The sequence below is a fragment of the Lissotriton vulgaris genome, chromosome 8 (genome assembly GCF_964263255.1).
Source record: "Lissotriton vulgaris chromosome 8, aLisVul1.2, whole genome shotgun sequence".
NCBI lineage: Eukaryota > Metazoa > Chordata > Amphibia > Caudata > Salamandridae > Lissotriton > Lissotriton vulgaris.
The window spans coordinates 1,150,141,744-1,150,213,832 of record NC_141696.1 but is presented as its reverse complement, the minus strand read 5'-3'; positions in this window follow the sequence as shown (position 1 = coordinate 1,150,213,832).

Below are 72,089 nucleotides of genomic sequence, written 5' to 3'. Positions count from 1 at the left end.
GGTCCCTAATTCGGGAGAGCTCTATTAGGTCCCATTTATCAAACTCCTTAGTTCGACCCAGTGTACCCGGACATTCGGAGTCCTATAGTGGAGTGGCGTGGGTGAGTTGTTTTGCCCATCCTAGGCTGCGGTTTACCATGTGCCAGAGTTGCACTGAATATTGTGTGGGCCCTGTCAGGAAATATTTGTTAGGTCTGGAATAGAGCGCCCTCGTTAAGCTACCACCTGGGAGTACCCATTTGTCCATCCTGTAACTAAGCATGGGCGAATTTTGCGAATCTGGCGTTCGCGAATTTGCGTATTTGCGAACTCGCAATCCGCAAAATCCGCGAATTCTCACGAATTTGCAGATTTTTTTTGTGTTCGCAAGGGTTTCTGCCAGTTCGCGAGGGTTTTGTACCAGTTCGCAATTGCGAACTTACTCGTCGGCTCGCAACGGTCGCTACTATGTTGTTTCTACGTCTGGTTCATCATCACAGGTTCCCAGCACCCTCTGTTTCACCACTGCCACCCTCTGTTTCACCCATGCCACCCTCTGGTACATCAATGCCACCCTCTGGTTCATCATCACTGTAGATTATGTGGGGGGGAAAGCAAGTACACCTGCCCTGCTTCAACTGACATGAATTAATTTGGGGTTGATTTATTAATGTGTCACTATTTTAAAATTCCAGTCTGGCACCTGCTTCCTTATCTGTAATTTTCTTTCTGTTGCAGTGCAATTTTTTTTTCCAGGACCTTTGTGGCCTACTTGTAGCTATTCTATGAGCCTGCTGTGAGGGTCAGAGCAGGGTCATACAATTGTTGCAACTAGCAACTGAACTCTGGAGGGGCCCCAGTCAGGAAGCACTACAGGGAATGGTTACTAATGATGAGTTTGAACTTTTGCACCTGCTGAGTGCTTTCAGTTTTGCAAAACTCGTTTTTCTGCAATTTAGTGGGATTCGCAGGGCGCGAACTTGCGCGAGATCGAATTCGGAAGCCGCGAATTCGTGCGAAATTTGTTTTTTTGCGGCGTGTTAGTTCGCAAGGTTTTGTGCGTTTTAGCGAGCCGCTTGTAGCGCAACGGCGCGAAGTTACCCTCACGGTCGTTCACGGGCGCGGCCATCTTGTTTGCATGACGTATTTCCATTTCCGGGCGCGATGTGTAATCTCGCAAAGTGTGCGGCTCGCTAGTACAATTTCGCGTGTGTTCGCAAGGAAAATCTCGCGCAAACTAACCCACGCGGTCGTGAACGGGCGCGGCCATCTTGTTTCTCAATCATTGCTATGGTTCTGGGCATGCTTTTTCTATCCTCTCTGAATCTCTGCCATACTTTGCTTGTTTGAAGTTTTTTTGATCTATTTTACTTATTATCTATCCCTCTATTTTTCTAGCTCTATATTTTTATGTTTTCTGCTACTTTTGGTTAATTTTAAACTACTTTTTTAAACTCTTTTCTTTTCTTCTTCCCTATTCTATTTTTTTTATTATTTAGCTTCCTTTCTGCCCAGACCATGGTAAAGGGAGCCGGGAAGCATCCTGAGAAGGGGAAGGGTCCCGCACCCCGTGCCCGGCTCCCGTGCGGGCGTTTGAGGGGGAAGCAGGCCGCACCCCGGGAGATCTTCAGCCCGGAGGAGGTGGCCGCACTAATTTTTTATGTTCAGCGCCGCCTCCCCAGGACCATCATGACAGGCGGCAAGATCGCTCGCGGGTACGGGATCCAGGAGCGCCGGAAGCGGTGGGAGATGGTGTGCCGGGCCATGTACCAACACTCTCGGGTCCGGCGCACCTACAACCAGGCCACCCACCGTTGGACGGATCTCCTGGACCGGGAACACGATCTGCTCGACCTGCTCGGCCTTGAGATCCCCGGGCTTGGTGAGTAGTAGTAGCTATTTCTTTACTACTCTGTTTTCTCCTGCTCTGTGTGTTATTATATTGCAAATGTTTGTTTTTTACCAAGAGCATTAATGCTGCTGATTACATTGTAGGTAAATTATAATTCAAAATGTTCTGTGCATTTCAGGTGCACTGCTCTCCTTCTCAGTAGCGTTGCTACTATGCTTATTTGTTTTCGATTTTGTGTTCATTTCATTGGCCTGTGAAATTATGTATGAGTGTAGTTTAAAGAACTGCGTAATGCTAGACACTAAGGGTCAGATTTTTAATTACTGGCGCATCCCTGCAAAGTAGCAGGGATGCGCCAGTAATTGTCCGCCACGCCACCACCACCCATGGTGCGCCGTATTTACAATGCGGCGCACCATGGGCCCAAAACGTCACCAAAGCGTTACGCATCTGTGCCGTAAAGGCGGCGCATTGCTGGAGTTGCGTCGCAACAATGGCGCAGCTCTATCAATGCTCTGGGGTGCCCTATCTCCCCAATGCTGGGTCAAGCCGTACGTCTGCTTCAAGCAGGCGCAGGGTTTGAGTCACGCATCATTGTCCTTAAAGTGACTGATTGAAATCTTGTAGATTTCTCTCAGCCACTTTTAGGATGCGTTCCTGCGCAGGAACGCCCTCCCTTGCGCCGGAACGCCCCCTGATGGCGCAGGGCTTTACAACGTGATGCATCTCCCATATGCGTCGCGTTGTTAATATACGCCGCACCATTGCGCCTCTTTTGTTCTGCCCCTGCGTCACAAAAGTCACGCAACAATGGAACAAAAGAGCCGCAAGGGGCTTCTAAATCAGCCCCTACAGACCCAAGTCCAGTCCTTCCTTTGTACACATGGCGATAGGAAGAAATAGTGGTGGTGGATTGATAGTTTGAGTATTTTAATGACTGGTTAATGTAGTAGGAAACTTTTTAGTGTTGTCGCTGATCTGCAATCACGATGGACTTTGTCTGTCACTGCGCGTGCAAATCAAGCAATACTAATAACGTACTAGACCACATGAGATCGGTCAATATATCCCGTGGAATAGTTGTCTATTTGCTATTTCGCCAAAATATTTTGTTATTGTTCTTTTGAAATGTTTGATTTGGTTGACAAATATCCTCCATGTTTTCTGGTCTTTCTTTCTTTCATAGTGTACATCAGCTCCCCCCAGGGGCAAGAGGACACAGGAGGAGGAGGCTGCTGTTCAACAGGATGCAGGCCAGGATCGGGCAGGCGAGGGCTCCTTTGCTGGCCCCGGTAAGTTTTAATTTTAATATAGAGTACCTATTTTTTCCTAGCGTTCCTCATTCGATTTTTTCTAAATCGTCTTTGATCTTCTTGTAGACTGTATCTAAATTCTTATCCTGCCTCGACTATGACTCCCTGTGGTATTACTAGATTATTCTTATTAGTCTGTCTGTGTAGCTAACTAAGATTGCACATTTGGCAATTCCATTTGACTCCCATTCTAGTCAGCAATAGCTCTGTGCACTGAGTGCAGTCCTCTGGGATTGTCCATAATGTCTTTTCAAGTTTTCTAAATGTTTATGCTTTGACAATTGCCAACAATAAAAAGGTGAATGACCACCAAGAAAGAATAAGATACTACTTTGCTTTTGGTTTGGATAGGAGGACAATCCATTCTACTACTGTTGCAGGGACAAATCTGCACAAACAGAACTATGGACACTAAATAATGCATTGCTTAGCTTATCGATTATAATAGGCGCTGTTAGACTTTCCACATACCTCAGTGATAACAGACTTTGTAGTTGAACCCCCAATCTCCTTACTGACTAGATAGTGTGGCAGAGTCATTTAGCTCCCAAAGTCACCAATGATTGATCCCCAATGATGATTATTTAACGCAGGACAAGAGTACGGAGTCAGAGTCAAGAAGTGTCAGAGGCACGGACTCATGCTTGCAAAAATTGCAAAACCTTCAGCTCAGCCACTCTAGTCTGGAGGACCAAAAACCACAGAGTCTATTTAAGTTTAAAAGCTTTATTAAAAGTAAACACATTTATTAAAATCAAGTTTGTCATAAAACTAAACGTTTAACTGAAAATGGAAAAGTGCTTAGTGCTGACGATTAATTGAGCACATTTATTGTGGTCGAGCCGAGCTCTCACCTGGTTTGAACTTGATCTTGCTCGTGTTCTTAGAAGTCAAGCTTCTGTCTGTTAGGAGAAAAAGTGGTGCGTGTTAAAAATAAAAAGCAAGCATTCATCAGTTGTGCCAAAAAGTGCTGCAAGACAACAGCCTTCCCTGGAAAAAGGGACATTTTTACTTTAGAGTAGACAGTCACAAATTATTACATTGTTTTCTGTTTTTTTTTCACATTTCTTTATTCCTAGACCAAATATTATATAGTAGTGAGTGGTGTATTCTAACATTCTTAAATGTACTTTGTAGGTGGAACATCTGGTGGTGGGCCAGCGCGGAGGTGGCGGTGCTGGATGAGGAGAACACTTCTGGGGAGGAGGTGGCGATGCAAGTGCCGGACGACACCAATGTGCCTGTGAGGGTTCACACGGTGGTGGCGGGCAGAGATAAGCTATATATTCCTTACTTATTGAGATTGAAGACTGCAGAATGTGCTTTCTGCACGGGTGAATTATAAATCAACCAGGTAGTAGCCTCCTCTAAATGTACTTTGACTTAGCGGTGAAGTTTTTGGCGAGAAGAATCCCAATCAGATCTGAGATGAACTTGATGGATGGGATGAACGAAAAGCGAAAGAAGGGTATAAGTAAGTGTGGAAGGACGAGAAATTTAATGATGACTGGAAAAGAAGAATGATATGTGTTTGCTTGGTCCCCGAGGTGGCTGGGAAGGAAAGAATATGGTATGGTGCATGGCTGGGTGAATGATGAAGCAAGGATGGGTGGAAGGAGAACAGCCTGGGTGGGTGAAACAGAAACTGTATGTGTGCATATACTTTGAATGGATGGATACCTGGATCATGGTACTATCTGACTCTTAGATAGCATATGTGTATCTAGAGAGAGTAGACGGTCACTGGATGAACTAAGTGTTACTTTGAAGAGCATGTAACACCGCACCCGCACGTCCGTTCCAGTGTAGGAAAGGCAAGGAAAAGAAGTTGTAATTTTGTCCAAATACTACCATGAGTAGTTTGTATTGCAACTGCAAGCACAGCATATATCCGGTTATTACGGTGGACACTCCCTACCTCTCTTAATAAGTTTAGTTTAGTAGTAGTACGTCATTCATGTGTGGGTTTATCACTGTTCACTCAATAAAAAGCAAAGCACCTAAAGTCATCCCATATGTAATCAAATACATTCCATTGTGAAGTGATAGATAATCAGATTATTTAGCTTCTTCATTTTCCTTTTCTAGTACTCATTTGCACTGTAGGGTGAAAGTTAAATAATTAAGCAGTAGCCCTTTTAACAGATTATTCTCAGTGCCACCCTGTAACGACCGGATTTTCCGCTCAGATGGAATCAGCCCCTAGGGGCCCCTCTAACCCAGCCGAAACGTAATCACCTCCCACCTCAGGACGTATTTACAATGGGTATAGACATATATGTACGTACATCCCGTACCTAAGGATGGGGAAGATAGCAATAAACATGCATAGGTTTTCTACAATATCCTATTTATACCAACTAGCCTCGCGGCCACTTTGGCCCAGACTAATCTACCCTAGGGCAGGTCTGAATATATATACCCTTACACACTGATCACTATCAGTGCTCACTCGACACACAATCTGGCGTGTCTACACACATGGGTCTGCAGCCCCAGTGCTCTCATTTTCCAAACGGTCCACAATCAGGCGAACCTCCACACTGTATCCCCCCAGTGCTCTCACTTATACACACGGTCCACAATCCAGCGAACCTCCACACTGTGTCCCCCCAGTGTTCTCACTAACGCCGTATATCAACGACGACCACATTCCTATGAGCACCCATCGGAACAATTTCTCCTTTGTCTACTTGGGATAAAACTATAATAATAGAATTTAGTACGGTTTCCAAATAGTATAATGTGCCTCTTATCCTTGGCATCAAAGGTCCACTTCGCTCCCTATTTATGTGATCACCACTTACCTGATTGGGGTTACTCATCCATTCATATAAACAACAACCACCTAAGAACCACGTTTACCAAGATTGAACAAGAATACGCTGCACATATTAGTTCACTAAGAACTAGGGTATTTATTGTCAATAAACATATAACACAATACTATGCAACACAGATTATGCAAAGAAAAGGCAAAGATTAGAATACGCGCTTATTATGGAAAGGGCGGATGTCACCTTATTAATGTGAAGTCGGGACTCGGCAGTCATCTAGGTTCCCTTCTCGTCTCTGTGTCCTGGCTCGTCTCGCAGTCACACCCCAGCCGTCACAAGTACACGTCTGCACCGCTAGGCTCAATCTCGTCTGCTTCCCTCCAGGCCACTGGAACCTTGCTGGCTATTAGCTACCGTATCTCTCTCTCTCTCTGTTTCAGTGCGCTCCGCGCTAATTCTCCTTCAGTCTTTCTCAGAGAGTCTCGGTCTTAAATCTTTCTCGGACTTCAAAGATGGCGACTGTCCGCCATGAAATAATTAATGGCAGAGATGCTAACGGCTAGATGCCGCCTACGAACTGACTGTCGACTAACTAAAACCTTTGCTAATATCAAAGCCCGTTCCTTCATGGAAAGCTACGGCCAGTAACCTGCCGCCCACCAAATTCTTGTACCTCCCCGTACCAAGGACACGTTCCCAGCCGGCCGGCCTGAAGTTGTGTCTTCGGAGTGGAGAAAAATACATTCCTTCGATAAGGGCCAGCCTGAGCCGGTTCTCTCCAAGCGAACAACAGCTTGAAACTAAAACATTACACTTGACCTAGAAGGCCTCTCGAGCTACCAGGCAGAGGGCAAGATGGAGTCTGTCTCGTTTAAGGCCTACAGGGCCCACAATACGCATAACTCCATGGAAAATATCCTAACACATTAGCAAAAGGGTAAATCATGATTAATACTTATATATCTATCCCCTAGCTTGAATTCATAAGCCCTACTCTAAAGAAAGGGACACGAAAATACTCTACTATATAAAGAGCAGAGATCCTACCTATAGTCCTAATCCCTATGCTATAAGGGTGATAGACTGGAGTCACTCTCCATCATTCTCCCTCTTAAAGAAGCCAGAAAAGGTCAGCCATTACACACCCGTAATAGAAAAGTAAGAGCTTCACCACCTGCATGTACTGGACCGGTACAGTAATGCAAGTCTGTCTCACTCATCATGGTGTGCGTCTGTTTTGACAACGAAGGTCAGGAGAGCCAATCCTACAATGTAAATGTATAATAGACTAGTACAGTATAAAATCCAAGCAACAATAAATCCAAATGGTTTCAGTGATTCAAACTAGGATGCAGGACTCATAGATGAGTAAAGTTCATAATTTGTTTCATCTTTTCCTTTATTAATTTCTTAAAAGTAATTGTCCAGTTGATAAAATGACAGCCGACACCTGTTTCGTCCGTACTATGAATTAGTACAAGGACTTTTCCAAGGCTAGTTGGGTAAAGTATTGCGGCATAAGAATTGGCAAATCACGCAGAAAATAAATAATCAGCTCGATGCTCCCAAGTGCATAAGTAATCCCAATCCGAGTGGCCCGATTTGATAGGTCAACACAGGTATATGCAGCTCGCTGAATATCAAAGTGGGGATACTTGACCCTCAGTTCTATTCTGTGAAGGATATTAGTTTGTCCTGATGAGACCACGTGATTAAAGCCACAGAAGTGACGTCTGTTTTTCTCTGGTGCAAGTTCACTGCGCTGGCATTATGCCGGCTTGCATAAGATAACGTACCAATTTTCCTAAACAAGAGAGAAGAAGAAGAATAAGACTGGTGTACTGTCATAGTCGACTATAATGGAAGTCCATAGTGCTTGTAGAATTTGTTCCTTAAACTCCCACTAATGTTGGAGCAAGGATGAAGAAGTGGGAGGTTAGATAGATACTGGCCTCAATAGTTATGTACTGTGCTTTCAAGTTGCTAGTTGTACTGTGACACAACTTTCTGCTCAATCATTTTGTGTTAATCTTAAGGAGCATTGCTTACAGACTATGTCTTTCTTTCTTTATATAGTTGCTCCTTCCAAATCAACAAAACCAACAAGGAAGGAGCGGGCTCGAATGGCCCGGCAATGGAGGCTGGATGCCACTGTCGCCGAATATCGGCGGCTGGTGGCCCTGGAGGAGGAGGACACGCAGTCTACTGGTACAACATCTACTGGGACAGCTGCATCCTCCTCCGTGCCCCCACGGGCTGCCAGCCAGCGCAGTGCTCCAGCGGTACGGAGCCGGGCTACCAAAGCCAACCGCCACCGCCGAGCAGCAAAGACAGCAGCTGCCCCCCACAGGAGTTGCAAGGCACGCCAGCACCGCTTATGCCTCAGAGTGTCCTACCTGGAGCAGGAGGTCCTAACATATAAGACCTTGGTGGAGGGCCTCCGCTCCGACCATGCCACCCTCCGCAAGGAGTATGATGCCCTGGCCACTAAAGTGAACAGCATCCTGCCGTAGTGTCCCTTGCCCCTTTTTTAGAGACTTTTGGGGGGTGGGAATTGGGAGTTGGGTTGTTTTTGGGAATTTTGAAGGACAATCGTTGGAGTTAGGGAGGGTCTTGCGGGAGAATATTTTGTTAGGGCTACACAAATATACTTTTTGAAACTTTATCTGAGCATACCTGTTTTTTACTGCTTTTGAGTCTGGTGGGTGGGGGGTTAACAGAAAGTTTGTTTTCCTGAAACTTACGTCTGTGTCATTTTCTTCCTTTAAGTGTAAATGGCTAAATGTTTTGAGGAAATATAAATTTTATGGTCAAGAAATGTTCCCTAACGTGTACCCCACCGTCTCCATGTACAAGCTTAAAGTGCATGTAACTTCCCTCCTGTGCCAGCTATGAAGACGCAAATACATTTGCGTCCAACGTTAACATGTCCTCTTTCAGATCCACCCTGAACGGGTTGAATACTCCGTTTCTAAGTATGCCGTGCCAACGTCTTTTTGTGGTGTACTTTCCACGTTTTCCAGCCCAGGCGAAGTAGGCCCTGAATTCTGCCATCGAGCCTTTTCCTGCCTTCTGACTCAGAATGCCTCAGCCTGGGGCTGCCTCTGTATCTGTGACCTCTGCCTTACTCCCTGTGCGGCTCACGGCGCTTAGCTCAGCCTGCTGCCTGCCAAGACTGTATTCAACCTTCGAATTATCTGCTCCGCTCCTCAAAATACACATTCCTGCCTACTAGTTCAAGTAAACATCCTTCCAGCTGCAGAGCAAAGGGCCCGTCCTCACTGTCTCCGTGCAAGTAATTCATAGCTCCCGTTACCATGGTAGGCCCATGCCCCCTCGCATCTCATGCAGACACGTAGACGCTTATACACGCACTCACAGTCAGTATAGAATAGCCTCTGCCCAAGAGACCTTTCCCTCTAGATAATATGGTTCTCAAACATCAGATATCAGATATGATATAGGTACGAGTTGATCTGACATGCCAGACTTCTGTCTCTTTCCGCTAGTGTAAATGTCAAGTCCCCTGCACCCTCCAGCTTCACGTCAATCACACGTCATGCAGCTGCGCGCGCATCCAGACCTCAGATTTCTGCTGACATTGCAAGATTCTGCTATGTACCCACCCACTTATGACACTTTCATGTGACGTTTCTAGCACACACCTCTATGTTCACGCCTAGTTCACGCCTTCTGATTACGTATTGCTAACACGTGTATGCTTTTATCTTGTTTCTCTCAGCTGTTACGCCTACTGTATTGGTATCTATTATATGATTTAAGTATAAAAGTTATGTCTTGTCAATAAAGTATGCTCTATCCCTTCCTGAACCCCAGTGGTGTCAGGAACATGATATCCGGTTCATGAACCATTCCTTTTTAAGGAATAAAACCCCTAAGAACTCTAACACCACGGACTCTGCGTCTTTCTTTCCGATTGAGTTATTCTAATTTTAGTACTTACCTGCATAGAAATTAAGACGGTAATTAAATATTTACAACATTATTTTGGCGCCCGAATAGGGACCCCTCCCCCGCCTTACGCGCCGGTTGGTGCGTTGCAACCTTTGCCCCCTGCCATAAGTCAAGACGGACAATTACGCGTACCCGCAGGATTTCCTGTATCTCCCTCAGGCCTACGGAGGTGACGGAGACTGCGATCAGCACCCAGACGAGGCGGTGAGGAGTGCGGAGGATCCCGACCAGAGCCTAGCCGAAAGAAGCAAGGTCCGAGGTGTCAAGAGGCCCACCAGTTTCCGAAGTATTCACGTATCGAGCCGAGTCGAGTCCAGTCCGGTCCAGTCCAGTCGAGTTTTCCGAGGCCTTCTGTTCCGTGCTTCCCGGTGAGTACCATTGCTGGGGACGCATCTAGACGGGTGCATTATTATGTATCCGGTAAAGACGGGTTTGGGTACACAAACACGGTCTGCACTGTTTTAGACAGTGTATCTGTACTGTTTAGCAGTATATCAAGTATTCAAGTTCTTGCACTGTTCTCGACAGTGTATCTGTGCTGTTTAGCAGTACATCTAGTATCGTGGGTAGTCATATGTGTTCAAAATGTTTTCATGTAATTAATGTCGTGGTATGAGTGATTGTTTGATGTACATTATTGTGTTTTTGTGTAACTAGCTGTGTTCAGAGTAAGTAACAAGTATCGAGTATCCAGTACTGAGTAACAAGATGCCGTTTTTCAATAAATTAAGACAGATAGGAACTAGGAAAGGGATACTAGAGGAAGAAATTCCTATCCCCCCTAGGGACACTCCTGGAAATTTTATGTATCATAAGCATGGCTTAGATGCCATACTGTATCTAGATTTATGGGCCGATTATACCAAGCACCTAGACGAGAGACACAGATGGCCCGTTACAGGAACATGGGATGCCGAGTGCATCATGAAGGTAGAAGAAGCGTTATGGAAAAAGAAAGCCAGACAATCTCAGAAAGACGCCATAGAGTTTTGGCGTAAAGAATCACATAAACGTGCCGAAAAAGCACTCCGTAAAGAAGACAGACATAGAGAAGAGTCGGATAGAGTCCAAGAAAACGAATTAGTTAATGAAGGGATCCGAGTAAAAGCAGAACAAGTAGACCGCATGCGAAACAATCTTGTAAATGGCATGTACTTAGTGGCCGAGGGTTTGCCTGAAGCCACTTCAGAAATACCGAAAGATCTGCTGCCACCATTGGTTCCGACTAAAGTAAGTCCCAGGACCACCAAAGACATATTCCTTGCTTCCTATCTAGACGATGTAGCACCCGCTTACACCAATCCACGTGCCCACGTACCGCCTACTGACGGTGACGGAGGTGGCAATCTGCTCCAAGACAATATCCAGTCATTACCGCAACAAGGTTCACCCGTTCGACAGCCTGCTCCGCCTGCTCCTCCCCCTCCACCACTTCCCACATCTAAGATTGACACACTAAATCCGTTTACGCCTGATCCTAGTAAGAGACAAGTTCAGGTACAGATACCGACTCCACAGACATACAATTTTCAAGCCTCCGCTACAGGAGGTGCGACAGGAGGTCTCCAGACCCCGCCAGCAACACACAGATTACACCTTAGGGACATGTTGAAGCCACGTACACCCCAATCACCCCGTCTCGACATGCTTAAAGAACCCCTTCCATTTTGCAGATATGATCCAGTACCCGGTAAAGACGATAGAATGATGTTAGCATCACTACGCTTACGAAAAGTTGTAGATTACCTAGTGTTATTTCCAAGAATGACTGAACACCTAGATAGAATATATCATTTTGTCCAGACTGGGGAAGATCCTGAAAGTATTAAAGAGGCCCTGGCTCACCAGAAAGCTGACACTCAAGGTTGTATATTACGTTTCTTCATAAATTGCTTAATAAGAGAACGAGACAGGCCTGGAGTAGACCAGGAAGAGATGGAAGCACTGAACAGGTGGGGTCAAAATATAGCCGACGGAAACCATGATAAACTGAATTGTATAGCAAGTATGTACAAGAAAATTAGAAAAGCAGTAATAGAAATACACGAAAAAGAAAAAGAAAAAGAAAGTGACAAGAATGACTCCTCCGAGGAGGAGGAAGGACCTGAAGAACCAGACACGGCTAAAGAAATGATAGCGTATGTAGGTAAGGGAAATTATCTTAGGAAAGGCATTCGCCCAGAAAGTAAGAGAGTTTTTCTCTCTGGCATATCAAAACCGAGTTCTCCTGAATATCTGTTTCAGGTTACTGATAAAATTCTTCAAGAACAAATGGGGTACCATGTACTCAATTCTATGGATGAACAAGAACTAGCCCGGTCAGCAGTGCTATGGGCTGACAATCCTAGCACATACAATGATGATACAGTAGCACAGACATTTCTGAACCTTTCCCCAGACGAGCAGAAATTAGCTGGTGTATACATGATTCAGCATCTCATCACGTTATACAGACAACAACATTCTGATCCAGGTCCCTTACCGGATACATTAGAAGCGCTACTTATGAATAGATGGAGAGGCCTAAGTACCAGATTAATTCAAATAATTCTAGAACAACGACGCAGATATAACGCTTTCTTAGGCCCACAATATGTTTCAGCTCCGCCCCCAGAAAGAAAAATGTTTCATTTTGACAGGCAGAATCCTTTACGAGAAGTACACCCAGTTATGAATGCCAATAACGCCTTGGAACGTGTGTTTGTGTACACACCTTTGACAAAGTTAGAATTGTTAGAAATGAAGAAACTAGTACCCTGTCACGATAAAGACCCTGCAGGTTTCCACCGAGAACTTAAAGACATGTTACTCATGGGAGATTACACGTATACAGATATCATGAAATTGTTAAAAGTACTGCTGCCCACCGGCATCTACGAGAAACTAAAGGAAAAAGAATGGGAGGTGGGAGATAAAAAGATTATATGGACTGAAATAGAAGACGAGGAAAAAGGTCGTACTCCAGGGCTAGGCCTTGGGGACAAAGCTAAAGCATTACCAGGTTTAATGGTACAGGTCTTGCCAAGATTATTGACAACTAAAAAGGAAGACTGGGACGCAATCTCAGCCTGTAAACAGAAACACGATGAAGATACTAGTGACTTCTATTCAAGATTCGAGAAATGTTTCATCATTAATAGTGTCCTAAAACCAGGTAGCGAGTCGTACCCACATCTTTTTGTAACAAAATTAGTTGAGAATTCCCTGACACAAGTTAAGAACCGTGTATATAAAGTTGAAAGTACATGGCAAGCAAATACGCCATCCCAGATGTTACAAATGTTACAATACCACCAGAACAGAATTAGAGAAGAACAGGATCACGAACAGAGACGTATGAAAGACACGAAAATGAAAATGTTATTGGCCCAGTCGGTTCCAGCCGACGGTCAGAGAAAGGGTGCGACCCAGACAGGTAATTCGGCAGCTCCCGTTAAAGGGACATGCAACTATTGCAAACAGCCAGGTCACTACGTACATGAATGTCCAGTCCTGAAACATAATATAGCAACAGGTAAAACTAAAGAAAGACCGCATCCGCCTAGACAAGACCAGGTTCAGCCACAGACTTCACAGAATTCACAGCCTATGCATGCCCCACCACATACAGCACAGACCGCAGCGGTATCACAGCCACAGCCACAGCCCATTGCCGCGACGCAGCAAGTTTCACGACAGATGAACCAGTATGCCCAATCTGATTATCCCGATTATCAGCGATACACATGAAACAGCCTAGAGAGGGAGGTTGGCTTGCCTCTTATTGAGATTCCTGTAGATCAAGAGGGTCCTTATGTACACAGTCAAGTATTGGGAAAAGACAGAAAGTTTTTAATTGACACAGGGGCAAGCCGCACAACGATCAGCCATAATGAAGTCCCAGGGGCACCCCTCTCAGGCTCACAGAATGTTTCCCTTGGTTTTTCAGGACAGCCTATTGTAAATGAAGTATCGAAACCAGTCCCCCTAGCAGTAGGTCCATTGTCACGCGTTACAGACTTGTTACTCACTAAATCATGTCCAGAAAACTTGTTAGGTATCAAAACATTGAAGGCTCTAGGAGCTGTGATATGTTGTTCTCCGGAAGGAGTTAGACTTTTTCTGCGTGACTTTAAGGGTCACTATGTATTACGAGAGTTTGATGTCAGATTGAAAAATGTACCGAAACACCTGTGGGCACAAGGCCCAACCGATGTAGGTTGCATGCACATTACACCATACCATGTTACACTCAAACCAGGAGTTGTTTTACCGCGAATCAGACAATACAAGTTACCACCCGATGCTGTAGTGGCTTTACTGGAAATCGTTGAAGAGCTCATTGCCCAAGGAGTGGTCGTAGAAACCGACTCCAATATCTGTAATTCCCCTATCATTCCGATTCTTAAACGTACTGATCCCAATGCACCGCCAGTATATCGGCTGGTGATTGATTTACGAGAACTCAATAAATGCATTGTCCCACAGTATCCTGTGGTTCCCGACATCTCATCCTTATTTTTTTTTTTTTTAGACCTTTATTTTGATCGTCCATGGTACACAGATTCCAGCCTACAACCCCTCGGGCTGGCCACGCAGTACGTAACACGTGCATTGCTTCAGATATTACACAGCCCAAAGCCGTCATCCCGGGGGCACGGCGGCGTGGTAAAGTGCAGGTGTCACACTGTTCAGAGAAGGATAGTGTAGGTCTGATTTTCCATTTTTTATAGCCATAAACATGAGCGTACGTTTCAAGAATATCGTAAAATGAACCCCAACAATCGAACAAACCCCCCACCCCCCCCACACGGTCATCTCGTCAAGCACGGTAAGTTCACCTCTGCACAGGCGATGCAATTGTACTTCCCAGCTCTAAGCACCTGGAACCACAAGGTCGTTAGGATTCTTACAGATCTTCTGCGCGCGCCTGCGTGGTAGACGGAGGCTCGCAGATACCCCCCCTGTAATCGTTCCAGTTGGACCATACTTCCACCCATTTTCGGGGACACCCCCTCGCCACATACACAGTCTTTTCCTGTAGCATACACCAGTCCATATCGCTATGCCAATCTGTTAGTTTAGGTGGATCCGGACTGCCCCAGAGTCTGGCAATGTTCCTTTTTGCTACCATTTGTCCGAGCATAACCCAGAGCCTCCCTTTCGGTGACAGGTCCGTTGGCTCCCAGATATTAAGAAGACACCTCTTTGCCTCTGGGCGAATTTCCACCTCCCATACCTCCTGCATACACTGCACCACCCTTCTCCAATACCGTTGAATCTTGGGGCAACCCCACAACACGTGGAAAAAGGTACCCGTGCCACCACATCCCCTCCTGCAGAGTACAGTATCAGCCCTCCCCATGAGGTGTAACCTTGTACAGGAGACATACACTCTATGGAGTACCTTCAGTTGGATTAGTCGCAGGCGGGCCGATATCGCTACCTCACGCGGTGAGCCCAAGGCATACATCCATTCCTCCTCGTCTATCTCAAGCCCATCAGCAACCCATTTCTCTCTAAGGGGTAGGAGCATGTCAGGGGGGTGATTAATTAGTTTTTTGTATGTGAGTGATATGGCGTGTTCTGTCATGTGCCCATCGAGTATCCTATCCTCAAGTGGGGAGGATTGTGGTAGTGTAGTCTCTGGTGGGATATTTGCCTGTAAGGAGTGTCTCACCTGTAAGTATCGATAGTATTCAGTTTGCGCCAACTCGTATGTGTCCCGTAGGTGGGCGAACGCGTGGATCCCTTTGGGCCCCCAGATATCCTTGATTTGGGAGATTCCTATCAGGTCCCATTCGCGGAAGCCCTTAGTACGTCCGAGGTTGCCGAGTTGTTCTGAGGCCCAAAGTGGTGTGGCCATGGTGAGGACTCCTGACCATCCGAGATTCTTCTGGGCAGCGTGCCACACCTGTACCGCATGTAGTGTGGGTCCAGTGAGTTGGCGTGCACCCCGCTTAGAGTAGAGTGCTATCTCATAGTTCCCCCCGGGAAGCAACCATCTGTCCATACCGTAGGCGGGATCGTTCCCCGCGCCGTACGTCCCCTGGTTGATTGCTGAGAGGTGGGCTGCCCAGTAATACTTGCGAATGTCTGGGAGGGCTATACCGCCATCATACCACCCCAGCGTCAGTTTGGTCAGCGCGATTCTGGGTGACCCGGCCCAGAGGAGGTCGCGCTGTGCCGCCTCTATTGCTGCAAAATATGTGTTAGGGACTAGGTCTGGATAGTTTGTAGTGCGTAGAGGAAGCGCGGCAGCGCCAGCATCTTAAATAGGGCTGCCCGGCCCAGTAGAGACAGTGGTAAGTGCTGCCAGGATTTGGCGTCCCTTTGGAGCCGACTTAACGGCGGTTTGAGGTTTAGATCGTGTAGTAGGGTTTTGTTCGTGGTTATGTACACACCCAGGTACTTGAATCCGTCCTCTGCTACCGTGATAGGGCATGTGTCAGGGAGCCTCGGGGGGTCACCATGCAGGACGTAGAGATATGATTTGCTCCAGTTTACCCGGAAGCCAGAGTTGCGACCGAAGCTCGCAAATATATCAAGGGCTGCCATTATCGACCTGCGCGGTCTACATAGGTACAAGAGGATGTCGTCGGCGTAGAGGGATATTTTGTCCTCCCACCCTTCCGCCCAGACTATGCCTTTCAAGTAAACGTCCTGTCGTATCCAGGCTGCCAGCGGCTCAAGGGACAGGGCGAAGAGAAGAGGGGAGAGGGGGCAACCCTGTCTAGTCCCTCTCTCGAGTGTGAAAACCTCAGACACCTTGTTGTTTACACGTACCTGCGCCAGGGGTTCTGCATATAGGAGTCGCACCCATGCTATAAATTGAGGACCAAAGCCCAGCTTGCGCAGGACTGCGAACATATATGGCCACTCTAGGGTGTCGAACGCCATGGTGGCGTCCAGAGAGACCACCACTGCATCCTCCCGCAGCCTGTGGCGCTGTCCCAGAACGCCATGTAACCGTCTGATGTTGAGAGCCGTGTTGCGGTGGGGCATGAATCCCGATTGGTCAGGGTGGACCAACGTGGGAAGCATCGGCTGGAGCCTATTAGCGAGTGTTTTGGCCAGTATTTTGGGCTCCGCGTTGAGGAGCGAGATCGGCCTATATGAAGCACATAAGTCTGGGGGTTTCCCCTCCTTCGGTATCGCCACTATGGTCGCTATGCGCTGATCACGAGGCAACACCCCTTTCTCCTTACTCTCGTCGAACATGGGTTTTAGGTACTTACTGGTGACATCGGGTTTAAGCTTGTAAAGCTCTATGGGAAGGCCGTTGGGGCCTAGTGCCTTCCCAGGGCGGAGGTCTCCTATTGCACGTTGTAGTTCGTCCTCGGTAAGCGGGCTATCCAAGGCCTCCCGATCATCATCCGATAAGGTAGGCATCCGAATATCGGTTAGGAGGTCTATAGAGTCCTCCTCCGGGCGATCTGATTCTCGCCGGTAAACCCTTTGGTAATGTCTAGCAAACTCTCTCACTATCTCCCGAGGTTCTGTGAGTACGACCCCTGACTCAGTGCGTATTTCCGGCACCACCCTACTGGCCTGCTGTTTTTTTTCAAGCCAGGCTATAAGCTTCCCGGCTTTGTCGCCTTGATCATAGAGTCTGCCCATCTTGTGCCGGGCCATAGTTTGAGCTTCTTGGGTAACCAGTGCTCTGTAATCCGCTGTTTTCAACTGCAAGTTGTGACTAACTTCCCTAGTCCCAGTGTCTAGCGCCTCCCTTTGCAGGTCTACGAGATCTGCCTCAAGTGTTGCGACCTGTCTGCGTTGCTCCTTCCGTCTAATCGAGATGGTTGAGAGCGCCTCCCCCCTGATCACTGGTTTAAACGCTTCCCACAAAGTGACGGGGGAGTCAACTGATCCCACATTTTTATCAAAGTACTGTGTGATGGAGTCTGATATGCCCTTCCTGGTGCCCTCGTGGTTTAACTGCCATGCAGGTATTGGCGCTACGCAGCCCTCACAACTGTTTCCGATTGTCACGTGTGTTAGGACCGGTGAATGATCTGAGATGCCCCTGGGCAAAAGTGTTGCCTCCCGTAATGTCATGTCATGTTGTAGCACAGTAAGGATGTAATCTAAGCGCGAAAAGGAATGATGCGACCCGGAGAAGAATGTAAAGTCTCTGCCTGCAGGATGGAGCAGGCGCCAAACGTCTGTGAGCCCGAAGGCCTCGAGGAAGTTCGGCAGCCACCCCTGTCCCTGGGGCAGATCTCTAGGGGGCTGCCGATCTAGGGTCCCTGACACCACTGCGTTAAAGTCCCCACCTAGCACCAATAGGCCATCAGGAAGGGAGAGGAGCAGTGCGCCCAGGTCCGTGAAGGCCTGAGTCTGGAGGCCTGGCGGGATGTAGACCGAAAGTAGGTTAAGTGTGCGGCCCTCCCATCGACCAGACATGGCTGTGAAGCGTCCCTGTGGGTCAGATTTAGTGAGGTCTATTTGGAGGGGCAGTGAGCGACGCAGGAGGATCCCCACCCCACGGGAGCCGGAGGTAAAGCCGGAGTGAGCTGCTAGAGTGTATCCCCACCTGTTTAAGGCCTGACAAGTGTTCCCCAGCAGATGAGTTTCTTGAACTAGTACCACGTCCGGCTGGTGTCGTTTGATGAACTGTAGGACAATGGTGCGTTTGAGTTTGTCTCCTAACCCGTTTACATTCCAGCTAAGGACTTTAAGACTCTTTTCCCACCTCCTAGCCATAGCCGTTATTGTGTAGGGTGCCACGTCCCACCACCCCGGTGCTGCGGCTGACTACCCGGCTACATCTTCCGTGGGAACGGAAAGGACCCCCAACTCTCCACCCCTCCCCGGTTCCCTCTTGGTTGGTGTATGCAGTGCAGTTGATCAAGGATCTGCTAGACAATTGACTCCACTTTAGCGAGGCCTTGTTCGCCCGTACTTTGGTGCCAGATCCGTACCTGACAGTGCGGATTACTCGTGACCGTGAAACTTCTTCAACACCCCCACCCCCCCAACATCCCCCCCAACATGAGCAATTCGGGCAAGCGGTGCATAGCATTACAGTTGTAGAATCCACTAGCCCCTCCCTCCCCCCAAAGGCTCTAACAGAGCAAATAGTAACCTGAACATCCAACAGTTCCCTTGTTCTCCTCCCTGTCGGGACCCCCACCATCCCGCCCACCTCTGCAAAAACAAACCCCTCCCTCCCTGCCCCCTGCTCTGTGGGTTTCAAACTACCCACCACCCCAATTAGCAGAGCGCCTGTCGCCCAACCCTACCCCGGTGAGACACCGAGGAACTTCTAACTCGGGATTTACGTGGCCAGCTCCGTCCCGGCCGCCCTCCCGCAGCGTCCCAGGTCCCTCAGTCCCTCAGGCCATGGGTGTGCGAGTACTATAGGGGAGCCCGGCCCTCAGTCCATGGGCAGGCCTCACTCTGTCCCTTTGGAGCGTCCAGGCACACAGACAATCACACTTTATACATTACTGTCCAGCTCCTTCCGAGTCCTGTGCGTGCCGCTTCATCGCGCTGTGTTTCCTCCGGGTGAGTCCCAACGGGGACTGTTTGACCTCGAACGCCAGGATCGTTGACTCTGCCCCCCAGCCTCAGCTCCCCCCGTCGCCGATCCCGGAGAGGGGTGCCCAGTGTCTCTCCACTGTCCGCCATTTTGAAGAGGGTGGGCCACTGCCAACGTTGCATCAATCCACTCCTGTACCGTCGCTGGCGAGGTGAAGAAATGGGACTTGCCCTCATGTATAATCTTTAGTGTTGCGGGAAAGAACATCATGTATCGAACTCCATGGTCACGGAGCGCCGCCTTGACCCCCTGGAAAGAGCGCCGCTCCTGCTGCACTTGGAGCGTAAAGTCCGGGAAAAAACGTACTGTGGACCCCTCGTATTGCAGGTCCCCGTGTTGTCTGGCAGCCTGTAGTATCGCATCCCGGTCTCTGTAATTAAGAATTTTGGCGATAATTGTGCGCGGTGGGGCTCCAGGCTTGGGTTTCGGAATCGGGGCCCGGTGGGCCCGCTCAACAGTAAATATCTTAGAAAGCCTCTTGGGTTTAAGGTGGCGGAGTATCAGGTCCTCGAGAAATAGCTCCGTGCTGTCACCCTCCAGTTCTTCCTCTACGCCCACCACGCGTATGTTGCTCCTTCGAGCCCTACCTTCCTGGTCATCGAGCCGAAGTGCCATCTGTCGGTGTTGGTGGACGAGCTCGCTGACCCTGCTTTCGAGCTTTTTTTCCGACTCCTGGAGGGCCTTAATGTCCACCTCGTTGGTTTTCGAGCGGTCCGTGGTCTTCCCCAAGTCGGTGCGGAGCAGATTCACTTCGATCGTGATCTTGTCCATCTTCGTTTCAAGGTTAGTGCCGAGGGTCTGGATTGCCGCCATGATGGACGTTAGTGAGGGTTCCGCCTTCCCCGTGACTTCCCTCGTCTCACCACCGGACTGCGTCTGAGTCTTAGGCACTGTATATTGATCCAGTTTATTTGTTTGGGACACTACACCCCCTTTAGGTCTCATGATTGACCTGGTGCCCCTGGGGTCAGACGGTCCGTTGCCCACCTTCTTCCGGGCCGCAGCCAGTTCAGATCAGCTCCCGGGCTCCAACTGAGCTCACCCAGAGACAGAGACTCTATCTCACTGCAACCACCGCCCAGGCGCTATAGCAGCACGGGGCCCGCTTCCAGGGGTGTGCCCCGAGGCTGTCCGTCGCGATCTGAGGCTTCCCAGGTCCGCTATCACTCCCAGCCGGTTCACCTGTCGCCCATGTCCCGGGACCAGCCTCTTCAACAGCCGTGGGTACGTGTCCGGCCCCCAGGGGGTGTCTGAGTGTAGCGCTCAGGGCCAGCTGCTCCCTGGAAGGCTGTGAGCAGCAAAGGCCGGTCGTTTTTCCCTCACTCCCTGTGGCAGCATCGCTGTGTGCGGTGGCCCCCCTTACCGCTTGGGTAGGTGTTCACATGAGTCCTCAAGTCCCCCTGGGTCCGAGGGGTCTCGCTGGCCGCCCTGCCAGCCGACCTCGGCGCCTCGATGTGTTCGCGCCGGTGCGGAGGCCACGCCCCCCGCCCTCGCGCCTCTCAGCCGCGGGCCGCGGCAGGCCGATAGCAGGGACCTCAGGTGGCAGAGGCGGCCGCTCCCGGGCTCCAGGGGTGAGATGTAGGGTCGCCGCTGCCAGTCGCGGCCGTTTTACGGAGCCTCCGAGGGTCCGCCCGGCCCGGGATCCGCACCGAGGAGTCACTCGACCTGAGGGAGCTGGGGGCTGCCTTCAGAGAGCCTCCCAGCCAGGATTTCGTGCGGATTTTGAAGGGGACACTGGCGGTCCCGGCGGAGCTAGGGATTCAGGCGGCCATTTACTTCGGCGCCTGGCCACGCCCCCCATCTCATCCTTATTGACTGCTATTGATTCAGAAGCGACGTTCTTTACTGTAATTGACCTCAAGAACGCCTTCTTCAGTGTGCCCATTGATCCAGAGAGCCAATATCTCTTCGGATTCAGTTTAAATGGACGAAGTTTCAAATTTTCACGCGCACCTCAAGGATTCACAGAAAGCCCCAGCATCTATAGCCAAGCACTGAAAAGACAACTTGATTGTATTCAAATGCCAGTTAACACTGCCTTACTACAGTACGTCGATGATCTGCTGATCACCGCACGAAGTGAACCCGAATGTGAACAAGCATCACTGACAGTTTTACATTTTCTGGCCGACAAGGGACACAAGGTGTCTCCTTCGAAGCTACAATTCTGTGTTCAGCAAGTTGTGTACTTGGGTCACTTGCTGTCCAAAGTGGGGAGACAGCTCACTCCTGATCGCATCCAGTTAATTGTAAACATGCCACAACCCCAGACACAAAAGGAAGTGCGGGCCTTTATAGGCCTCACCTCGTACTGCAGACAATGGATTCCTCAATATGCATTTCTAGCTAAACCACTCATTCAGTTGACAACACAGGAGGCAGCGACTTCGACTGCCCTTCCTTGGACTCAGGAACATACACAGGCCTTTGAGGAATTAAAGAAAGCTTTATGTCAAGCACCAGTTTTAGCGACACCATGTTACAGCAAACCTTTTACGCTTTTTGTTACAGAACGTGATGGCACAGCGTTGTCTGTCCTCACTCAAGATCAAGCAGGTTCACATAAGCCTTGTGCTTATTTTTCAAGTACATTGGATTCAGTAGCCCAGGCACTCCCTGCGTGCTTAAAATCAGTTGCAGCGACAGCCCTAGCAATAAGACAGAGTGACTCAATTGTATTAGGACATCCATTGACAGTAAAAGTTCCACATTCTGTGGAGGTTCTTCTAAACCGAACCCAGACTCAACACTTGACTATAGCAGGATTGACAGGTTATGAATTGACGTTATTCCAGCCACACATAGAAATCAGACGCTGTAACATTCTAAATCCTGCAACAATGTTACCTTCGATTATGACAGATTCAGCCCCACATGATTGTATAGAAATCATTAATGCAGTAACAAAGCCCCGACGAGACTTAACAGATGTTCCACTGACAAATCCAGACCTGACACTTTACGTGGATGGTTCATGTATGAGAACAAGCACAGGAGAATTAGTGGCCGCGTATGCAGTGACCACTGAAACTGAAGTTAAAGAAACACATCGTATTGATACACTGTCCGCTCAAGCAGCAGAGCTCATCGCTCTGACCCGAGCCTGTATACTAGCCAAGAACAGAAATGTTAACATATACACAGATTCACGTTATGCTTTCGGAGTCGTACACGACTTCGGAGTCTTATGGCAAGAACGAGGTTTCTTGACCTCTCACGGTGCCAAGATCCAACACGGCCCCCTTATTCAAGCACTGTTAGAAGCAATACATCTGCCTTCAGGCATTTCCATCATGAAGTGTAAAGCACATACTAAAGTTACAGACTCCATTTCCCAGGGTAACGACCTGGCAGACCAAACAGCAAAACATACAGCATTGACTCACACCCAGACAACTGATGTAACAAAGATCATAGTGCCGACACATTGTATGACAGTTAGGGATCCCACACTAGATGTAATCGATATTCAGACACATGCTACTCCAGATGAAATAAAGAAATGGACTGAACTAGGAGGGATCCAGACAGATCAGGGATGGATGACGAAGGGAAAATCTACATGGTTTCTCCCCGACTCTATGGTTCAAGTCATAATAAATACCGCACATAGTCCAGCACACCTAGGAGAAAAAGCTATGTTAGACAGTTTACAGAATCTCTGGTACAACAAACATTTACGAGCAGCAGCCAAACAGAAAGTGCGTACTTGCATGATCTGTTGTCAGTTCAATCCAGGTAAAAGCGTCCCTCTAGAGCAAGGTGGATTTCATCCTCCCGATCACCCTTTTGAAGTCCTCCAGATGGATTATATCCAGATGGACCGTTGTCGAGGATTCAAGTACGTCCTCGTAGTTGTTTGTGCACTTTCCCGTTGGACCGAAGCATATCCAGTCCCAGATTACACTGCCCCGACCCCTGCCAAGCAGCTGGTTCGTGAATTCTTCCCACGGTACGGCTTGCCTCGTATCGTGTACTCAGATAACGGACAGCCATTCTCGTCCGAGCTCATGAAGCAGGTTTCACTTCTGCTAGGATATCAGTGGAAATTCCATTGCGTCCGACATCCCGAGGCAGCTGGCCTTGTAGAAAGACATAACCAGACACTGAAAACACGACTTGCCAAAATATGTAAAGAGAAAGGGGTCGACTGGATAGTCGCCCTGCCAGTTGCACTGTTCTATATGAGAATGGTCCCCCATTCGAGATCAGGACTATCCCCGTATGAGGTGGTCTTTGGCCGACCACCAAATATGTGGGGGACGCCTATGCCTAAGAAAATAACCGATGTTGACTGTAATATGCTGACAGATTACCTTGCCTCCTTGATGTCTGCACTCCAATCATGTCGTTCACAGGTTGCCGCAGCCTTTCCCGACAACACTGATGTGAAGCCACACGATGTCCGTCCAGGTGACACTGTACTGATCCGCAACTTCGACAGGAGGAGTCCGCTGGAGCCCCGCTGGCAGGAGCCGAAGCTCGTCCTTCTGACCACGAGGACTGCAATAAAAGTTGAGGGCCGAAAAGGGTGGATCCATACGAGTCATATTAAAAAATGTAATGAACTGTTGCCAGAAACTGACTCCTCCACCCCCTCAAAGGACTGCCCCGATTTTAGTGACTTTAAAGTTCCCAAGAGAGAGAAAACTCTGCAAGAGGAGTATAAATTAAAATTGCGGTCTAGCAAGTCAGACAGTTTAATTGTTTAAGTCCTCCCCTAGGTGAATCGGTTAAATTAGTTTCTGACATGTATCCCCTAGACCGAGATAGAGAGAGAGAGAGACAATTCAAGAAACGTGCATATTGTAAATCACTTCGTAGTCACTGTATAGTGACATTATTGGTTATGTTTTTTCTAAGTCTTTTGATTATTGTTGCCAGTATATTGCTGCATATATATTACCCTATCTTCAAGCGTGAACAATCTGCTTACAATGTCACTGCCGAACATTCTTTTAGCGAATTACCCCCTCATGAATTGTCATACAGACTTGCGCTGCGCAACAACACATTCATTAGTATGTTACATCACTCCCATCAGACTAATAATGCTACAAACTGTTGGATATGTGGCCGACTCCCTCCCTATCAGAAATACAAGGGAGTTCTGCCTCTCTTTCCATATCCGTTCACTCACAATGGCTCATGTGGAGCATGGTTTAGAATAATTAATTCCTTAGATCCTGATATTGCTGTTTTCGAAGGAAATTGGGTTTGGGGAAACCTGAACTTAGTTCTGCTTAACGCCTGTTATCCTGACAAGAAGGGACTTCCCACTAGGATAGGAACTGATCTAGAAAATGAGGTATATGGATTAGGTAATTATACAATTAACCTCATGATTCTTACTGTTGAATCCGAAGCTGCACCAGTTCTCCCTGCTATGTCAGTATTACCAGTCACTGGTGATTTATGTGTCAGAAAGAAGGGTTCAGTACACTTAGGTCATAGTAAATGTACTACTGTGGTCGAATTCAGTGATCAAGGCAAGTCTTCATTTAGAGCTACTCGTCACTCCTACTTTGTTTGTGGCCATACCGCATACATACGCTTACCTCCAGATTGGGATGGTACCTGTTACATTGCATTCCTTCTGCCACCTGTTTTCCTAGCCCCTCCTGATTATCACAGAAATACAAATCTAGTAAAGAATAGACTCCGAAGAGATCTCCCGATTGTCGACTATACTGAAACGGCATGGGAGCAATACACAGACTTCAATAAAGGTTTCTTCCCCTACTTAGGTACTGTCTTTAATAGTAAACTGATACGAAAATTAACTAGAACCCTCGAAGCAGTAGTGAATGAAACTACCTCCGCTCTAGGCAACTTAACAGAGGAGCAATCTGCCATGCGGGTTGTTGTTCTTCAAAATCGTCTTGTTATTGACGTCATCCTAGCAGATAGGGGCGGAGCTTGTAAGGTCATCGGGTCAAGTTGCTGTGTTTTCATTCCAGAAAACGCGCCAACAGTATATAAAGCACACACCTCTATGTTCACGCCTAGTTCACGCCTTCTGATTACGTATTGCTAACACGTGTATGCTTTTATCTTGTTTCTCTCAGCTGTTACGCCTACTGTATTGGTATCTATTATATGATTTAAGTATAAAAGTTATGTCTTGTCAATAAAGTATGCTCTATCCCTTCCTGAACCCCAGTGGTGTCAGGAACATGATATCCGATTCATGAACCATTTCTTTTTAAGGAATAAAACCCCTAAGAACTCTAACACCACGGACTCTGCGTCTTTCTTTCCGATTGAGTTATTCTAATTTTAGTACTTACCTGCATAGAAATTAAGACGGTAATTAAATATTTACCACAGTTTTCAACACTAAGTGCCTCTCACAGAGTAAGTGAATTCAAGAGTCCTAGGACTTTAGTAGTACTACCGTCAATCTCTTGTCTCTTCTAATACTCCATTATACTACCTCCCACCAAACGCTTATCTTACCTGTAATTTGTGTTTGAAAGTAGGGCTAGGCCTAGGGCTGGCTCCACGGGAAATGGCGATTAAGGTTGGCAATCCTGGGCGGATGAAATGTCCTCATTGCGGTGGTACTAGTGGTGTGACACAGTGGCAGTTGCATGCCTATGGAAAAAAAGAAAATGAAACCTGCTTTGTCCTTACTGGAGCATTACAACGGTACGATAGAGAATATAGCAGGTGACAGTACACTAGAACAGGGCCACAATGTAGCCTAACAAATGGTAAAGTATTGAAAGTATAACTAGTACTTGCATTGAATTTCTTTGACATTGGCTACTACTACAAGAAATAGTACTGAAGCTGAGTAAGTCTAGAATATATCCTTGGATTCCTTCACCAGCCTGTTGCTATGACCTTATCCTCCCCAGCATGTGTGTGGAATTATTGCTGTCATTTAGTCACACATCAATCAAAACCACACAGCCCGGGGGAAGAGGGTTAGGGTTTGGAAAATGGATGGGAATGGGGGTTTCTTTTTGGGTAGGTTTTGTTGAGAGAAGAAAAAAAAAGCACAGCATGGACAAACAATAATTGAAGATAAAGAAATCTTTGGGTACAAAGCTAACCATAAATCTTTTAAGTGACATAAAGGAAGTGCATGCACTACTGCATGCATTGTTACTGAAAAGAAGTAGTACTTTCGACAACCGTGAATGACAGAATGCGACAGTACAGGGCTGCAGCGTTTTCACTTGCCTATCTCTGCACTCAGAGAAACACTTCTTACATTAAATTAGGTTTAAAAAATAGCCGAAGTAAAACCTATAGAATGGCTGTAGGGATCAATTTAGAAGCAGAGAGAGATCCAAGAAATGCAGAGTCACACTCATAGAAGTTCACAGCAATAACATTACTTAAAAAATAATTTGAAAACAATGGATACTGTATCTGTATGTTGTTGTAGTTGTCCTGTTGAATTTGGTAAGTAAGTTGCACGCATCAAACCATTCCTCTTATTAGCGGCACTCCTCCATTCCAGCTGACGCTTCGTCCATCAATGTTGGTGACCAGAAGACACCCTGTCCACTGCCTGCCTGGCGGATGCTGAATTGCGGCTCGCTAATGTGAAGCCTGACTTCATCCTTTTTTTCCCTTTGCACAGACTGAAACCCAGCCTGTAATTATTGATGGAAAAACAGGAAGTGATATTAGAACACCACTGACAAATAAATATAAGGTATGTACGCTGTGTAGTGCAAAAAGTCACACTTTGAGTTTCCTAATAGACAGTACAATATTTTTGAAAGTGCGTACTCTGTCTGAGTCTCCTTTTGAAGGATAAATAAGTATGGGCAAATTAATTTAGCGGATCTTCCCCTCAAGCTAGGTGTACTGTAAACTGTGTTTTAGAACAAAATTAGACCTTCCCAGCAGTGCTCCCACCCAGACCCTTACTAAAGCCAGTCGCAAAAATGTAGAAGACCCCCAATCAGATCTCAAAAAACGAGGCCTAGTAGAAAACTGGTGACAAAACGTACTTTGAAAGTAAAAGTAGGCCCAAATAGCCCTTTACCCACCGTGGATTGTATTCAAACCACTTGCAAGCAAGCAAAAGTATCCATACCCAGCATCGCTCCAAGACTCGCAAACCCCCCCACAAACAGCCCCCCACCCAAACACATGCAATACAAATACTGCTAACCCTAACGAGCCCTAAGTTAAGAATAGTGGCAAACGCTTTCTTTAACTCTGCCAAATCCCCCCTTTCCCACCATGGTTTTTCTTCAAATCACTTGCAACCAAAATTACACATTCCGACAAGTGCTCTAAGACCCCAGAACTCAGTTGCAAAAATCTAGAACACCCCTAAACACATGCAATCCTGCTGCTAGGGCTAACCCTAACGAACCCTAAGTTACAAAAAGTGCAAAAAGGCTTTTCCGCATGGATTTTGTCCAAACCACTTCTATCCGGTATTAGACCTTCCCAGCAATGCCCCAAGACCCGCTAACCCACCCGCAAAAAAGCACAACACCCCCAAACAGCACAAAAGGAAAATCTCATACTTACAATATTTATCGGCCTTCGGTCCAAACGCGCTGTGCAGCTAGGTCATAACTCCTGTTTTCCACCACGGATTTCCTGAAAAGCAAATGCAATCAAAATTAGACTGTCCCAGCAGTGCTCCCAGACCCCAAAACTCACCCACAAACACCCGGAACCCCCACAAAGAGCACCTCAAAGGCAAGCAAGTCAGCAAAAACGCAAAAAAATTTCGCCTCCGATTTGGTCCAAAACACTTTTATCCGGTATTAGAGCTTCCCAGCAATGGCCCCAGAGCCGTCAACCCAGGCGAAAACTAGTAGAAGACCCCCAAACAGCCAAAAAGCAAAAGTACAAAAATGGGGACTTAGTCATTTTCATGGCAATTTCCAAAATCACTCCGCGCGCGCTCTGCAGCTAGGCCCTAACTCCCCTCTGCCACCATGGATTTGCTTCAAACCTCTTGCAATCAAAAGTATCAATAGCCAGCAGTGCTCCCAGACCCCGAAACCCACCTACAAACACCAGGAAGCCCCCCAAACAGGCCCCCGAAAACGCTACATTGAGCGAAATGTCAGAAATAGCAAAAAAAAAATTCATCATGGATTTTGTCCAAACCACTTCTATCCGGTATTAGACCTTCCCAGCAATGCCCCAAGACACGCCAACCCACCCACAAAAAAGCACAACACCCCCAAACAGCCAAAAAGGAAAATCTCATACTTACAATATTAATCGGCCTTCGGTCCAAACGCGCTGTGCAGCTAGGTCATAACTCCCGTTTTCCACCACGGATTTCCTGAAAAGCAAATGCAATCAAAATTAGACTGTCCCAGCAGTGCTCCCAGACCCCAAAACTCACCCACAAACACCCGAAACCCCCCCGAAGAGCACCTCAAAGGCAAGCAAGTCAGCAAAAACGCAAAAAAATGTTTGCCTCCGATTTGGTCCAAAACACTTTTATTCGGTATTAGAGCTTCCCAGCAATGGCCCAGGAGCCGTCAACCCAGGCAAAAACTAGTAGAAGACCCCCAAACAGCCAAAAATCAAAAGTACAAAAATGAGGACTTAGTTATTTTCATGGCAATTTCCAAAATCCCTACGCGCGCGCTCTGCAGCTAGGCCCTAACTCCCCTCTGCCACCATGGATTTGCTTCAAACCTCTTGCAATCAAAAGTATCAATAGCCAGCAGTGCTCCCAGACCCCCAAACCCACCCACAAACACCAGAAAGCCCCCAAAACAGGCCCCCGAAAACGCTACATTGAGCGAAATGTCAGAAATAGCAAAAAAAAATTAATTACGGATTTTGTCCAAACCCCTTCTATCCAGTATTAGACCTTCCCAGCAAAGCCCCAAGACCCGCCAACCCACCCGCAAAAAAGCACAACACCCCCAAACAGCCAAAAAGGAAAATCTCATACTTACAATATTTATCGGCCTTCGGTCCAAACGCGCTGTGCAGCTAGGTAATAACTCCCGTTTTCCACCACAGATTTCCTGAAAAGCAAATGCAATCAAAATTAGACTGTCCCAGCAGTGCTCCTAGACCCCAAAACTCACCCACAAACACCCGGAACCCCCCCCCCAAAGAGCACCTCAATGGCAAGCAAGTCAGCAAAAACGCAAAAAAATGTTTGCCTCCGATTTGGTCCAAAACACTTTTATCCGGTATTAGAGCTTCCCAGCAATGCCCCAAGACCCGCCAACTCACCCGCAAAGAAGTAGAACACCCCCACAAGTGCAGAGTCTTTCTTCATTGGGCGTAATCCAGCCCTCAGCTTTGAGGGAAATAGGAGTCTGGAGGAGGAGGATAGAGGAGCTTGTTCTTGTGAACTTGTGAACCTGAGGAATGCAGACTGCGGCACCTTCAAATCAATAAGCAAACAAGTGAAGACAGTTCTGCTGATGGGCTTGTTTTTGTGATTAGGTGATTAAAGTTTTAATTATATTAACTGTGCAAAACAAAGAAAGACAGACACACAGGAATAAAAGTGAAAAAGGACGAAAAAGAAAGTTATTGATACATTGGCTCATTTTCAGGGCTCGGTGTCATGGAATAAGAATAAGAGTTCGTCCTCATACTCTGCGAATTCAGGCAGGAGTAGGTCAGTGTCACCTAACAGAGAACAAATTCCCTCATCGAAGTTGCTGTCCTCCTTGTCTTCATCCGGCGTGTGTTCTCGTACCTTGTAATCTGGTGGTATGAGGTGCTGATTCATCTTGATCATTGTTAACCTCTCCACATTTTTGGGCGAGAGGCGGCTCCGTTTGGAAGTTACAATGCCACCAGCAGCACTGAAAACACGTTCAGAGGACACGCCTGCGAGTGGGCAAGACAAGTAGTTTATAGCCAGGTTGGAGATCTGTGCCCACAATTCTTTTTTCTTCTATGTATCGGGTTGTGCACCGCCTAAATGTTAAATCCAATTTGAACTGTGCTCTTGGGTATCACTCCCCTCCTGGAGTGTATGTCAGACAACTTCTAGCTGCACACTTATTGCCTCATAAGTGTATCACCCTAGGCACCAGTATTTGTTTGCTGGAACCTCCAGCGTGGTTTTACTTCAACAGTTCAATATACAATCGTTTTCTAGAAATATTACTCCATATTCTCGTTAAGTTCAAAATCCAAAGTTATTTTATTCACTTTTCATTCTTTTCAAAATTCAAGACAATCCGTGTTCCAATGCATTTCGGTGTTTAACCACACCTTCGTCAGGGAACGTCTACAATTTAAATAAACAAAACATTTTCTCAGTGCATGTATCAATACAATCAACATTTCTTACCTGCTGTGAATAGGGACTCAAGATAAACCTATGGATTAAGTTGGCGTCCTTATCTCAAATGTAACCGTTATCAGTGAATGTGTCACGTTCTACATAAGTTTGTTAACACTCGGGGTTTGCTACTTAGTTGCGCGCTTGTTGCATGTTGCTGTGGGCGCTACCCCTACTGATCCGTGAATAACGGCAAACTCTATGGTGGTAATACCCGCCATTTCTCACCTTATTCGAAAAGTGAAATCAGCTCATTCTGCTCCCGCGAAGTCGTCCCGCTCCGCTCGTAGTTCGAAAGATCTACGCTCACTACGTGCTGGTTCGCGCATGCGCTGTATGTAGGTTGAACTTTTTTTATATATGTTCTAGCTTTATTGTTCGCTACGCGATCATTGCTGTGCTGTTACTAATAGATCAATTCCAGGCTCGTGCGGGCCCATCAATGCAACTTTATACAAATATAACATATATATGGTGCAACACATGTTTCTGATGATACGGTATAACATAGATAATGCAAAAAAAATTCACAAGTAACAAGTAAATTCCGTCCTGTCGTTCATTCCATTGGGCTTCAAGCTACAAAGGTAATAAATCTAATAGTTTTCTCTTTTTAAGAGATTATTTTTGTTCATTGTTCCTTCTTTCTTAGGGACTATTTCCAGTACACATGCCCTTAGTTGGTTGATGTTGTGATGTTTTTCGGCAAAGTGCGTGGCCACTGTTGATTTTGATGACTGTGTTCTTATATTACTCTTGTGCTCATTGAGCCGAACTTTTAACTTTCTTTCCGTGTGGCCTACGTAAACACTGCCACATGGGCATTTTAGTAAGTACACTATGTTGGTTGTATCACATGTAGCGTTCACTTTTAAGGGTATTTTATGTCCTTTCATCGGGTGGTTGATGCTTGCACCCTTCATAATATTGTGGCAGTTTCCACAATTTAGACACGGTTCTGTTCCTTTAAAGGTCCGTTGGCTTGGTTTTTGTGTCGGTGTTTTTAGCAGTTCTCCAATGTTTTTACCCCTGGTATGAGCAAAGAGTGGTTCCTCATCGAATATGCCTTTGAAGTCTGTTTCTAGTTTCACTATCTGCCAGTTTTTATGAATTATTCTTTTGAATTGGGCACTCACGTTTGAATATTTGCTCACACATGTTATCCGTGGTTTTTTTCTCTGTATGTTTGTAGGTCAGTAATTCAGTTCTGGTTTTCTTTTGGGCTCTCTCTTTTGATTTTTTGATAATGTCCTCCGGGTATCCCCGTGATAAGAATCTGTTGCCCATTATGTTCAGTTGCTCTTGACGATCATCGTCTTCCGAGACCAATCTCATAACCCTGAGGAATTGTGAGTAGGGAAGATGTGTTTTAAGTGACTGTGGGTGATGACTTTTATATTGTAACAAGTTATTTCTATCTGTTGGTTTCCGATAGAGGTTTGTTATGAAGGTGTTGTTCCTCTTGGTTATTTCTACGTCCAAAAATTGTATAGTGGTTTCATTGATGTTCCAGGTGAAACCACGCTGGAGGTTCCAGCAACAAATACTGGTGCCTAGGGTGATACACTTATGAGGCAATAAGTGCACAATTCTTTTTTCCCATGCCAATACGACAATGGGTCAGCATTACCATAGACCTCTGTTGAGTCATTCAGATAGTTCTGCACCATCGACTCAAGGTCCTCCAAGGTTCCTCCACTTTGCTTACTTTTTGCTGGGACCTTTTGAGAACCAAACCCAAGCCGAGTTAGCCAATCCTCTTCTTCACCCAATGTTACTGTTGTGTCTGGTGCAGATGATCCGGTTGCCGGTGTCTTTAACGGCTGAGAGGTCACTTGTGCCACAGACACAGGTGTAGAAGTGGATTCCTTTGACTGGGGATGGCCTGCTGATGCTGATGTACTGCCTTTTCCTTCAATTTGCTGCCGTTCTCTTTCAAACCTCATGGCTCACAAGGCTAGCCAACGTTTGTACTTTGTAACATCTTCATCATCAAAAGGAAAAAATGCTCGGCCTGCCAGCGCCTTTTTGTAGCGTGGATCCAGAATAGTAGCACAAATGTAATGCTGTTCTGAGTGGATCATTTTAAGACTTTCATCGCCAAGTAGGCGTTCTAATAATTTCTCCACCAAAACAAAAGCGTCTTGCTTTTTTTTATCTTTTTGAAACATAGAAGACACCGCCTTCAGTTGGTGCTCCAGCATGCGTAACAATGGGATAGCTTTTCCCAAATTACAGTCCTCCTTGCTGACTGCACGCGTGAAGACCTCAAAAGGACGAAGCATGTCTGTCAGGCTTTTAACTAGGTTCCATTGCGCCGCATCTAGCCTCAGGTCCTTCTGAGCTGTACCCAGAGTTAAGAAATAGTGATCGAGTACCGTATACTGCTCATACAGACGCTCAAGCATGTAGAAGGTTGAGTTCCAACGTGTTTGCACCTCCTGGATGAGTGCTTTCACTGGCATTCGACGTTCATGTAGGAGGCTCCTCAGATGCTTCCGGGCCTTAAAAGAATGGCTGAAATGGTTGCACATTCTTCGGCTGGTGGCCACTAACTCGCACTCTGGACTGTCTTCATCACTCAAGAATTTTTTAACAACCAGGTTTATACAGTGCGCCAAACACGGCACTCTGAAATAGTGACCCAGATCCATGGCCTTAACTACATTGGCGCCATTATCCGTGGAACCATAACCAATCTGGCGTTTTTTTGGGGACAGCCAGTGAAAGACCTTTGTGTTAAACTCATTCAAAATGTTTTCTGCTGTATGACGTTTCTCCAAGCCAAACATGGCTAGTGTTGCATGTTTCCGAGCAGCTTTAAAAACTTGGTCCGGGTCAACACCTGCATTTAGCTTTGCTTTAACCCCTGAAAAGATACCCAGTGTGCAGTGATGCACATGTAATCAGCGCCTGCGCCACTGGTCCACATGTCTGTTGTCAGATGTATAGTGTGAACAGCACTCTTCTGCAAAGCTGCCCCAATCACCTCCAGCACATCTTCATGTAGTGCTGGAACCGCAACTCTCGCAAAATAGAACCGGCTAGGAACCTTCCATTTAGGGCAGAGCGCTGCCACTAATTCTAGAAAACCAACCCCTTCTACAAAAGAAATGGGAGAAGGTCCAGAGCTAGCATTTTAGCCAGCTTAGCGTTATACAGACGCGTCAGTGGGTGGTTGCGTTCATATGGCGCGTCTGAAAACAACATGGTTCTAATGTTGGCCTGGACCATTTTACAGGATGATGATGATGACTTCTTCGACCCAGTTACGCTCGCTGATGAACTTTTTCGCATTGGTGTCTCACTCTCTCCCACACTCTTAGTGTGGCTCACAGGGGGTGTGCTGACAGGGGTACTGGATGTAAGTGAAGTGTTTGACCTTTCTTCCTCCTCGTCATCATCAGATGAAACATCAATGTTTTCTTGACTTGCAATTCGGGCTTCCTAGATCTCCTTTAGGTGCGCAAACCATTTGACAGCGTGCTGTCTCTTAAGATGACCTCTCTGGCCTCCGGTACCATAGTTGGTACCAAACTTACCACGACTAACTGCAAGCTTACAAATGCTACAAATGGCGAAGTTTTCCTTTTTTGGGCAAACACTAAAGAAGTCCCAAACTACGGACTTGAAATGTCTGTGGGGGCCGGAGGAGACGGCGATACTGGTGGTGGTCATGCTGCTAATGCCAGATGAAGTGGAGGATGTGGATTGCGGAACTTTACTACGTTGTGCACTTTCACCACCACTAATTGAGGTCGAGGTGGATGGAGGTCCCTTCTGGCGAGGAAGAAATATGGAAGCGGTAGGTGTTGGTGTACTAGTTAACTCCAGTGATTGTGGTGTTTCCATTGCCTCCTCGTCGACAACATCATCATCACACTCAGCAGCTTCTCAGCCTAGGGTCAAAAAATGTCTGTTTGCTGCATGCCCGCTGAGGCTGGAGTGAAGCCTATGATGACTGCGTCGTCGTCGTGAGAGTCTTCATCAGCAGGAGTATCCGCCACTTCTTGTTAAGCCTCATCACACTCCATAACTATGAGACTTTCGACGACATTTCTTTTACGCTAAGCTACCTTTGTCAGATCATGGATGTGCCTCACTCTCAGACAGCAGTGGTGGTTCCCAATTTTGATCTGTATCATCAGAAGGAGGTGGGCTTGAAGAAGATGTAGACACCTCCCTTGATCTTTTCCTTGATAAGGATGTGGAAGACAATGATTGATCAGGAGTGGCTTCCTCGAATGATAGCTCGGCTTGAATGTCGATTTCCTAATATGACCCTACTTCGGGAGGAACAACTATTGTGTGCACTTGTGCCCCTCCATGCACCTCTGCTTGCGCATCTCCTTGCGCTGCCTCTCCTTCCACATGTACTTGGGCTTGTACTTGCACATGTGGTTATTGTTGCGGCTGTGGTTGTTTAACACTCGTCAGATGAGTTACAACAACCTGTGTTGATTGAGGGACATTGCTGCTACTTTCTTGCGATGAGCCAACATCACTGGTAGATGGTGATTGAACAACTAGACTAAGTGCCTCTGCAGCACTCAAGGGCTTGGACTTAAGTTGGCATGGTGGTGGTGGCACTGAGCCCAATGGTGAGGGGGTGCTGCTCCCAGCTTGGTCCCCAGCAGATCCCGCTGCTGCTGCAGGCATACTTTTTTTTTTACTCCCAAAAAATGTGGATGGCGGCACACCAGTCTCCTTGGTAACTTGCTTCTTCTGCTCCTTACTGGCAACTTTCTTGCTAGAGGAGCTACGGGGAACTTTTTTTGGGGACATCTTCTTCAGAGGTCAGAACAGCAGGCCGCAGTTGCACGAGTTGCAGAGTTGTCTGTGGCCAGACGTGACGTCGCGTGACGTTATGCTGCACACACACACCGCTGCAGGACTTCTTCCTGGCACTGGTGGTTCTCTTGAGTCTTGTGCACCTAAAAGCAATGGAAGACAGAGGAACATCAGTTCAGTTATACACCCCAAAAACTCGAAAACCACATAAAAATCAGCACAATCCGATGCCATCCAAGCCCTCCATGATGTTTAAATTCAAGACACCCCACAGAAAGACTAGGCCCATGCACCACTCACTACCCCTGGGCATAATGTTTGAAAGCTAGGCAAAATGAGTGCAGGCCTGAGAACATTGCCTGCTTTCAAAATGGCTCTTGCCTCCCAGCACATGGCCAGGGCCTGCCTGTACCAGCACTCAAAATGGCCCCCACCCACATGGCCTCTCCCCATGAACACCCCAAAAAATTGCAAAACACAGAAAAATCAGCACAATCCCATGCCATCCATGCCCTCAATGATGTTTAAATTCAAGACACCCCACAGAAAGACTAGGCCCATGCACCACTCACTACCCCTGGTCAAAAGGCCACAACAACAGCCCAAAAATCGAAAAACACAGAAAAATCAGCACAATCCCATGCCATCCATGCCCTCCATGATGTTTAAATTCAAGACACCCCACAGAAAGACTAGGCCCATGCACCACTCACTACCCTTGGTCAAAAGGCCACAACAACAGCCCAAAAATCGAAAAACACAGAAAAATCAGCACAATCCCATGCCATCCATGCCCTCCATGATGTTTACATTCAAGACACCCCACAGAAAGACTAGGCCCATGCACCACTCACTACCCCTGGGCATAATGGTTGAAAGCTAGGCAAAATAGTTGCAGGCCTAAGAACACTGCCTGCATTCAAAATGGCCCCTTGCCTCCAGGCACATGGCCAGGGCCTGCCTGTACCAGCACTCAAAATGGCCCCCACCCACATGGCCTGTCCCCATGAACACCCCAAAAATATCGAAAAACACTGAAAAATCAGCACAATCCCATGCCATCCATGCCCTCCATGATGTTTAAGTTCAAGACACCCCACAGAAAGACTAGGCCCATGCACCACTCAGTACCCCTGGTCAAAAGGCCCCAACAACAGCCCAAAAATCGAAAAACATAGAAAAATCTGCACAATCCCATGCCATCCATGCCCTCCATGATGTTTAAATTCAAGACACCCCACAGAAAGACTAGGCCCATGCACCACTCACGGATTGGTGACGGTACAACGCGTACCGTCACAACGCGTGCTGTTACAACGCGTCCCTTACAACGCAAGTCGTTACCACGACTTGCGTTGGGGGCGCGGATATCGAATAGTATAATTTACTATTCCAACACCAGTCCCCGTGGACACTAGGGAAGGTGTTGGAATAGTAAATTTACTATTTTTATCTTCTAGCGCCCTCCAGCGCAAGTCGTGCTAACGACTTGCATTGTTACGGACGCGTCGTAACAGCACCGCGTTGAAACATCCGCGTTGTAACGGATGTTTCCCCCACTCACTACCCCTGGTCAAAAGGCCATAACAACAGCCCAAAAATCGAAAAACACAGAAAAATCAGCACAATCCCATGCCATCCATGCCCTCCATGATGTTTAAATTCAAGACACCCCACAGAAAGACTAGGCCCATGCACCACTCACTACCCCTGGGCATAGTGGTTGAAAGCTAGGCAAAATGGTTGCAGGCCTAAGAACACTGCCTGCATTCAAAATGGCCCCTTGCCTCCCAGCACATGGCCAGGGCCTGCCTGTACCAGCATTCAAAATGGCCCCCACCCACATGGCCTGTCCCCATGAACACCCAAGAAAATCGAAAAACACAGAAAAATCAGCACAATCCCATGCCATCCGTGCCCTCCATGATGTTTAAATTCATGACACCCCACAGAAAGATGAGGCCCATGCACCACTCACTACCCCTGGTCAAAAGGCCACAACAACAGCCCAAAAATCGAAAAACACAGAAAAATCAGCACAATCCCATGCCATCCATGCCCTGCATGATGTTTAAATTCAAGACACCCCACAGAAAGACTAGGCCCATGCACCACTCACTACCCCTGGGCATAATGGTTGAAAGCTAGGCAAAATGGTTGCAGGCCTAAGAACACTGCCTGCATTCAAAATGGCCCCTTGCCTCCCAGCACATGGCCAGGGCCCGCCTGTACCAGCACTCAAAATGGCCCCCACCCACGTGGCCTGTCCCAATGAACACCCCCAAAAATCGAAAAACACAGAAAAATCAGCACAATCCCATGCCATCCATGCCCTCCATGATGTTTATATTCAAGACACCCCACAGAAAGACTAGGCCAATGCACCACTCAGTACCCCTGGTCAAAAGGCCCCAACAACAGCCCAAAAATCGAAAAACACAGAAAAATCAGCACAATCCCATGCCATCCATGCCCTCCACGATGTTTAAATTCAAGACACCCCACAGAAAGACTAGGCCCATGCACCACTCACTACCCCTGGGCATAATGGTTGAAAGCTAGGCAAAATGGTTGCAGGCCTAAGAACACTGCCTGCATTCAAAATGGCCCCTTGCCTCCCAGCACATGGCCAGGGCCCGCCTGTACCAGCACTCAAAATGGCCCCCACCCACATGGCCTGTCCCAATGAACACCCCCAAAAATCGAAAAACACAGACAAATCAGCACAATCCCATGCCATCCATGCCCTCCATGATGTTTAAATTCAAGACACCCCACAGAAAGACTAGGCCCATGCACCACTCACTACCCCTGGTCAAAAGGCCACAACAACAGCCCAATAAATCGAAAAACACAGAAAAATCAGCACAATCCCATGCCATCCATGCCCTCCATGATGTTTAAATTCAAGACACCCCACAGAAAGACTAGGCCCATGCACCACTCACTACCCCTGGTCAAAAGGCCCCAACACCAGCCCAAAAATCGAAAATTCCAAAATTGTAGTTGCAGCAACTGTAATGCCCCAAACAAACTTACTTGTGAAATTTCTAATCCAAAAGTGATCCAAAGAAAGTCAAAAAGGCCTCAAATCCAAATATCCAGCAGCATCCACAAAAAGTAATCCTTCCAGGTGAAGAATCCGAATGAAAATGACCAGCACATGAAGAAAGCACTGGGAGGAGCCTGCTGGACAGGAACAGGAAGTTGGAGACTGTGGGGCACTTCCTTCCTCCCACCACCCCCCTAAAAATGGACTCCTTGCAAAAAAAAGTGCAGGCAAATGTCAACCTGAGGAGTTATTCTGATAAAAATCATCATTTTCTGAAGGTTTATGCTGCTTGCTGGTGGATTTCTTGTGCAGAATTTCAAATTTTGTAATTTTGCGAGTGCAAGATTGTTGCAGCTCGCCGCATCTACGTGTTCGCAATTGCGAACTCTCGCGATGCGTGCTGTGCAAGGTGGCAAGCCGCGATTACGTAATCGCTGTCGCCAAACTCCAGCGGGATCCCGCAGCAAGATCCAAAATGGCGCAGCACTCGCAAAATATCGAGAAAAACAACTCGGCAAACGCTGAATGACGGTAAGTGAACGCCGCAATATTGTATCACCAAGAAAAAAAATCCGCTGCGTGCGAATTTGAGGATTTTCGGTAAATTCGCGAGAGTTCGCGGATTGCGAATTTACCGAAAATCCGCAAATCCACGAGCGGAACGGATTTTCCGCCCATGCTTACCTGTAACCCAGGTCATCCCCAATGCAATAGGTGCATTGGTTGATGGCTGAAAGGTGTGCCGCTCAGTAATATTTTTTAATGTCGGGGAGTGTTATACTGCCATCATACCAACCGAGCATTAGTTTGTGAAGTGATATACGTGGTTTACTGTCCCACAGTAGGTGTCTTTTAGGTGGTTTCAATGTCTTTAAAAAACCCGGGTGAAATTGGGTCTAGGAACAGGGTACTGCCATCATTTTAAAGAGAGCTACCTTCCCAGTAGAGATAGTGGCAGTGTCTTCCAGATAGCAGTGTTTTGCTTGAACCTCTGCTGGGGTGGAAGGAGATTCCGTTCATAGCGGATTTTAGCATCCGTTATGAAGAAAATACCTAGGTATTTGAAACTGTCCGTTATTGTCTGAATCGGGCAGTCTTTCGGCAATGGGGGGTCATCATGCAAGACCTATAACAACTATTTGCTCCAGTTAATCCCATAACCAGAGTTTGTCCCGAAGCTTGTGAATATATCTAGGACCACCCTTATTGACTTTCGAGGGGAGGCAAGATATATCTGTGTATAGTGAGATTTGATCTTCCCACCCTTCGGCCCACTCAAGTCCTCTGATGGAAGTCTCCCTCTGTATCTAGGCAGCAAGCGGCTTAAGGGACAGGGTGAAGAGCAGGAGCGAGAGGGGGTATACCTGCTGTGTCCCCCTGCGGACAGTGAATACTTCAGAAATTTTGTTGTTTACTACCACTTGGGCCAGTGGTTCTGTGTAAAGGAGCTGCACCCATCCGATAAAATTGGGGGCAAAGCCCAACTTTTTAAGGACCGCCATCAGATATGCCCTTTCAAACGTCTTGAGCGCCAATGTTGTGTCTAGCGAAACCACTATTGCGTCTTCTTGGATGGTGGCATGACACGCCAATACGCCATGAAGTCTTCGTAAGTTAAGTGCAGTATTTCGGTGTGGAATAAACCTGATTGGTCGGGATGGACTAGTTTGTCTATTACATGCTTAAGCCGGTTCGCCAATAGCTTTGTAAGTATTTTGGGCTCTGCATTTAATAGGGAAATGGGTCTATATCTTTAGGTTTCCCTGCCTTAGGTATGGCCACCAGCTTGGTGATAAGTTGGTCTTGCGGGAGTACACCCAGTTCTTTACTGTCTTCGAACATATTCTTTAGATGAGGGGCCAGTTTGTTGGGCTTGAGTTTTTATAGCTCAATAGGCAGACCGTTTGGGCCCAGGGCTTTCCCCGGCCGGAGATCTCTGATCGCCTTAGCCAGCTCGTCGTTGGTAAGTGCACTCTCTAATGCCTCCCCATCGGAGTCAGCGAGGATGGGCAATTGGATGTCTACAAGTAGTGCGGAGGAGTCCTCCTCCGGTAGTTCCGAAACACTCCGATACACTTGTTCGTGGGTGGCGAACTCATGCACTATGTCGTTGGGTTCCGTCAATATATTACCAAAACTACTCTTGAGCTCTGGTACTAGCCTTTTTGCCCTATCTTTTTTGTCCTAACAGGCTATTATCTTGCCCGCTATGTCTCCTTGACCGTATAGGAGTACGTCCCTGTCTCTCGCGTGGGTTTTGGCAGCGTCAGTTGCCAGTGCTTCGTATTCAGCCACCTTAATCTGCATTCTGTGACGAGCAGCCTGATTTCCACTGTCTTTTGTTGCCTCCTCGAGGCGAAGGAGGTCATGTTCGATAGTAGTCATCAGTTTATCTTTTTCTTTGCGCAAGCCAGCTGTGGCCGAGAGGGTGTGCCCCCTGATTACTGTTTTAAACCCCTTACATAGCGTGGTAGGGAAGTCAACTGTGCCTTTGTTTTCTTGGAAATAGTGGTCGAAGGTTCGGGTGAGCACAGCTTTGATTTCTGGGTTTTGTAGATACAATGGGTTGATGGGTGCTACACAGCCTACCCTTTTTTCCCCAATGATTAGGTGGACCCCCAGAGGGGAGTGATCAGAAATGCCCCTTGCCAAGTGTTTGATGTCTTGAGTGATCGTGTTTTGTTGTATATGCCTGAGGATATTGTCTATTCTAGAGAAGAATATGTATTGTTGGAGATCAGGATGGCGCATTCTCCAGAGGTCAGTGAGACCGAAAGCCTCAAGGAGGTTGGAGAGCCAATTGTGCCCAGTGCTAATGTCTGGGGGTGGATGTTGGTCGAGCATGCCCAATACAACTGCGTTGAAGGCCCCTCCCAGTATGAGTTGCCCCTCAGGAAGGGAGAGTAGTAACGCCCCAAGATCCTAATATGATTGGGTTTGGAGACCTGGTGGAATATTTTCCACTAGTAGTGTAAGGGTGTGCCCTTCCAAGTGTCCCTAGACCGCCCCGAAGCGTCCCAGTCGGTCAGTCCAGGTGTCCAGGTGTGTTGGATGCTGAGCGGGAAGGCACATTTATGTAGGATGCCAACCCCTCGTGACCCAGATGTGAAGCCAGCATGTGCGACCATGGTGTATCCCCATCTGCTTAGTGCCTTACAGTTGTTACTGATTAGGTGTGTCTCTTGGAGTATGGCGACATCCTGGGAGTGGCGTTTTATGTGTTGGAGAACAATGCTTCTTTTCACCTTGTCTCCCAGGTAGTTGACGTTTCAACTCAGGAGCTTTAGACTCTTATCCCACTGTGTACTCATTTTGACAAAGAACAGTTCTGCCAAATCTGGGAATCTTGTAACACAGCCAAGTTATGAAATGTTGTTTCTTGTATGACCAATAATCTCCCCCCAACTTCCATGAGGAAATATTACAATAAGACTGATAATAGAACCCCCAACACCAACTCCCTCCCTGCTACCCTGCCACGTAGGTTTAAAACTACCCACATCCCCAACTAGCAGATTGCCTATTGCCCCGGGAACAAGTCAACAGTTATGTGGGAATATGGGCTAGTACCAACTCCAGTCGCCAGAGGCCTACCCCAACCCTTTGAGAAAAGTATCAGGTTGAGGACCCCAAAGTCGTACAGGACCACCGCCTCGTGACATAACCCCGCCTGCCTTCTCATAGGAACATTGTAGACATTACAGTTTGTTGAGGCAGATCCATTTAGTCTCTTTGGGTCACTAGTGCCCTCGGGCTGCTGGACCTTGATCTCCAGGAACACTGACTCCGCCCTTCTGTGTCCGATCTGCCATCGGCCTAGCCCAGGGACTGGGCGTTGGTGTCTCTCCAGTTGTCTCCTGCGGTCGCTGCTGATCTCTGCTTGCCCGCCCTATCCAACCATTCCTGCACCTCGGGTAAAGTCGTGAAGAAAAGTGATTGTCTATCTACTATGATTTTGAGCTTCGCGGGGAAAAAACATCATGTACTTGATTGCTGTTTCTCTGAGCACCTTCTTGACCCCGTCAAAGGAGCAACGTTCTTGTTGGACCTTAAGCGTAAAGTCAGGGAAGAATCGGACCATTGCATTTTCGTATTGTAGGTCTCCTTGTGTTCGAGCTGCCTGTAGGATTGTGTCACGGTCCTATAGTTGAGGATTTTTGCAAATATAGTCCTGGGGACCGCCCCCGGTTTGGGCCTGGGCATTGGTGCCCGGTGCGCCCTCTCTATTGTGAATTGGGAGGAGAGACGTTTCAGTTTAAGGTAATTGAGGATTAAATCCTCGAGGAAGAGGTCCACACTTGGCCCTTCTGAGCCCTCCGGGATCCCGACCACTCTTATGTTGTTGCGGCAGGCTCTCCCTTCCTGAACCTCCAGTTTCAGAGCCATTTGACGGTGCTGGTGTACTAGTTTCTGGACCCGCACCTCGAGCTTTCTCGTGGAGGTTTGAAGCTCCAGAACGTTTGTTTAGTTAACCCTGACTCTGTCCGAAGTTTTGTTCATATCGGCTCTTAGCAAGTTCATTTCGATGGATGCTTTGTCGATTTTAGTTTCGAGTGTGGCTCCCAGCACCTGGATGGCCACCATTATAGATGTGAGGGATGGCTTGGTGTCTCCAGTCTGCCCACCCTGGGCTCCCTCGTCTACGGGGGCTTGCTTCGGGACTGCATATTTGTCCAGTTTATTTGTTTGCACTGCAGTGCTGCCCTTGGGCTTCATTGCTTGGTCCAATCAGCGGAGGTATAGTGTCTCTACTTTTGTACACCCAGTGCGTTTCAACTGTGTTGCGGTGTCTTCCCTATAAATACCTCAGTCTGTCGAAGCCTGGTGAGCAAATGCTGGTTGTGCAGGGTCTGGCCCCGTTAACCGTCGTCCACAGTAGGTACGGTGTGTGCATATGTGTGGTAAGTGATGTAGCACTCCGCGCATGACCCCAGGGGTATTACCGCTGCTCTCCCGGGTGGTAAATGCCATTACCGGCTACTAACCGCGTGTTGGGCCTTCTCTCTGGCTCCACACGGGCAAATCAATCCAGAGTGTCCAGTAGTTCCTGACCGCCTTTAGTGCGTCCGGCAGCGCATGCAGGTCACAATAACATTTTTAGTTATGTCCGGTATGTGGTTCATGGGCTGACTGACCCCGCTCACAGGGGAGAAAAAGACCTCTCGCCCTCAAATTGCTGGGGTCCTACGCTCGTCTATCTCAGGTGCGGGCGGTGCATACACGCCCCAAGGTGGGTCTCGCTGTCATCCAGCAGTCGTTTCTGGGCCGACTGCCCCCGCGCACTGGAGAAAGGAGCCTCCCACCCCCAACTGCCGCAGTCTCTGTGTAGGTGCTTCATTGAGCACCGCCCGGCTCTGGAAACTATCTGTGTGTATGACCACCAGTGGAGGGCCTGGACGGAGGTCTGCTACCCTGGTCCCACTCACCGGACTCAGTAGGGCAGCGAAGAGTTTGTTGTAGGGCATGAGCCACTATCAGCCACCCTCATCCAGTGCTCCACAATGGTGGGAGCGGCCTACGAGGACTCCGAGGTCGCGTGCTCCCGCTCCCCCAGCGCAGTTGCCGAGGCCCGGGTGGACCGCCTGCACAGATGGTAGCAGGTTTCCAGATGCGGCAGAGGGAGGCGGGGAGCGAAGGATCGAGAGGGCGTGCTGGTATGGTCATGGTAGGAAGCTGCCGTGCAGAGTGAACAGAAAGACGGCTGGAGGTTTACCTTCAGGCTGCGTGTGGCCTTTTTTGGCTGTCACAGTAGCACCTCTGTGCTGCGGGGCTGTCCCAAGGCGTCCTTCCACAGACCGGATTTTGTAGCGATCCGGTCCGGCTTCATTCTGCTAATGCTGTGGTTGTGTCAGGTTCACTCCTGCAGGATAATTAGCGAATTTTGAAAGTTTTTAGGGCTTGGCCCTGGCGGACCTCTCTTTTTAGGCGGCCGTCTTCGTTGGCACCAGGCCACGCCCCCCTCTGGTTAATATTTATTCATGAGGGCCAAGGGCCCTGCAACATCACATTCCCCAGGCCCAGAGGTGACAATATGGCGTCCGCACTATGATACTCAATCATAGGTGGTCCATGACTTGCGGGGCAAAGACTTGGTGGCACCGGATACACTGCGGCCGGCGCAGGCACACCGCCAATGGACGGGGACTTTCGTTGCACTGAGGTAGGGGCACCTTAAGTGCTTAGCCGGTGTGCATCCTACGATGATTCCCCGTCCTGGTGGTCCGGACTGGTGCTGATTGTTGTGAGCCCTGCTGGACTGCAGTGTACGCCTGAGCCAGCGGGCAGTGCGGGCCTACCGCCACGTGGCATTGCCTTGCGGGTCACAGAGTTAGTGGCACCTAATAATGCTGAGCAGGTATGCAGCCTGCGAGGATGCTGTGAGCACTGGTATATCCTCTGCCATAGGGAAATCAAGACCCAGAATCAAGTGTGAGACCTAGTGGCCCGCGGAGCGGGGCTGCATGGTGTGGAGGGTTCCATGTTCACAGGCCCGGGCTTGGGGCTTGCACCGGCACGTGGTGGGCCCTCTTGGAGACAAGCCGGTGGCAGCAGGTGAGCAGTGAGGCATGGTTTTGCAGGGGCGGGCATGCACCGCTGGGCGGCAGGAGGGTCTGGGTTGCAGCAGCCTGGGTGCGCAGGAGCGGGCATTCACCGCTTGGTGGCGGGAGGGGCTGGGGTGCAGCAGCCTCGGTGTGCAGGGGCGTGCATGCACCGCTGGGCGGTGGAAGGGGCTGGGGTACAGCTGCCTGGGTGCGCAGGGGAGGAATGCACTGCTGGGTGGTGAGAGGGGCTGGGGTGCAGCTGCCTGGGTTCGCAGCAGCGGACAGGCGATGATGGCATGTGCAATTGTATGTACTCTGCCATTCATGTATCTGGACTCTGTTTCAGATGAGGGATATGTTTCAGATGAGGGACCTGGTGAACTGCAGTGCATACCGACACATGTTTGGAGATACACCAGTGTCAGCAGGTGAGCAGTGAATCCTGGGTGCACAGTGTCGGCATTGTCTCTCCCTATCCCTGTGTTTTCAGTGTGCCTCTCTCTCCCTCTCTTTCTTTCTCTCTCTCTTTCTCTCGACCTCTCTTGCTCTCTTTCTCTCCATCTCTTTCTCTCTCTCTCTCCCCCTCGCTTCCTTTCACTGTCTCTCTCTCCCTCTTGCTCGCTCTTCCTCTCCGTATCTCTCTTTCGCTCTTTCTCTGTCCTTTGATGTGCGCATGACACACCTTCTAATCTGGAATTTTGTCTTGCAGGCTGTGACCTACTATTTGTCCCGAGGAGACCTGCCATGAGTCTTCAAAATTGTTGTTTTGAGTTTTTTTGAGTACAATGTTTTTTTGGTAATTCATAGGTGAATGTGTGATGCTCATTTTTGTGTCAATATATGCATGTTACCTGTTGTGATTGTGCAACATCAGACAAATTATTTTGTACATGATTTCGTGAAGCTGATGTCACATGTTATTGCCTGGGGTGGTCGGGGTGGGTGCCTTGGGTGGGGGGAGGAGGGAGAGGTCCTGGGGTGGTGGGGGTGGGTGCCCCGGTTGGGGGGAGGAGGGAGAGGTCCTTAGGTGGTGGTGGAAGGTGTTGTGGCCCTGTTGGGCTCCCAGCTACATGATCTGTGGCTCCATGGCATCTGTTGCCCTTCAGGTGTGGCTCTGGCCTGGCTCCCTTTTCTTGTGCAGGCTGTCGTCCGACCTTGCAGCCGGTTAGAGCAGGTGTTAATTTCCTGCAGCTATTGCACCTTATCGCCTTTTTTGGGTTCTTACCGTCGATCTGGCTGGTCATTGAGAATGTTGCAGAATGGTGTTGTTGCGGGTTTTTGCACGGGAACGCCTACTCTGCATCTCATTAGCGATAGTTGCAGGGGTCATCTGTGGTGATGTTTTTTGCTGCTGCTATCGCAGGTAAACTGGTGATATGGGCTGTTAGCACCAGCTGCGATAAAGTGCCGATAACTCAGCGATAAATTCTTCATAATATGCCCCAATATTGTTTACAATTGTTATGTAAAAGGCATTTCTTTTAAAATTGTGGCTAGAGACTAAGATTTATTAGCGTGGTTTAATTAATCACAATATATAGAAGCCACAAAAAGCATTTAAACAAACCAAGAGTATCAAGAGGGACCATATAAGGGGCGTCTTGAAAAAAAGTAGTGTTGTCTTTTTTCAATTATGAACCCAGTGCATGAAAACAAAAAGAAACTTGTCAGCAAATGAGTTTGAATGCACCTTTTGACTATTTCAGTGGCAATATTCTACTGACTTTCAAGGAAACCTTTGAATTTGCTAACAGAGGTTCTGTCGTCTATCTTGCCTTAAGCTCAGGTTCTATCGGACACCCCTTCATATTCGCCAGTGGGACCTGCCACCTCAGTTTACATAGAAATATTCATTCATACAGAGAAGACACATGGATCTATTGTCGGGTCCCCAACAAAACTGAATAAAATATCACTGAAAATGCTTTAGCTGACCCATTGGTTTGGTGGATAATGGTTAAAACTCGTGGCAGCTCTCCCTCAATGCTTCGCCATCTTACAACTCCTCCTTGTTGCCCTATGCGCTCTGCCCAGCCTTCCTCCTGTCATTCTGTGCATAGGTCTTTTTCACTCTTGTGGTCGTTCTGCTTTTGTGCATTTTAGTGATATTTTTACTGTACTCTGTCATTCTGTAGGTTTTTTGGCCGTTTCTGCTTTTGTGCATTGCTGTGATCGTTGCTTCTGTACATTTTTGTTTTGTCTGCTTTTTCCTATCTGTTTTATCCCCTCTTTTCCTATCTGTTTTGTCCGCTTTTTCCTATCTGGTCTTCTTTCTCCATTTGTTCATTTGTTCTATACATTCTTGTTTTGTCCGCCTTTTTACTATTTGTTTGTCCTCCTGTTCTCTGTGCCCCCTCGCCACCCGCTTTTTCCACCACTTGCTGCTTTCAGCCACCTCCTGCCTCCCAGCACCCTTTTCAGGACCTATTTAATGGAGGCTGCTGACTCAAGGCACAGCAGCGGTGCACATCAGGCTCTCTGCTGGCATGTCCGCGCCCAGACCACGTCCAGCACCAGGGACTCTGGTTCCTCTGTCCTGTGCAGCTACACCGCCACATCTCTACCCACCTCCAGAGGGCTTTTCTCTCACCAGTACTACTGCTTCACCTGCAACACCCAAGCAACCATCAATGCCTGAAAGACCACAAACAGAACAATACCAACACCAACCAAGACCACCATGTCTCGACTCCAGAGCATCATGCTCAACGCACGATCTCTCTTTAAACACGGATGGAAATCTGGGACACAATCTCATCCCTCACCCTGGATGCCATCTTTCTCACTGAGACCTGGCTAAACTCTGCCTCCGTGCCGGACTTTTCCATTGCTACCCCCACAGGCTACAAGCTAACTCACCAGGATCAAACCAACAAACACAGAGATGGGATTTCCAGCATCTACAAGAACACCTTCTTCTGCACGGCCTCATCGGACGAATCAACCCCAGTAATGGAGCACCTCAAGTTCCAACGGAAAAAGCACCATCAGAGGCACACTCACCTACTGATGACCAGGACCGTGCCCCACCTTCTGCAACGCAGTCGCCAACCTCATTGCACCAATCGCTGTTTTCACTGTACACTACGTCTTCCTAGGGAATCTCAACTCCCACTTTGACGACCGTAGTAACACCAACACAACAGATCTCCTGGAAAGCATGAGCAACATCGGCCTCAAATAATTTTTCACCGGTCCTACCCACGCGCTCGACCCAATTTTCATGTCCCCCTTGCTCCACCATAGTTTTTTTTAACCCTTGTAAGGCTGTCAGCTGAAAGAATATATAAATAAACTTTGAAGCACAAAAACTGGAAAAAGTTTTCAGAAGCCCAATAGAACAATGCTTTAAACTCCCCCCAATCAGAAGCAACATCCAACCCAGATCAGGCAACTAAGAACCTCTCCCAGTGGATCTCAGAATGCACCGACAATATTGCCCCCATCAAACCAACCAAATCGAATGGATCTGCCAAGACAGCCAACTGGTTCACTGCAGAGTTGAAATCAACAAAACACAACTTCCAGGAACTAGAAAGGAAGTGGCATACAAGCAAAGAGTCAGGAGATCACTCCACCTTCAAGACAGCACTTAACCATTACCACCACCTCCTGAGATTAACAAAGCAGAATGTCCTAACAGATCGCTTAGAAGTCAGCTCAAACCAGAGCATGGGACTCTCTACCATTGTGAAGGAGTTCTCCAACCTGTCCTCCGGTAGTTCCGAAACACTCCGATACACTTGTTCGTGGGTGGCGAACTCATGCACTATGTTGTTGGGTTCCGTCAATATATTACCAAAACTACTCTTGAGCTCTGGTACTAGCCTTTTTGCCCTATCTTTTTTGTCCTAACAGGCTATTATCTTGCCCGCTATGTCTCCTTGACCGTATAGGAGTACGTCCCTGTCTCTCGCGTGGGTTTTGGCAGCGTCAGTTGCCAGTGCTTCGTATTCAGCCACCTTAATCTGCATTCTGTGACGAGCAGCCTGATTTCCACTGTCTTTTGTTGCCTCCTCGAGGCGAAGGAGGTCATGTTCGATAGTAGTCATCAGTTTATCTTTTTCTTTGCGCAAGCCAGCTGTGGCCGAGAGGGTGTGCCCCCTGATTACTGTTTTAAACCCCTTACATAGCGTGGTAGGGAAGTCAACTGTGCCTTTGTTTTCTTGGAAATAGTGGTCGAAGGTTCGGGTGAGCACAGCTTTGATTTCTGGGTTTTGTAGATACAATGGGTTGATGGGTGCTACACAGCCTACCCTTTTTTCCCCAATGATTAGGTGGACCCCCAGAGGGGAGTGATCAGAAATGCCCCTTGCCAAGTGTTTGATGTCTTGAGTGATCGTGTTTTGTTGTATATGCCTGAGGATATTGTCTATTCTAGAGAAGAATATGTATTGTTGGAGATCAGGATGGCGCATTCTCCAGAGGTCAGTGAGACCGAAAGCCTCAAGGAGGTTGGAGAGCCAATTGTGCCCAGTGCTAATGTCTGGGGGTGGATGTTGGTCGAGCATGCCCAATACAACTGCGTTGAAGGCCCCTCCCAGTATGAGTTGCCCCTCAGGAAGGGAGAGTAGTAACGCCCCAAGATCCTAATATGATTGGGTTTGGAGACCTGGTGGAATATTTTCCACTAGTAGTGTAAGGGTGTGCCCTTCCAAGTGTCCCTAGACCGCCCCGAAGCGTCCCAGTCGGTCAGTACAGGTGTCCAGGTGTGTTGGATGCTGAGCGGGAAGGCACATTTATGTAGGATGCCAACCCCTCGTGACCCAGATGTGAAGCCAGCATGTGCGACCATGGTGTATCCCCATCTGCTTAGTGCCTTACAGTTGTTACTGATTAGGTGTGTCTCTTGGAGTATGGCGACATCCTGGCAGTGGCGTTTTATGTGTTGGAGAACAATGCTTCTTTTCACCTTGTCTCCCAGGCAGTTGACGTTTCAACTCAGGAGCTTTAGACTCTTATCCCACTGTGTACTCATTTTGACAAAGAACAGTTCTGCCAAATCTGGGAATCTTGTAACACAGCCAAGTTATGAAATGTTGTTTCCTGTATGACCAATAATCTCCCCCCAACTTCCATGAGGAAATATTACAATAAGACTGATAATAGAACCCCCAACACCAACTCCCTCCCTGCTACCCTGCCACGTAGGTTTAAAACTACCCACATCCCCAACTAGCAGATTGCCTATTGCCCCGGGAACAAGTCAACAGTTATGTGGGAATATGGGCTAGTACCAACTCCAGTCGCCAGAGGCCTACCCCAACCCTTTGAGAAAAGTATCAGGTTGAGGACCCCAAAGTCGTACAGGACCACCGCCTCGTGACATAACCCCGCCTGCCTTCTCATAGGAACATTGTAGACATTACAGTTTGTTGAGGCAGATCCATTTAGTCTCTTTGGGTCACTAGTGCCCTCGGGCTGCTGGACCTTGATCTCCAGGAACACTGACTCCGCCCTTCTGTGTCCGATCTGCCATCGGCCTAGCCCAGGGACTGGGCGTTGGTGTCTCTCCAGTTGTCTCCTGCGGTCGCTGCTGATCTCTGCTTGCCCGCCCTATCCAACCATTCCTGCACCTCGGGTAAAGTCGTGAAGAAAAGTGATTGTCTATCTACTATGATTTTGAGCTTCGCGGGGAAAAAACATCATGTACTTGATTGCTGTTTCTCTGAGCACCTTCTTGACCCCGTCAAAGGAGCAACGTTCTTGTTGGACCTTAAGCGTAAAGTCAGGGAAGAATCGGACCATTGCATTTTCGTATTGTAGGTCTCCTTGTGTTCGAGCTGCCTGTAGGATTGTGTCACGGTCCTATAGTTGAGGATTTTTGCAATTATAGTCCTGGGGACCGCCCCCGGTTTGGGCCTGGGCATTGGTGCCCGGTGCGCCCTCTCTATTGTGAATTGGGAGGAGAGACGTTTCAGTTTAAGGTAATTGAGGATTAAATCCTCGAGGAAGAGGTCCACACTTGGCCCTTCTGAGCCCTCCGGGATCCCGACCACTCTTATGTTGTTGCGGCAGGCTCTCCCTTCCTGAACCTCCAGTTTCAGAGCCATTTGACGGTGCTGGTGTACTAGTTTCTGGACCCGCACCTCGAGCTTTCTCGTGGAGGTTTGAAGCTCCAGAACGTTTGTTTAGTTAACCCTGACTCTGTCCGAAGTTTTGTTCATATCGGCTCTTAGCAAGTTCATTTCGATGGATGCTTTGTCGATTTTAGTTTCGAGTGTGGCTCCCAGCACCTGGATGGCCACCATTATAGATGTGAGGGATGGCTTGGTGTCTCCAGTCTGCCCACCCTGGGCTCCCTCGTCTACGGGGGCTTGCTTCGGGACTGCATATTTGTCCAGTTTATTTGTTTGCACTGCAGTGCTGCCCTTGGGCTTCATTGCTTGGTCCAATCAGCGGAGGTATAGTGTCTCTACTTTTGTACACCCAGTGCGTTTCAACTGTGTTGCGGTGTCTTCCCTATAAATACCTCAGTCTGTCGAAGCCTGGTGAGCAAATGCTGGTCGTGCAGGGTCTGGCCCCGTTAACCGTCGTCCACAGTAGGTACGGTGTGTGCATATGTGTGGTAAGTGATGTAGCACTCCGCGCATGACCCCAGGGGTATTACCGCTGCTCTCCCGGGTGGTAAATGCCATTACCGGCTACTAACCGCGTGTTGGGCCTTCTCTCTGGCTCCACACGGGCAAATCAATCCAGAGTGTCCAGTAGTTCCTGACCGCCTTTAGTGCGTCCGGCAGCGCATGCAGGTCACAATAACATTTTTAGTTATGTCCGGTATGTGGTTCATGGGCTGACTGACCCCGCTCACAGGGGAGAAAAAGACCTCTCGCCCTCAAATTGCTGGGGTCCTACGCTCGTCTATCTCAGGTGCGGGCGGTGCATACACGCCCCAAGGTGGGTCTCGCTGTCATCCAGCAGTCGTTTCTGGGCCGACTGCCCCCGGGCACTGGAGAAAGGAGCCTCCCACCCCCAACTGCTGCAGTCTCTGTGTAGGTGCTTCATTGAGCACCGCCTGGCTCTGGAAACTATCTGTGTGTATGACCACCGGTGGAGGGCCTGGACGGAGGTCTGCTACCCTGGTCCCACTCACCGGACTCAGTAGGGCAGCGAAGAGTTTGTTGTAGGGCATGAGCCACTATCAGCCACCCTCATCCAGTGCTCCACAATGGTGGGAGCGGCCTACGAGGACTCCGAGGTCGCGTGCTCCCGCTCCCCCAGCGCAGTCGCCGAGGCCCGGGTGGACCGCCTGCACAGATGGTAGCAGGTTTCCAGATGCGGCAGAGGGAGGCGGGGAGCGAAGGATCGAGAGGGCGTGCTGGTATGGTCATGGTAGGAAGCTGCCGTGCAGAGTGAACAGAAAGACGGCTGGAGGTTTACCTTCAGGCTGCGTGTGGCCTTTTTTGGCTGTCACAGTAGCACCTCTGTGCTGCGGGGCTGTCCCAAGGCGTCCTTCCACAGACCGGATTTTGTAGCGATCCGGTCTGGCTTCATTCTGCTAATGCTGTGGTTGTGTCAGGTTCACTCCTGCAGGATAATTAGCGAATTTTGAAAGTTTTTAGGGCTTGGCCTTGGCGGACCTCTCTTTTTAGGCGGCCGTCTTCGTTGGCACCAGGCCACGCCCCCCTCTGGTTAATATTTATTCATGAGGGCCAAGGGCCCTGCAACATCACATTCCCCAGGCCCAGAGGTGACAATATGGCGTCCGCACTATGATACTCAATCATAGGGGGTCCATGACTTGCGGGGCAAAGACTTGGTGGCACCGGATACACTGCGGCCGGCGCAGGCACACCGCCAATGGACGGGGACTTTCGTTGCACTGAGGTAGGGGCACCTTAAGTGCTTAGCCGGTGTGCATCCTACGATGATTCCCCGTCCTGGTGGTCCGGACTGGTGCTGATTGTTGTGAGCCCTGCTGGACTGCAGTGTACGCCTGAGCCAGCGGGCAGTGCGGGCCTACCGCCACGTGGCATTGCCTTGCGGGTCACAGAGTTAGTGGCACCTAATAATGCTGAGCAGGTATGCAGCCTGCGAGGATGCTGTGAGCACTGGTATATCCTCTGCCATAGGGAAATCAAGACCCAGAATCAAGTGTGAGACCTAGTGGCCCGCGGAGCGGGGCTGCATGGTGTGGAGGGTTCCATGTTCACAGGCCCGGGCTTGGGGCTTGCACCGGCACGTGGTGGGCCCTCTTGGAGACAAGCCGGTGGCAGCAGGTGAGCAGTGAGGCATGGTTTTGCAGGGGCGGGCATGCACCGCTGGGCGGCAGGAGGGTCTGGGTTGCAGCAGCCTGGGTGCGCAGGAGCGGGCATTCACCGCTTGGTGGCGGGAGGGGCTGGGGTGCAGCAGCCTCGGTGTGCAGGGGCGTGCATGCACCGCTGGGCGGTGGAAGGGGCTGGGGTACAGCTGCCTGGGTGCGCAGGGGAGGAATGCACTGCTGGGTGGTGAGAGGGGCTGGGGTGCAGCTGCCTGGGTTCGCAGCAGCGGACAGGCGATGATGGCATGTGCAATTGTATGTACTCTGCCATTCATGTATCTGGACTCTGTTTCAGATGAGGGATATGTTTCAGATGAGGGACCTGGTGAACTGCAGTGCATACCGACACATGTTTGGAGATACACCAGTGTCAGCAGGTGAGCAGTGAATCCTGGGTGCACAGTGTCGGCATTGTCTCTCCCTATCCCTGTGTTTTCAGTGTGCCTCTCTCTCCCTCTCTTTCTTTCTCTCTCTCTTTCTCTCGACCTCTCTTGCTCTCTTTCTCTCCATCTCTTTCTCTCTCTCTCTCCCCCTCGCTTCCTTTCACTGTCTCTCTCTCCCTCTTGCTCGCTCTTCCTCTCCGTATCTCTCTTTCGCTCTTTCTCTGTCCTTTGATGTGCGCATGACACACCTTCTAATCTGGAATTTTGTCTTGCAGGCTGTGACCTACTATTTGTCCCGAGGAGACCTGCCATGAGTCTTCAAAATTGTTGTTTTGAGTTTTTTTGAGTACAATGTTTTTTTGGTAATTCATAGGTGAATGTGTGATGCTCATTTTTGTGTCAATATATGCATGTTACCTGTTGTGATTGTGCAACATCAGACAAATTATTTTGTACATGATTTCGTGAAGCTGATGTCACATGTTATTGCCTGGGGTGGTCGGGGTGGGTGCCTTGGGTGGGGGGAGGAGGGAGAGGTCCTGGGGTGGTGGGGGTGGGTGCCCCGGTTGGGGGGAGGAGGGAGAGGTCCTTAGGTGGTGGTGGAAGGTGTTGTGGCCCTGTTGGGCTCCCAGCTACATGATCTGTGGCTCCATGGCATCTGTTGCCCTTCAGGTGTGGCTCTGGCCTGGCTCCCTTTTCTTGTGCAGGCTGTCGTCCGACCTTGCAGCCGGTTAGAGCAGGTGTTAATTTCCTGCAGCTATTGCACCTTATCGCCTTTTTTGGGTTCTTACCGTCGATCTGGCTGGTCATTGAGAATGTTGCAGAATGGTGTTGTTGCGGGTTTTTGCACGGGAACGCCTACTCTGCATCTCATTAGCGATAGTTGCAGGGGTCATCTGTGGTGATGTTTTTTGCTGCTGCTATCGCAGGTAAACTGGTGATATGGGCTGTTAGCATCAGCTGCGATAAAGTGCCGATAACTCAGCGATAAATTCTTCATAATATGCCCCAATATTGTTTACAATTGTTATGTAAAAGGCATTTCTTTTAAAATTGTGGCTAGAGACTAAGATTTATTAGCGCGGTTTAATTAATCACAATATATAGAAGCCACAAAAAGCATTTAAACAAACCAAGAGTATCAAGAGGGACCATATAAGGGGCGTCTTGAAAAAAAGTAGTGTTGTCTTTTTTCAATTATGAACCCAGTGCATGAAAACAAAAAGAAACTTGTCAGCAAAAGAGTTTGAATGCACCTTTTGACTATTTCAGTGGCAATATTCTACTGACTTTCAAGGAAACCTTTGAATTTGCTAACAGAGATTCTGTCGTCTATCTTGCCTTAAGCTCAGGTTCTATCGGACACCCCTTCATATTCGCCAGTGGGACCTGCCACCTCAGTTTACATAGAAATATTCATTCATACAGAGAAGACAAATGGATCTATTGTCGGGTCCCCAACAAAACTGAATAAAATATCACTGAAAATGCTTTAGCTGACCCATTGGTTTGGTGGATAATGGTTAAAACTCGTGGCAGCTCTCCCTCAATGCTTCGCCATCTTACAACTCCTCCTTGTTGCCCTATGCGCTCTGCCCAGCCTTCCTCCTGTCATTCTGTGCATAGGTCTTTTTCACTCTTGTGGTCGTTCTGCTTTTGTGCATTTTAGTGATATTTTTACTGTACTCTGTCATTCTGTAGGTTTTTTGGCCGTTTCTGCTTTTGTGCATTGCTGTGATCGTTGCTTCTGTACATTTTTGTTTTGTCTGCTTTTTCCTATCTGTTTTATCCCCTCTTTTCCTATCTGTTTTGTCCGCTTTTTCCTATCTGGTCTTCTTTCTCCATTTGTTCATTTGTTCTATACATTCTTGTTTTGTCCGCCTTTTTACTATTTGTTTGTCCTCCTGTTCTCTGTGCCCCCTCGCCACCCGCTTTTTCCACCACTTGCTGCTTTCAGCCACCTCCTGCCTCCCAGCACCCTTTTCAGGACCTATTTAATGGAGGCTGCTGACTCAAGGCACAGCAGCGGTGCACATCAGGCTCTCTGCTGGCATGTCCGCGCCCAGACCACGTCCAGCACCAGGGACTCTGGTTCCTCTGTCCTGTGCAGCTACACCGCCACATCTCTACCCACCTCCAGAGGGCTTTTCTCTCACCAGTACTACTGCTTCACCTGCAACACCCAAGCAACCATCAATGCCTGAAAGACCACAAACAGAACAATACCAACACCAACCAAGACCACCATGTCTCGACTCCAGAGCATCATGCTCAACGCACGATCTCTCTTTAAACACGGATGGAAATCTGGGACACAATCTCATCCCTCACCCTGGATGCCATCTTTCTCACTGAGACCTGGCTAAACTCTGCCTCCGTGCCGGACTTTTCCATTGCTACCCCCACAGGCTACAAGCTAACTCACCAGGATCAAACCAACAAACACAGAGATGGGATTTCCAGCATCTACAAGAACACCTTCTTCTGCACGGCCTCATCGGACGAATCAACCCCAGTAATGGAGCACCTCAAGTTCCAACGGAAAAAGCACCATCAGAGGCACACTCACCTACTGATGACCAGGACCGTGCCCCACCTTCTGCAACGCAGTCGCCAACCTCATTGCACCAATCGCTGTTTTCACTGTACACTACGTCTTCCTAGGGAATCTCAACTCCCACTTTGACGACCGTAGTAACACCAACACAACAGATCTCCTGGAAAGCATGAGCAACATCGGCCTCAAATAATTTTTCACCGGTCCTACCCACGCGCTCAACCCAATTTTCATGTCCCCCTTGCTCCACCATAGTTTTTTTTAACCCTTGTAAGGCTGTCAGCTGAAAGAATATATAAATAAACTTTGAAGCACAAAAACTGGAAAAAGTTTTCAGAAGCCCAATAGAACAATGCTTTAAACTCCCCCCAATCAGAAGCAACATCCAACCCAGATCAGGCAACTAAGAACCTCTCCCAGTGGATCTCAGAATGCACCGACAATATTGCCCCCATCAAACCAACCAAATCGAATGGATCTGCCAAGACAGCCAACTGGTTCACTGCAGAGTTGAAATCAACAAAACACAACTTCCAGGAACTAGAAAGGAAGTGGCATACAAGCAAAGAGTCAGGAGATCACTCCACCTTCAAGACAGCACTTAACCATTACCACCACCTCCTGAGATTAACAAAGCAGAATGTCCTAACAGATCGCTTAGAAGTCAGCTCAAACCAGAGCATGGGACTCTCTACCATTGTGAAGGAGTTCTCCAACCCAGCTGACTTCAGAAACAACATCACCCCCTCCCAAGAACGCTGTTACACCCTTGAGGACTTTTTGCATAACAAGGTCTCAGCCATCTACAAAAACTTGGAACCCCAACCCTTCACCACAGGCAGGCTTGACCTGCTCACAAAGACAAACTCAAACCCAGAACACTTGCTCACCCATTGGGACGATCTTACGACGTAAGGCTGACACGCAGTTAAAAATATAAACATTTTTCATTCAAAAGCACATATATAAAATGCAGTACATAAAGACCTAGAAGGCCCGTTTTTTCCAAGATGTTTAATATGAGGTTTCTACTTCATTAGAAGGATCTCAAATTAGGCAAAAGTTGATGCGGAAGAGCAATCAACACAACGCATTTTCATATAATCAGTGGTAATCAGCAAGGGCTATGTATCACAAGCGAAGTTTCAAGTCCGAAGGCACAAATTGCAGCATGCCATGCCATGTCCTTGGAAAGCCACTCGGGGTCAATTTCTCACAGATTTTTCTCTTCAAATCAATTTTTAGAGCATTGCAGAAACGTGCCAGAGTAGTGTGTGATTGTATAGCAGAGATATTTCATGAACAGCGCGTGATAAACTAGTCTGTTGTTTAATATTAACATGTCATGACAAGCTAGTCTGTTGTTTAATATTAACAGGTCGTACGTAGCCTTTTATTTGACACCCAGATCTGTTTACTGAGGTTCATGCACCAGATGCGTTCCAGTCAGAAATATCGTTTGATAATAATATTGCGTATGTTGTGTCGTAAGTTTAGTTTACTAAAGTATTGTTCCATCAGATGTATATTTGCGATTGTTAAAAAATGGGGCAATATTTTCGTAAGCGGTATTTAGGACATGCTATTTATTTTAGGTAATATTCTGACTATGTTATTCTTTTAACACACTGCATGGGGGGGGTGGCTAACCTGTGTATAGCTACTAACGTTTGCATGCTTGGATGTGTGCAAACAGTACACATCACACACTGAAAAGAAGGGTGTGAAGCGTCGTCAGAAGCTTTTTGAATACACAAATTGCCATAAAACAAAATGGCGTCCTACAGGCCTCATACTGCAACATTCACTAGACAAAATCATGAAGACAGGCCTTCAAAGGCTTACCATATGATATTTGCATAACACCTGACAAATATTTTTGACTGAATTGAATAACACTACGTTTGTGTGAGTGAAATTTAGGGTCCTAAAAATTCACACTTGGTTAAGAATGATTTTGTAGAGTCAAAATAGTCAAATGATTTAAGAATAACTGGCTTTGATGGAATTTAATGGACTAACTTAAACCTCTGTTCTGCAGTGGTATAGTTCATTAAGTATGAGCTCCACAGACAGATGGTCTGGAATTTGAAGCCGGGCTTGCTGGGAACTACCTTCCTAGTAAGATGGATGCTATGCACATTGGCAGTGAACCCCATACCAGGAACAGGGATCCAATGAAGGAATGAAATAAAATATTCAGGAAGGGCTATTGGGAAACTGATGTTTGATTGACCCAAGATAATCCCACACAGAAGTGTGCATACTCAAGTAGGATTTGTTAAACACTTTAGAGGAGAAAATAGACTTGTTCCTATGGATGCCTTCTCATTAGAATGCAACCATGCCCTAAATTCAACACTTAACAAGACCAAATTAAACTGTAAATATGGCTATATTCTCATTAGAAAGCAACTGTTTCCCATAATCAAGAGTTAACGAGAGAAAAGCAACCTGCAGAGATGAATATATTCTCATTAGTAAGCAACAGTGCCCATCATGTGCACATACAATCCCTGAGGAAATTTAGAGCAATTAGCTACTTTGCATGAACTCAATTTGTCAAAAGTTGCAAAAAGTGCAAATCTGAATAGTGCTTATCTAAATATTAAGTTCCTCTACTCTTTACTTTTCAAATAAGATAGATACTATGGATGCAATTGCAGTACCTGCTTGGTTATAGTTTTTTTGTCACAGTGGTAGGACAGATGTTAAGATTACTGAAAGTCATCTCATTGTTAAGGGTGCTGATGTGAGTTTTAAGACACTGCTTCCAGAACGCCTTTGACAATGTAGAGGTGCCCAGTCTATTCCCAAGAGAGGAAACAGCTGTGGTGGCCAGCCTTGCAACATCTATCCTGTTGTGGTTTAGTCTATGCTTGAACGGCGGAATAGTGGGAATTTACTTTAGACGCGCTGCCCTGTGTGAGCAGTGGTTGCAGGTTTCTCTGTGTGTCTCCTCTGTCTGCTCTGCATCTTTTGGATAAACTTCCTAGTGGTTTTTCCACAAACACAGTCTGTGAGCTTTACTGAGCCTATTTTCTTAAAATCATTGATCTGGGCAGCCCTATACTACATAATGGGGGATATTCTCAAGAACGTGTTGTAATTACTGCAAAATTAGCTTAACGCAACTCTTCACATTGCAGTCTGTCGCGGGAAAATAAGGCAGTGTTAACGTTGTGTTCCCAACACAGCGTTACCATGCGATAGGCTCACGATAACGCGTCAAATGTCCACGATAAAGTCAACGTGACGCCGCAAAAATGCGAAGCACGATTGCAAAAAAAGTTGCGATGAGGCCAATCGCGATACAAAAATCAGAGATAACCAGCGACAGGCCTGTAATTCACACACGTCAGGCACGAAAAATCACCTTAAAAGTAGAAAGGCATCCAAACATCAGTGAAGCACAATTGATGTTACCTGAGCAAGTACAGAGAACAACCAGAACTCCACAAACCTTCCGGAGGACCAGCCTTGGACCTCGGGGTGAAGGGAAGGCCAAGGAGAAGAAGAGTAGGAAGAATTGGTTCAGTCTGCAGGAAAACAGGATCCTGATAACAGAGGTGGTAGAACACCATCAACTACTGTTCTTCACCACCATTGTGTCATTGGCAACAAAAAATGGAATATGGCAGTCCATTGTGGACAAGATGAATGCAGTCGGAGTGCTGAAGAGGACAGTGGAAGAAGGCAAGAGCTTCTGGAATAATATGTAGTGCAAAACCAAGCAGAAACTTGCCAACAACCGGAAGGCAGCAATGCAGCTTGCAGGTGAGAGTCCAGCGCCATAGGAGGAGCTGGACGAGATGGAGGAAATGGTGTCCATAGTCATCAGTGGGGAGACGGTGGCAGGAGTAGGGGACCGGACACTGCTCAACATGACCTGACACAACAGCAACAGGGTGAGTAACGACCAGGGACTGGGTGTACGGGGGAGATGGGCACAATGGCACACATGCACAATTAAGTAGAGCACATCTGCGGACAAACCATGCTCCAGACCCCCAACTCACACCAAGAGACCAATGTACCCAAGTATACAAAAATGCCAGCACTGTACAATCACAGATGTCAAAGTGTAAGGGAGAAGGTTCAGCAAAATCAGTGCTGCAGGTGCGACTGCCCCAAAATGCAGCACACACACATACCATGCATAGCACATCAACATTGACAACGATGTGGTACAAACCGCAACACGTCCACAACAGAACACAGGAATCTAGTGCTGCATGTGTGTAGAAACTGGCCAATCACATTTGGCATTGCAGGCAAATGTGAGTTGATAATAAACAAGTACAAACACACATCTGTGATGTCGTCAAAATGTCCACTGTCCCGCATCAAATAGGCAGCTCCTCCCAAACAGTCACAATGTACCATATCATGCAGTCTGTATGTAAAAATGTACAATGTGACAACATACATTTGAACACAATGTTAAACTGCATCTCCCCTTCACATTGCAGAGAGAAGTCCAACACCTTCTGCAGAGCAGCCTGAAGCTCTCTTCTCTGATGAAGAACTGGATCACCACACCTTCGACTTCGATGCCATCCAACAGCTCGTGGAGAGTCTCCGCAGCCCACTTCCATCAGCAGTGCAGCCTAGCTGCTATTAGAAGACCTCCCCTGCACAGACCACACAGCAGGCAGCATCCACCACCACGGCTGCCACCCAGGGCCCCCAAGAAGAACACATGGCCTTCCATCACCATGTGTTGGGGTGCCAAGAGAATATGGCTGAACAAGTGCGGGTTGGGTTTGACCGAATGCAGCCAAACTAGACGCCATACGTGGGTGTCTAAGTCCCATCAGGGACCACTCACAGTCCCTAACAGACATCCACAGTCTGCTCCTTGGTCTCCAACGATCCATGGGTGATATCGCTGGGACCCTGACTCAGAGACTAGAACAACTGTCCAGTCAGAGTGGCTCTAGCGATGTCACACAGGAGTTGGGACACATGCAGAGGTTACTGGAGACCATGGAGCGGGCACAGGTCGAAAGAGCGGCTGCCACGGCTGCACACCAGCAAGAGGTAGCTGGGTTCCTCAATGACCTCAGGACCATCCTCATGGCATTGCTGTCACAAGGCCTGGCGCTAATGCATGCTACTGCTACCACTACATCCACATTTCTGTCCGCTGAAGTATCAGTGCCACACAGTGCAGCTGACATTCCAACTCCGACCCCTGAGGTGTCACTGCCACACAGTGCAGGAGACAGAACACCACCATCCACACATGAGGCACATGAAACAGCAGTGAACAAAGATGCGGATGTACCTGCCTTCGTGGTACGAAGGACTCAGTACCGTTCTTAAAACGCCATATGGCCAGTTTCTGCATCATCACCTTCCACTGTCACCCAATACACAATGCGACACTCACCTTGGACCTCGAAATGGACTGCCATATCCTGTTTGAACATCAATGATACAGCAATCAGACTGCGGACTGAACTCTTCGTCTTCCATGGGACTAGTCATTCCCTGAAGGACTTTGGCAGGCCCTCCACGGGCCAACATTGTAAGGTGAGGTTTGCATGTCCTTGTAATGCTCCAGCTGCAACACTCCACTGAATGTGCATTAAACATTCATAATCCCTCAGATGTGTCATGTCTATGGTTTTTGAAGTGTGTAAGTGTGGATGAATGTAGGGTCATTGATTCCCCCTTTCCATGTTGCTCATGTCGTTGGACTTGGGTCATAGGGTGACACATTGCCGAATGCGGTCTGGGTGGCGCAGACACAACAAGAGAGACACACGCATTAGTTACTTCCTTGTCCAGCCCAGTACGGAACCACGCCCAGAGCCCGGGGGTCATTGTTCAAACCCTTATGCTGGATTGGCATAAACCAGGCCAGCCCACTCTGCTGACGCTCACAGGGGGGGATGACAACGCTACATGCCCCAGGTCATCCCTGTAGTTATCTGCTGATCACAGGTCTAGTTGTCAGCATGTAACAACAGGTAGGGGAAGAGAAGGATCAATTGTGATCCAGTAGGGCTTAAATTACCATTCATGGAAAAGAGAATGGAAGGTCCCGCCGCAGTCGCAGCCCCAGACAGGTGGACAACAAAAAGGATGACTGGGCTGTTCCTAAGGAAAGAAGGAAGAAAACGGTCACTAAGGTACAAGGGCTAGTGCTCAATGGAGGACCACCCCTGGGTATCCAATTTGTTGGATATAATGGCCTCACACACCCTTGCGAGTGTCATGCTTCATCATCGGCAATGCTCCTCGTTGGGCAGGCGGTGCAATGCCCAACGGGCTCACCTCAAAGAGGGGCTCTTTATCGGAGATCTTTTATCCAACTGCCTATGGGTGAAGTGTGGGTGAGGGGCCAGAACAGAGTAGATAGTGTGGGTGAGGATAAAATGTGGCACAAGGTACCAGAAAACAATTTTATTCTGGTGGTCCTCTGCCACAAGTAAAATCAAGAATAGCCTGTAATCGCTGGAACTAAGGGTTCCAAGGGCGAACCAGGACTTATAGTGCAAATGGTGTGGTCAACATGTTTCTCGCTTCTAGTACATTGACTGCGATTCTTCAGGACCTAATAGAAAGACTACAATCTACAAAACATGACCTATAATAGTATCAGTTTATTTACAGCACATAAGTTGTACTACCTTTTTGACACTGCTCTTGCCTAAAGGGGAGACAAAGGAGAACATTACAACAGGAAAGTAACAACATGTGACCCTGTAGTGACCGTGAACACACTGTGATGATTTGACATACTAGTGAAGATTGTGACTAGTATGTGATTAAAAACAAGTTAAAACAACTGATTGCAGCAGCATTCAATTAAAATTAATCGCAAATCCAAGGGATTGGGTGTACTGTTACTCACCTAGAGGTTAGAGTATTCGGATGTCAACAGTACCCGGTAGGTCTGACATCAAGGGAGAAGCCATTATGGTTGAGGCTATGGAAGGAGGAATAAGGGTTTGAGGATATTAAGATAACAATTAACTTAATATAAAGTGGACACATGAGTCGCCAGCTTCGTGAATGACCGGGTTTAACCGTGTGAGAATGACCAGTGCCCAGTGCTGGTGTACTAGTTGCTGGACGCGCACCTCAAGCTTTCTCGTGGAGGTTTGAAGCTCCAGAACGTTTGTTTAGTTAACCCTGACTCTGTCCGAAGTTTTGTTCATATCGGTTCTTAGCAAGTTCATTTCGATGGATACTTTGTCGATTTTAGTTTCGAGTGTGGCTCCCAGCACCTGGATGGCCGCCATTATAGATGTGAGGGATGGCTTGGTGTCTCGAGTCTGCCCACCCTGGGCTCCCTCGTCTAGGGGGGCTTGCTTTGAGACCGCATATTTGTCCAGTTTATTTGTTTGCACTGCTGCGCTGCCCTTGGGCTTCATTGCGTGGCCCACTCAGCGGAGGTATAGTGTCTCTACTTTCGTCCACCCAGTGCGTTTCAACTGTGTTGCGGTGTCTTCCCTATAAATACCTCAATCTGTCCAAGCCCGGTGACCAATTGCTGGTCGTGTCGGGTCCTGGCCCTGTTAACCATCGTCCACAGTAGGTACAGCGTGTGCATATGTGTGGTGGGAGATGTAGCACTCCCCGCAGGTCCCCAGGGGTATTACCGCTGCTCTCCCGGGTGGTAATTGTCACTGCTGGCTACTAACTGTGTGCTAGGCCTTCTCTCCGGCTCCACACGGGCAAATCAATCCAGAGTGTCCAGTAGGTCCTGACCGTCTTTAGTGTGGGCAGCGCATGCAGGTCCCAATGAAATTTTTAGTTGTGTCCGGTATGTGGTTCATGGGCTGACTGCCCCCGCTCAAAGGGGAGAAAAAGACCTCTCGCCCCAAATTGCTGGCGCTCCTGCGCTCATCTATCTCAGGTGCGGGCGGTGCATACACGCCCCGAGGTGGGTCTCACTATCATCCAGCAGTCGTTTCTGGGCCGACTGCCCTGCGCACAGGGGAAAGGAGCCTCCCACCCCCAACCGCCGCAGTCTCTGTGCAGGTGCTTCGTTGAGCACCGCCCGGCTCTGGAAACTATCTGTGTGTGTGACCACGGGTGGAGGGGCCTGGACGGAGGTCTGCTACCCTGGTCCCTCTCACCGGACTCAGTAGGGCAGCAAAGAGTTTGTTGTAGGGCGTGAGCCACGATCAGCCACCCTCATCCAGTGCCCCACAATGGTGGGAGCAGCCTCCAAGGACTCCGAGGTCGCGTGCTCCCGCTCCCCCAGCGCGGTCGAGGAGGCCCGGGCGGGTCCCCTGCGCAGATGGTAGCAGGTTGCTAGATGCGGCAGAGGGAGGCGGGGAGTGTAGGATCGAGTGTGCAGCGCTGGTATGGTCATGTTAAGAGTTAGTGGCACCTAAAAGGGCTGAGCAGGTATGCAGCCTGCGAGCATGCTGTGTGCACTGATATATCCTCAGCCATAGGGAAAGCAAGACCCAGAATCAAGTGTGAGACCTGGTGGCCCGCGGAGTGGGGCTGCATGATGTGGAGGGTGCTAAGTTCGCAGGCCCCGGGCTTGGGGCTTGCACCGGCACGTGGTGGGCCCTCTTGGAGACACGCCGGTTGCAGAAGGTGAGCAGTGAGGCATGGGTGTGCAGGTGTGGGCATGCACCACTGGGCGACAGGAGGTACTGGGTTGCAGCAGCCATTGGTGCGCAGGAGCGGGCATTCACCGTTGGGTGGCGGGAGGGGCTGGGGGGCAGCAGCCTCAGTTTGCAGGGGCGTGCATGCACCGCTGGGCAGTGGGAGGGCCTGGGGTACAGCTGCCTGGGTGCGCAGGGGAGGAATGCACTGCTGGGTGGTGGGAGGGGCTGGGGTGCAGCTGCCTGGGTTTGCAGCAGCGGACAGGCGATGATGGCATGTGCAATTGTATGTACTCTGCCATTCTTGTATCTGGACTCTGTTTCAGATGAGGGATCTGTTTTAGATGAGGGTCCTGGTGAACTGCAGTGCATACCCACACATGTTTGGAGATACACCAGTGTCAGCAGGTGAGCAGTGAGGCCTGGGTGCACAGTGTTGGCATTCCCTCTCCCTATCCCTCTGTTTTCACTGCGCCGCTCTCTCCCTCTCTTTCTTTCTCTCGCTCTTTCTCTCTACCTCTCTTTCTCTTTCTCTTTCTCTCCATCTCTTTCTCTCTTTCTCTCCCCCTCTCTTCCTTTCACTGTCTCTCTCTCTCTCTCTCCCTCTTGCTCGCTCTCCCTCTCTGTATCTCTCTCTCTCTTTCGCTCTTTCTCTGTCCTTTGATGTGCGCATGACACACCTTCTAATCTGGAATTTTGTCTTGCAGGCTGTGACCTACTATTTGTCCCGAGGAGACCTGCCATGAATATTCAAAATTGTTGTTTTGAGTAAAATGTTTTGTTAATTCAAAGGTGAATGTGTGATGCTTGTTGTGTCAATATATGCATGTTACCTGTTGTTATTGTGCGACATCAAACAAATTATTTTGTACATGATTTCGTGAAACTGATGTGACATGTCTTTGCCTGGGGTGGTGGGGGTGGGTGCCTCGGATGGGGGTAGGGGGTAGGGGTCCTTGGGTGGTGGTCCTTGGGTGGTGGTGGAGGGTGTTGTGGCCCTGTTGGGGTTCCCAGCTACATGATCAGTGGCTCCATGGCATCTGTTGCCCTTCAGGTGTGGCTCTGGCCTGGCTCCCTTTTCTTGTGCAAGCTGTCGTCCGACTTTGCACCAGGTCAGAGCAGGTGTTAATTTCCTGCTGCTATTGCGCCTTATCGCCTGTTTTAGGTTCTTACCGCCGATCTGGCTGGTCATTGAGAATGTTGCAGAATGGTGTTGTCGCGGGTTTTTGCACTTGAACGCCTACTCTGCATCTCATTAGCAATAGTTGCAGGGGTCATCTGTGGCGATGTTTGTTGCAGCTGCTATCGCAGGTAAACTGGTGATATGGGCTGTTAGCACCAGCTGCAATAAAGTGCCGATAACTCGGCGATAAATCCTTGAGAATATGCCCCAATATTTTTTACAATTGTTATGTAAAAGGCATTTCTTTTAAAATTGTGGCTAAAGACTGATATTGTTTAGTGCTGTTTAATTAATCACAATATATAGATGCCACGAAAAGCATTTAAAAAAACCAAGCGTATCAAGAGGGACCAGATCTGGGGCGTCTTGGAAAAAAGTAGTGTTGTTTTTTTTCAATTATGAACCCAGTGCATGAAAACAAAAACAAACTTGTCAGCAAAAGAGTCAAAACGTCCTAATGTTATTAGGGGACACAGTTCAAGCATTGTCGAAGCCATCTAGACAAAACATGCTCATTATTGGTTTCCATTTTCTCAGAATAACATCTAATCATTTTCAGCATTGTAATAATGTTAAGTCTTTCTCGTTTAAAAGCACCTTTTGACTATTTCATTGGCAAAATTCTACTGACTTTCAAGGAAACCTTTGAATTTGCTAACAGAGGTTCTGTCCTCCATCTTGCCTTAAGCTCAGGTTCTATCGAACACCCCTTCATATTCGCCAATTGGACCTGCCCCCTCAGTTTACATATAAGTAGTCTATATATTCATTCATACAGAGAAGACACATGGATCTATTGTTGGGTCCCCTACAAAACTGAATAAAATATCACTGTAAATGCTTTAGCGACCCATTGGTTTGGTCGATAATGGTTAAAACTCCTGGCAGCTCTCCCTCAATGCTTCGCCATCTTACAACTCCTCCTTGTTGCCCTATGCCCTCCGCCCAGCCTTCCTCCTGTCATTCTGTGCGTAGGTCTTTTTCACTCTTGTGGTCGTTTCTGCTTTTGTGCATTTTAATGACATTTTTACTGTACTCTGTCATTCTGTAGGTTTTTTGGCCGTCCCTGCTTTTGTGCATTGCTGTGATCGTTTCTTCTGTACATTTTTGTTTTGTCTACTTTTTCCTATCTGTTTTATCCCCTCTTTTCCTATCTGTTCTGTCTGCTTTTTCCTATCTGGTCTTCTTTCTGCATTTGTTCATTTGTTCTATACATTCTTGTTTTGTCTCCTTTTTTGCTATTTGTTTGTCCTCCTGTTCTCTGTGCCCCCTCGCCACCCGCTTTTTCCACCACTTGCTGCTTTCAGCAACCTCCTGCCTCCCAGCACCCTTTTCAGGACCTATTTAATGGAGGCTGCTGACTCAAGGCACAGCAGCGGTGAACATCGGGCTCTCTGCTAGCATGTCCGCTACCAGACCACTTCCAGCATCAAGGACTCTGGTTCCTCTGTCCTGTGCAGCTACACCTCCACATCTCTACCTACTACCAGAGGGATTTTCTCTCACCAGTACTACTGCTTCACCTGCAACACCCAAGCAACCATCAATGCCAGAAAGACCACAAACAGAACAAGACCAACACCAACCAAGCCCACCACGTCACGACTCCAGAGCATACTGCTCAACACACGATTTCTCTGTAAACACAGATGGAAATCTGGGACACAATCTCATCCCTCGCCCTGGATGCCATCTTCCTCACTGAAACCTGGCTAAACCCTGCCTCCGTGCCAGACTTTTCCATCACTACCCCCACAGGCTACAAGCTAACTCACCAGGATCAAACCAACAAACACAGAGATGGGATTTCCATCATCGACAAGAACACCTTCTTCTGCACGGCCTCCTCGGACGAATTAACCCCAGTAATGGAGCACCTCAAGTTCCAACGGAAAAAGCACCATCAGACGCACACTCACCTACCGATGACCAGGACCGTGCCCCAGCTTCTGCAACGCAGTCCAACCTCATTGCACCAATTGCTATTTTCACTGTGCACTAGGTCTTCCTAGGGAATCTCAACTTCCACTTTGACGACCGTAGTAACACCAACACAACAGATATCCTGGAAAGCATGAGCAACATTGGCCTCAAACAATTTTCACCGGTCCTACCTACGCGCTCGACCAAATTTTCTTGTCCCCCCTTGCTCCACCATAGTTGTTTTTTTTAACCCTTGTAAGGCTGACAGCTGAAAGAATATATAAGTAAACTTTGAAACACAGAAACTGGAAAAAGTTTTCAGAAGCCCAATAGAACAACGCTTTATACTCCCCCCAATCAGAAGCAATATCCAACCCAGATCAGGCAACTAAGAACCTCTCCAAGTGGATCTCAGAATGCACCTACAATACTGCTCCCTTCAAACCAACCAAGTCGAATGGATCTGCCAAGACAGCCTACTGGTTCACTGCAGAGTTGAAATCCACAAAACACAACTTCCAGGAACTAGAAAGGAAGTGGCATACCAGCAAAGAGTCAGGAGTTCACTCCACCTTCAAGACAGCACTTAACCATTACCACCACCTTCTGAGATTAACAAAAAAGAATGTCCTAACAGATCGCTTAGAAGTCAGCTCAAACCAGAGCATGGGACTCTCTACCATTGTGAAGGAGTTCTCCAACCCAGCTGACTTCTGAAACAACATCATCCCCTCCCACGAACTCTGTCACACCCTTGAGGAAATTTTGCATGACATGGTCTCAGCCATCTTCAAAAACTTGGAACCCCAACCCTTCACCACAGGCAGGCTTGACCTGCTCACAAAGACAAACTCAAACCCAGAACACTTGTTCACCCATTGGGACCACCTCACGACGCAGGCCATAAGCTCCATCTTGAAATCCATGTACTCTGGAGCTTCCGCGGACTCTTGCCCCCACCATGTCTTTAACCTCAGGAGCAAGATGATTGGCAACGAGCTCAAGAAACTCTTGAACACCTTCTTCCCCGGGGTCTGGAAGCACGCTGAAGTTAGGCTCCTCCTGAAAAAACCATCAGCGACCCAGCAGAACCAAAGATTACCACCCCAACTCACTGTTCCCCTTTCCAGCGAAAATCCTCAAAAAGGCTATCAACTTGCAACTCACCAGACACCTGGAACACTAGAACCTCCTGTACCCCTGTCATGCTTCCGAGACAGCCTTGATCACAGCCACCAATGACATCAGAGCTCTCCTAGACTGCGGTGAAAAGGCTGCCCTCATCCTCCTGCTTTCAAAACTGTCTCCCACCACATCCTGATTAACAGACTCCATCAAATCGGAATCCAGGGAAACACCCTCAAATGGATCGCTCATATCTCAAAGGAAGAATCCAGAGAATCCAAACTGCGATAGATGCATGATCAATATTGCCAATTGTATGAAGAATAGCTGTCTCTAACTCAACACAGACAAGAAAGAAATCCTCATCTTTGGGAACAATACCTCGTCGTGGAACGAAACATGGTGGCCTGTGAAACTGGACCCCTCCCTCTGCTCCATTAGAACATGCCTGCAACATCGGCATCTTCTTTGACAGCAAGCTATCCATGAAAGAACAGATAAAAACAGTCTCATCTGCCTGCATCAAATACTTCAAATTCTCCGCAAGATCTTCAGGAAGCGCCCAGGCAACTTCAGATGGACCATCACGCAGACCCTCATCACCAGCAAGCTGGACTATGGGAACAAACTCTGCATTGGAATTTCTGCACACTGCCTGAAGAGACTATAGACAGAACAAAACTCAATGGCTCGATTCGTCCTAGACCTCCCCAGATAAACCTATATCACACCCCACCTCAAGAAGTATCACTGGCTCCCAAGAAAAGAGACACCCATTCAAGATGTTGACTCACACATACAAAGCCCTGCACAATGAAGGACCAGCATACATCAACATACACATGACCTTCCACCAACCAAACAGACACATACGATCTGCCTCCCTCTTCTTCGCAGACACCCCACAGATCCGTTGAAGCAACAGAGGAGAACGGTACTTCTCACGCATGGCGGCCAGCGCATGTAGTCATGAGTGTGATTGAGAAATCTGAATGGTTGTGAAAGAAGGTAATCTTAGTATCTAGGGCAGAAATGTGTTCATGAGGAGAACTATGGCTTCTTTCTTGAAGGATGCAATCGAGAGATTCATTCCGACTTTAGGGGGCAAGGTGTTCCAAATTCTCCAGGCAGTCCCAAAGAAAGATTGATTGTACGTTTTCTTCTTGTGGAATCTCTGAGGTTTCAGAAGTAGGGTGTTGGCGCTTCTGGAAGATCTGCAGGCACCTGAAAGTTCAGGCTTCTGAGCGACATATCTAGGGGGTTTGAGGTGGTGGGCTTTATGTGTCATGCAGGCAATTTTTTGCTGGATTCTTGCTTCGTAATGGAGCCAGTTGAGGGATTTCAAATCAAAGGTGATGTAGTTGGTTTTTTGAGCTGCTGATGAGCCTTGCAACAGAGTTGAGCGAGGCCCTTATAGGAACCATTTTTGATCTGAGCAGGCCACAGAGGGTTGCACTTTCATATTTCAACCTGGGAATCACTAAGGCTTGCACTGCATACTTGAAGTCATTTGCCGGAGAAGGGTTTTAATTTTCATAGAATGTTCATTTGATGATTCGCTCCTTTGGAAGAAGGCACTGATGTGCTTCTGATGGTGAGGTTCATGTTTAGAGGTAATCCCAGTAATCCTGCTAAATCAATGACTTGTGGAATGCAGTTGAGGGCTCTTAGATGTTTCAACCATTCTTCAATGACAGGTGACCGGTTGGGTGGGGCGATTAATATTTTCTATATTTTATATTTGATGAGATTTAAAAACTAATCCTTGTCCCAAACCCAATGAGGGATTGTTAGAAATTGAGTTTTTGGTTGGCTAAAGCACACACAGTAGCCAAACAGAACCCACCACTCTAGTCAGGGTAAGTTAGATACACACCAAGATCGCCCCTGCTCACCCTCTGGTAGCTTGGTGCAAAGCAGGCAGGCTTATCTACAGAGACTCTACACAGGGTTATATGACAAATTGTTTTCTATATTGCACATACACAAGACCAAAACAGCATGAATCAATAATTACTTTGTAAATTATACAGTTTTAAATTAATATCACTTTAAATGCCTATAAAATGCATCAAAGCCTCAGAAGCACCTGGGCTTCTATTAGGCTCTTTACAGTAACTACTCAGTGCAACTCCAGTGTATTATTAGGTCAAATATCCTACTGTCTGGGTCCCCCCTAGCTCCGCTGAGATGCCGCCATTGGGAGTCGGAGTTCCACAGTGTTCTGTGTTGAGCCCGACTCTTTTTAACATCTTTATGACCCCTTTGGCGGCACTGGCGGAGTCTTTTGGGGCCCAGATCGTTTCCTACGCCGATGACACCCAGCTTCTGTTCACGTGTAGGAAAGGTGAGGACTTCGATGGAGAGAGCATCCGGGATTGTCTCGGGGCGGTTTTCAACTGGTTTCAGCAGAACAGCCTTAAATGTAACTCTGACAAGTCGGAGGTGCTGTTCTTTGGCTGTACCTCACACCCCGATTGGCAGGCATGGTGGCCGACTGATATGTTTCCCCCAGCTCAGGCATCCCAGGTGGCAAAAAACCTGGGAGTTAAGATCGACAACAGTCTGACGATGAGATCTCAGATCCTCGGCCTCATGGGCACATGTTTTGGCATTCTAAGTATGCTACGGAAGTTTCTCCCTCTGCTCACTGAAGAGCATAGGAAGATCACGGTGCAAGCTCTGATTGGCTCCAGATTGGATTATGCCAACGTTCTTTATTTGGGTCTCCCGGATTATCTTGTGCAGCGACTACAGGTTGTGCAGAATTCTGCGGCGCGTGACATTTTTGGCCTCCGCAGGCGAGCCAGAGTGTCCGGCCTTTTACAGTCACTCCATTGGCTGCCTATCCGGCAGCGGATAGTTTTTAAGGCGCTGACCCTGGCCCATAAAGCGCTCTTCGGTTTGGGAGCGAAATATCTTCAACGCAGACTCGTTTTCTATCGCCCTACCAGAGCTCTGCGTTCTGATTCTCTGTCTCTTGCGGTGGTCCCCCGAGTTAGGAAGGCCCATATC